At 43.8% G+C, this 51,347-nt stretch overlaps 1 protein-coding gene across 1 annotated transcript; it reads right to left on the reverse strand.

Moving 5' to 3' along the window:
• Positions 1–24,765: 24,765 nt before the first annotated feature.
• On the reverse strand, positions 24,766–43,023 carry DPM1 (dolichyl-phosphate mannosyltransferase subunit 1, catalytic). Its single transcript, XM_077460529.1, has 9 exons — positions 42,856–43,023; positions 39,999–40,098; positions 39,275–39,308; positions 38,976–39,052; positions 35,776–35,801; positions 32,624–32,719; positions 31,650–31,718; positions 30,173–30,287; positions 24,766–25,006 (listed from the first exon to the last, which is right to left on the reverse strand). The coding sequence occupies exons 1-9, from the start codon at positions 42,978–42,980 to the stop codon at positions 24,902–24,904; spliced, it is 747 nt and encodes a 248-aa protein (XP_077316655.1). The 5' UTR covers positions 42,981–43,023; the 3' UTR covers positions 24,766–24,901.
• Between the last annotated feature and the right edge of the window lie 8,324 nt (positions 43,024–51,347).

A 51,347-nucleotide genomic window follows, 5' to 3' on the forward strand; every position in this document is an offset into this window, starting at 1 on the left:
TGTGTCAATGGATGCAGAAGCAGGACATGGGAGCTCACCCACACGAGTGCCCCGAGGGCGAGCGGCTCTCCTCGAGAAGCAGAGGAGCCAGGAGTGCCGCTGAGGGACCCAAGATGAGGAGGATCGGGGCCACACAAAACCCTTGCACAGAGGAGGTATGACGTTTGTTTTTTTTATGTTTATTTTAAAGCAAATCTTTACATATCCTTTATAGTATAACTAAAGGCAACACTTTTATTTTAGTTTTGGATGGAGTGGAGAAAGAGTAGAATGCTTGTAAAATTTTATTGCTGTCTGTGCCCCCCATTAGGTAGATTCCACCTCTCTATTGGTCCTGTTTACTATTATCATTGAAAGTGAAAGTAAAGAAAATCTCAAATTTTGGTTTGTCCCTAACAGGCTAATAGAGGCGAAAACTTCGAATGGGGGGCACTAGTTCTGGTGACCCCCCCCAATGGATTCTCCTAATTTGCAGGGATTACCTCTCACTTCCTTGTTGGCTCTGGAACAGAAAGTGAAGGGACATTTCTGGCTTTGGAACAGGAAGTGAAAGGAAATTTCGGCAATGGTACACAGATGGTGAAAAAATGATAACCCTCCCTTGCTCTATCCAAAATGAAATAAATAAATAAAATAAAAAATAAAAAATAAAAAAAAAGTTTGGCTTCTCCTTCTACTTTAAATTAAAAATAATTGTTAAGTTGTTTTGTATCTTTTGGTAACTTTGTATCCTTCTATAAGCTTTCTGTATTTTTTATCTTTGTTAGTTGCACTTGTATTATAATATTTTTTCTACACAAACATCCGTGGACGTTACATGTCCTGAACCCAGCAGTATGTAGATATCAGAAGGGATCTCACAAATAGTTCTTGCTACTTGAAGTAGACAGGGGTGAATCATGTTACATACACAACTTCCTTCTTCTCTCTAGTGGTGAAATGAGGTAATGCAGCATGGAAAAAAAAAAAAAACACAACACAGGAGTATGGCTGTAAACAAAGCGTAAAACCAATGGAGAGCACAGGCGGAAGTGCCTTGCAGGTTGCAGTGAGGACAAACGTCAGATGTGTAAACCAAATTTTATAGAAAAATTAGGTGCTGAAAAAAAGATAAAGGCAGATAGCTTGGCGTGGATATTTGAACAAAGGTGTCTTTGCATTGTATGATCTTTGAGATTACATTTCACAAAAAATAATGCAATATCTGCTGTTTTTTTTTTTTTTCCTTTTACACTAATTACTAGGCGGTCTGCGCTTGTCTTTATTAGAACTATTGTGGAAAGGCCTTGCAACAGCATCCACTAAATCCACAAATTGCTCATAACACATCTGAATAAGGCAAAATAAGAAATTTAGGGGGATTTAATAAAAGGGTGACGGGTCACAGGTTTGGCACTTAAAGTAGAATTATAGGAACTTTTTTTTTTCATTTTAAATAGGGGTTATAACCCTCCATTACTCTATCAGATTTTTTTTTCGCCATCTGTGTCCCATTGCAGAGATTCACTTCACTTCCTGTCCCATAACCAAACAGGAAGTGAGAGGAAATCCCTGTAAATTAAAGGAATTCCTTGGGGACCCTCAGGTCACCATAACTAGCGTCCCCATTGGAAGATTTTCCCTCTATTACTTTTCTGGGGACAACCCAAAATTTGGGCTTTTCTTTTACTTTCACTTTCAATGAAAATGGTAAGCAGGACAAATAGAGAAGATGGATTTCCCTAACGGGTGCGCAGACAGCAGTAAAAACTGTCAGGTGTTCAAATCCACTCTGTCCAAAACAATAAAAAAAATTTAGAAACAGAAAATTGTTTCATACTTACTGTAATTTTCTTTTCCTGGTGCCTATCCATGGCAGCATACCTGTGACTTCGACCATGGCTCCTCCCTCAGGACCAGTGAATATTATAAAAGAAAAGGATTAGTCCACTCCAAGCATTCTATGTACTATAGCATACCGAGGGTGGGATTGTATGCTGCCATGGATAGCCAATACGAAAAGAAAATTACGGTAAGTTTGAAACAATTTTCTGTTTTCCTGGTGCCTCCATGGCAGCATACCTGTGACAAATAACTAGCTGAAATGGGTGGGATGATGCATAGTAAAAGATTTATTTGAAAAATAATTTAAAATAGGCAAATGCTGGCCTGATAGCCTGTCTGTTAGTTTCTACAAATGAGAAAGATGCCGGATCTACTCTACAATGTCACGTAAACATATGTTGGGGTGACCATTATGCTACCCTTTCGATCGTTTTGATGGATACGTCTGCTCTGGCCGCCCAAGAAACAGAAAACAACCAGGTGGCATACAGCCCAACTGAAGAAGGGGTTCCAGTCCCCTATCCCTGTACACCGCCTTAACCAACTTGATTATCCATTAAACTATTGTACTAGAGCAGGGATCTGCAAACTATGGCTCCCCAGCATGTCCCATGAGGTATTATAAAGCTCTGATATTCACAGACAAGACTAGGCATGATGGATACTGCAGTTCCTGAATGGCCGGAGGGCCCCAGATGATGCTTCTTTGCCCCTGTGTGTTTTTTTTTTGAGTATTACAAATAGGTTAGATGAAAGTCTGAACTGAGTTGTGGCTTGAAGATTTGAATATAGCGTCTTAGTACCAAAGTAATATTGTCTTCGTGAAGAAGGTCAAATTTGGATCTGAAAAGATTGTTAGGGTCCAAGTTTCGGAGATAGTAGAGGAAGAGGAGAACTTAGGGATGAATCCATGTACCGTTCTAAGTTCCACTCTGAGTACAAAAAATAATATTATTGTCTTCTGATCCCAGAGCCTGAAGTTCTGATACTCCCCAGCCCCATGCAATCGCCACAAAGAAAAATAAGATTCCAGTGAGATTACACAAGGATGCTGAATCAGATGGGGCAAAAGGATGTTTGGATAAGGGCTCCAGAATGAGAGATAGAGAGAGAGATCCCAAGTGGGAAAGATTTGTTTTAATGGGTTTTCTTGACTGTCTTGAAGAATTCAATTATTAAAGGATCTTCGGCCCAGCTCTTGTTGTCACAGCAGAGATTGCCACCAGCTGTACCTTTAAATTCCTTAATCCTAATCCTAAATCAAGGTCTGCTTTAAACAAAGGTCTGCTTTAAATCAAGGTCTGCTTGCAGGAAGTCAAGGAGTTGGCAGGAAGAGGGTACATCAGGATTGAAGTTTTGCCATTCGCGAACGATCTAAACTTATTCCAAACCTTGTCACACGTATTGTTCATTGAAGGCTCCTGTGCTTTGAGCAGAGTTGAAACAACTCTGGAAGAACATCCTAATAATTAAAGCGGAGGTCCACCCTAAAATGGACCTCCGCTCATCGGAACCCTCCCCCCCTCCGGCGCCACAATCGGCACCTTTCAGGGGGGAGGGGGGTGCAGTTACCTGGATAATCCAGGTAACTGCACCCACTTCCGGGCTAGCTCTCTGCGGAACGGGGCGTACGTTACGCCCCCGTTCCGCAAGCGCCCGCCCCCTTCAGCAAGTGCCCCGCTGCCTGCTGGGAAACACACAGCTCCCAGAGGCAGCGGGGACCGTCCGGATTGCGCCGCGCGGCTCGCGCATGCGCAGTAGGGAACCGGGAAATGAAGCCGAAAGGCTCCATTTCCTGATTCCCATACCCAAGATGGCGGCGGGACCCGGCAGCCGAGCGAGCGATCGGCTTCGGGTGCCGACATCGCGGGCGCGCTGGACAGGTAAGTGTCACTATTTAAAAGTCAGCAGCTGCAGTATTTGTAGCTGCTGGCTTTTAAAAAAAAAAAAAAAAAACGCGGAGTCCCGGTGGACTCCCGCTTTAAAGCCTCTGTTTTAACATTCTAATGTGAAGGTACAATCTGTGAGGGTTCTAATGGGTGTGATGCCTCGAGCCAGAAGAAAGGGTATCAGAGGAATAATTACCGGAGGCTGGACACAAAGAAATATTGCCCTAGGGAATCATGGGTCTCCCTGCAAATATGGCAGGACTGTTATCACCCTTTATTATTGATATTGCAAGTCTCGAGAGAATTGTAGGTAGGAGGACGGAGGAGGCCTAAATTAGATTGCATGCCCAAGGACTTGACAGGGCATCTATTGCTTCTGCCCAAGGGTGAGGGTGAGGGTGAGGTAGATGTGAAATAAATGTCTGCAGCTAGGTATTGCTTGCTATAGCAAAAGGATGCAGTTCAGGAAAGGTCCACTGGCCCACAATCCAACTGAATAACTTCGGTTGTAGGGACCATTTGTTGGGATCCAGGAATCCTTGGGATAGGTGATCGGCGTCTGTGTTTAAGTGGGATGGAAGATAGAATACTCTTAGGTCCTTCAGATTCCCCTCTGCACAAATGAAGATGGGTTCCACTTCCCTTATTAAGGAACTGTTGTTGGTTCCGTCTTGGTGATGTATGTATGATATTGCAGCTCTATTGTCTATCCGAATCAGAACTGATTTTTCCTTGATCTGAGAGAAAATGCCGTCAATGCGAGATAAGCCACCTGGATTTCCAGGATATTTGCGATTATGTCTCCCACGTTGAACGCCCATCTCTCTTGAACCAACATCTGGTTGCAATGTGCCTCCTAGCCTATTGCATTGGTGTCTGTGGTAACTGTGATCCAAAAGACATGCCTTAATGGACATGGCTTTACAGGCATCTCCCTCTTTGTCCACTAGTGTAGACCCCTGTGCATCAAACCTGTTTAATTTATGGAATAGGCGGTTTGCTCCATTGCTTCAGGATTTCTAGCTAAAAGGTGCCTGAGGTATCCATGTGGCCATGGGACCATCTGGATACAAAAAGACAAAAATACCTATTAAGTTGAGTTAGCTAATGGCGGTTATGTAGGACCATGTCCTCACTCACCTTACTTTCTGAATGATCGCCCACACTTTCTGAGATGGCAGGGACGCTGCCCCTTTTGCGGTGTTGAATAAGTTGCCTAAACTGGAGAAAAGATGACTCGTTTGATGATTTACCATCCAACCATATTGTGATAGTGTAGGCCACAGCATCCACCTGTGTTCCACTAACTGAGCTGGATCTTTTGATAAAGGGAGGATATCATCTGGTTATTGATAAGAACTGAGACCCAATTCTCATAAAGAAGCTTGGATAGTGATCCGAGCCCTCGTGAGGGCTCTGAGAGAAGTGCAGGGTCCTGGGGGGGGGGGGGGGGGGCTCTGGAATTGTGGATGAGCCTGGTCAACCAAAATCTCAGATACTTCTGTAACAGTTGTAGTATGGGTACGTGCAATTAAGCATCCCTGAATCTCCGGGTTCATCTAATTCTGCAGTTCTGGGGAATCAAGTCTGACTTTCCTCCTGTGTCACAGGAAATGGCTTTCTTTAACCTTTCTGCAAAGAGTGATTTACCATAAAAAAAGGGTATTTATACTAATTTTGTTTTGATACAGTGTCAGATGCCCTTAGTTCTGACCACAATACCCATATAGCTATCACAATTAGTGACATTGATCTTGTGAAGTAATGAATTGTCTGCATCGCCGTCTCACCAGTGAAGTTTGCTGAGAGCCATAATTCGTCCAAAGCCTTGACTATATTTTCCCTAGGAACATTTTGATGGATCACTGTTTCCATGTTTTTGGTCCATGCCCACAGGGCTTTGGATACAAATAAGGCAATTGCTGACTTCCAGGCATTTACCCGCCATTTTTTAAGCTCCTTTAAGTTGGGGTCTATTCATCAGTCTATGGGATTTTCAATTCAGGCTGAATTATCGATTGGTGAGATTAAATTTATGTCATTTATAACTTTGTTATACGAACCACTGCCGCTTCTACCTCCGGCAGACCAACGGACCGTCTGTCATTGCAGAATCTTGTTTTCCGACCGTGGATAAAGTTTTCCTAGGCAACTGAAAGGAAAAAACTTTATTTTTATTTTTTTCCTTTCCTCTTCAACAATGTCTCTGATATCATCCATCAGAGTAAGTCTATGTTTCCACTCTTGCGACCTGAAAGTCACGTGATTTTACCGCGATTTTCATGTGACTTGAAACAATTCCTGTGTATTCTTAAGGTCTATGGAACTCAAGTTGCATCAAAGTGGGAGCAAAGTAGTGCAGGGTCTACTCTAAAGTCGCTGCGACTTGAAATCATACAGATAAATGGTACTCATTAGAAATCATGGGGTACGACTTATCATGCGACTTCGCAGTCCCAAGTCGCATGACAAGTTGCACTAGTGGAAACCGAGTCGAAAGAAGGAAACCTGCTTCTTTAGAAATGAGAAGTACATCCTGATCTGGTTGTGGCTTTCATAGGTTTGTTTACGTAGCCTTGATGTCCACTTGGACTTCTTCTGGCGTACAAGGCTGAAATACATAAACGTACCAGCATAAGTGCCCTTCTTTTTTTTTTAACTCACCTGGACAGCAGTCCCTACCTTAAATGTTGGAGAGGGTCTTGTTCGGGTGGCTACATAGTTACATAGTTAGTAAGGTTGAATAAAGACACCAGTCCATCCAGTTCAACCTGAGTGAGTGTCTACAATTGTCCCTATCCCTGTACATTGCACATTCACATTGGTCCCTACCCTCAAGGAGCCCACAATCCAAGGTCCCCATTCATATACTAGGGCCAATTTGGGACAGAAGCCAATTAACCTACCTGCATGCCTTTGGAGTGTGGGAGGAAGCCGGAGTATCTGGAGGAAACCCATGCAGGCACAGGGAGAACATGCAAACTCCAAGCAGGTAGTGTCGTGGTTGGGATTCAAACCAGTGACCCTTTTTTACTGCTAGGTGAGAGTGCTACCCACTACACCACTGTGCCATCCTGTGGCATACTGTTTATTTTAGGCAACAGACGGAAAATGCAGCTAGAGAAAGATAAAGGAGTTAGCGACTGGCAGGGCTGGATTAACGTAGGGGCTATTGGAGCTGCAGCTCCAGGCCCCTACCTTAATATAGGCCCAGCCACCCAAAAAGGACATGGAAAGCAATGGGTCAACGGGAAGAGATCTCCCCTGACGGGCCCTGCATTCCACATGCATCACCGGGGCAGGCTGTTGGGATTGATAATGGGCACTGCATGAGCAGTCCTAACAGAAGCCTGGGGCACGCCAATGCAGGGCTCTTACAGTCTGGGGCTTTCATAGTGTTAGGCCTGCGCAGCTGCACTCTTTCAACACAGAGTGCACGCCAATGCCCTTACAGAAACTTGGCAAATGAAATGCCAGGCTTCCCTAGTGTTATGCCTGTGCGGCTGCGCACTTTTGAGTTTGGGCGCATGCCAGCACAGGCTCTTGGAAAGCAGAAGGGTGCCCAAGTAAAAGGCCCACCAAAATCCTCAGCACCAAGCACACAATGCTCTTAATCCGGCCCCGGCGACTGGTATTTCAGCTGGAGCAAGGGAACGGTATTCCTGAGTAAAGAAAAATAAATAAATTACATTTACCGATGGCAAAAAACAGGATCCCTTCCAGGAGCTCCCCGCATGGGCAACCTCCTCAGATAACAACAGGCTGCCATGCTGAAAGCACCCAGTAATAAACAATGGACAGTAAACAATGGAGAGGGGAGGGAGATCTTGTGGAAGATACAACCCTCTAAAAAATTATTTTGACAATATGATGGCCACCACGACCTCAGACCAGACCGCGCATGCGCGGCCGGCAGTAGTAGGACCTTTGCGGCCTGCCTGACTCACCGAGCCAGCTTCTGATGTCCACGCATGCACAGAGCAGGCAGGAAGATGCTGAGGGACTCAGATAAGCCGCCCACTATAGTAACCAGGAATGAAGGTACAACAATATCACAAGGAGGGGAAGGTGGTGGGGGAGGAAGAAAGCGAAAAAGAGAGAGAGAGAGAGGAGCTCAAAGAAAGTAAAGCAAGAGAGAATGGATGACAGGAGGGAGAAATGGAAGGATAAGCGAAAAATAGAGCTGCTTTCTCTGCTGCAGGCTTGAGAAAATGGCAGTATATAAATGCAGATCGGAGCTCTTAGTTGAAAGACAACTTCTGTCCCAAAAGACCCACAGAAGGGACTCCCTATCTTATCAGCGCATTTAGCTCCCCAAGAATAGGGACTGCACCTGGGAGAGGTTGAACCCAGCTGGAAGCTGCCGACTGCAGAGGTAAGGGACATTCCACCACCATTCACTGACTATGAGAAAAAAAAAAAGAAGGAGAATACTGGGGGTGCACTAATCCTTTTATTTTATATTATTCACTGGTCCTGGGGGAGGAGCCAAGGCGGAGCTTGCCACAGGTATGCTGCCATAGAGGCACCAGGACAAAAAACGTGCCTTTAGATATACTTTAATGATGTAAAGTCACACCTTTTGTTTCTAAAGAAAAAAGATATAGGAGGAATTTGATTGGTCACCATGTTTTTTTTTTTTTTTTCAATTTCATGTATTCATTTTATTTTTTAGTAATCAACTAAATTGAATGTATCGATCCAGGCTCTGTTGTGTAATTTCAAAGACATGCGACTGTACAACCCTAGAGGCTTACATTTGGCATTTACCGTGTGGCCCTCTGCAGACTGTGGTCTGTTTGGGTTCTTAATCCCGAGAGTATTCACTTAAAGAGGAAGTAAACCCTCCTATTGTTTTCAGCCAAGGAAGCTGCCATCTTGTCCCCTGTTTAATCTTCAACTGCCACGATGCTGCACATGTGATCAGTTATGACTCCAGACATTTTAGTGGTGTGACAGTTTAGTTTAGTGCACAACCAATGTGACAGTTACATTCCCAGCACATGCCGGGAATGTAACTGTTTTTTGCAAACGGTTAAATCAAATACTTTACTTCCACTTTAAAGGGGTTGTAAAGGTTAGTTTTTTTTTTAAAATAACAATAATTTTAAATAACAAACATGTTCTACTTACCGATCCTCCACTTCTGGGGTCCCTCAGCAGCGCTCCTGGCTCCTCTCCTTCTCGAGTCCCCCCATGAAGAGCCGCATTCAAAGGGGACACTTGTGCAAGTGCGCTCCATTGACACAGGCAGCAGGAGTTGGCCCCGCCCCCCATGTCAATGGATTTGACTGACAGTCAATCTATCCAATGAGGACCCGAGACAGCGCCTGGAGCTGCTGTGCTCCTCCCTGTAGCTGAAGATCTTGTTCAGGTAAGTAAAAGGGGGGCTCTGGGTGGCTGCTGTACAAAGAAGGTTTTTCACCTAAATGTATAGAATTAATTAAGGTGAAAGACCTCAAGGGTTTACAACCCATTTAAGACCGCAAAAGATGTAAAAAAAGGGGGGGGGCACTATGATTTAAAGGGGGGCTGAGTTAGAAAATGTTAATGACTGGACCTCTGTGAGTTTTAATTCAAAACCCCTGCTCTAGGTTATGACTGCGGCTTACAAAATGTCTCCGGTCTGCAACAACTTATTTAGCATGTTTGCAGTCTCTGACCATCTCTTGTTGAATGTCCACCGTCTCTGTCAGCTTTCTGTGTGCAGCCCTTTGGTACTCGAGGCCCTCTATATCAGTGGTCTCCAAACTGTGGACTGAGGGCTGGATGTGGCCCTTTGCTTGCTTTTCTCCAGCCCTTGGGGCACTGTTTCATCCACTGATACCAACAATAGGGCATATTTTCACCCGTCGACACTAATGAAGGGACACAATTCCACCCAATGACACCAACAATGGGGCACAATTCCTCCAAATTAAACAATCGACGGGGCACTAGTCCTCCCATTGACACCAACAATGGGGCACTATTCCTCCCATTGACACCAACAATGGGGCACTATTCATCCCAATGACACCAACAATGGGGCACTATTCCTCCCAATGACACCAACAATGGGGCACTATTCCTTCCAATGACACCAACGATGGGGCACTATTCCTCCCAATGACACCAACGATAGGGCACTAGTCCTCCCAATGACACCAACGATGGGGCACTAGTCCTCCCATTGACACCAACAATGGGGCAGTATTCCTCCCATTGACACCAACAATGGGGCACTATTCCTTCTAATGACACCAACAATGGGGCACTATTCCTCCCAATGACACCAACAATAGGGCACTATTCCTCCCACTGACACCAATGATGGGGCAAAAATCCTCCCACTGACACCAACAATGGCACACTATTCTTCCCAATGACCCCAACATTGGGGCACAATTCCTCCCAATCTCACCCACGATGGGGCAAACATTTCTCCCAATGACATTAATCATGGGGCACAATTCCTCCCACTGACACCAATGATGGAGCATAATTACTCCCACTGAAACAAACGATGGAGCATTATTTAGTAAACTGGCCCTTTGTTTAGAAAGTTTGGAGACCCCTGTTCTATATCAATAAGTTAACAACCACTGCTATACAGCATAGCTAAGACATTGATACCATACAAATATAAGGTGTTTGAAAGCACATTAATACTATCAAATGCTTGCTAAATATGAAGAGAAATAGCCGAATACAGGTCTCACAGTACTCTTCCAGCCTTATTAATCATTATCTTTCTGCCATCCTGACACTGGAGTACTACTGCTCCGTCGCTGTTCCTAGAAGTTTCTCTGCCTTTGAAGTCAAAATGAAACGTTTGTCGAATGGCCAATAAAATATATCAAAAGTTTTATTTTATACTCTGTGCCAGGAGGAAGGAAGGAAGGTTACTACGCAAATATTTGTTACAAGCTTTCTTTTTAGACTTTTACATGGCAGGCACCATGTTCATTTACATATTCCATATCACAACACCTTGTACATTCCTCACTCATCATGTAAGAATCACAGAAGGAAACAAATATAGTCCACTGGCAGTTTTTATAGTAGAAGGGGAAAGAAGCATCCATTGTTAGGATATCATTTAGAATAAAGCTGGACATTTAGGGCCCATTTATACCTGCGCATGTTGTTAATGCATTTTAAGTAGAATAGGTCATTATTCTTTGTGCACACTGAACGCTGAAACTACAAGAATTTCATTATGACAGATAAAGGATATGTGGAACAATTAAAGTCTTACTAAACCCACAACCGTAAAATCAGTCTGTATATGCAATAAAGCATGCCTGTTGTACTTACCGTGGAACCTAAGGGATTAATCTTGCGCATTGTGTTAAAAAGGATGTTTGTCCCATTTACATGGACTTATGCCACGTACACACGACCGGACTTTTTGACAGCAAAGGTCAGACGGAACGAGTCCGTTGGACAATTCGATCGTGTGTGGGCTCCATTGGACCTTTGCTTGCCAAAAATCCGGCGGACTTTAGAAATAGAACATGTTTTCCTTTCCCCCTCATTTTTCATCCCAGACACCCCTACTGTTGCCCTCTTGCCCTACGACATGACGCCAGACGCATAATCCCCATACCCACAAACAGACGACCACCCCTTTCTTGCTGACCGCCAGAAAAATTTGTTGCTACACTAGACGTTCAGAAGAGACCACCCTGTAATACAGACCGACCCCAACCACGCAGACCACCACTTCCTTTTGAATGGGCTTCATTACAGCTTGAATGCCGACAACAAGGTCACCTCCCCTCCATAGTTTATATTCCTATCTTCAGACAGAGCTCTTAGGGTAAGGGGAATCTTCCCAACGATGTTTACTGATTGATCCAAAGTTATAAGCCTAAGAACATGATTGTTACAAAGTTATTAATGTATATGATATTGGAATGCTACTTACATGTTTATGACTCTGGCGTATCTTGTACTGCAATTTTTTTTTTTTTTTAAATAAAAACTTTTATGGAAAAAAAAAAATATGTTTTAAATTTTCCCACCGGAACTCCGCCGGACCGAGAAATCCGTTCGTGTGTATGCTAGTCTGACGGACAAAAAAACGACGCTGGGGCAGCTATTGGCTACTGGCTATGAACTTCCTTTTTCTAGTCCGGTCGTACATCATCACATTCGAATCCGTCAGACTTTGGTGTGATTGTGTGTGACCAAGTCCGTTCATTCGGAAAAGTCCGTCGGAATTCCGCCGAAAGTCCGTTCGGAAAGACCGTTGGACCTAGTCCCTCGAAAAGTCCGGTCGTGTGCACGCGGCGTTAGTCATCCCTGAAGTACCTCGGTGTATGGCTAACAGACAGACCTGACACTTTATTTGCCACTAACTACCCCCCCCCCCTTACTGACAACGGTGAATAAAGATCTGTCACACTGGACCAAAACCGATTTCACCTGGTTAGGACGAACTAATATTGTAAAAAAGAACATGCTCCCACGCATATTGTTCTATATGCAAATGATACCTGTGTCCATACTGAGGAGTTTCTTTGCCCAACTGTCCAATATAATTTCGAACTTCATCTGGATGGAAACCGATAATTGCACTCAGACTCCTGAGTCGCCCAAGAGAAGCAGGTGGCCTAGGATTGCCAGACTTTAGAATGTACTATCAGGCTATTGCCCTCCAGAGCATTCTTGACTGGCGGTTCCACACACAAACCAAAATTTGTGTCTCACTAGAGAAATTCTTGGCAGGCAGAAACCTATCCTACCCTCCGTGGCTGGCTTGGCTGGCCCGGGAACACAGAGGGTTGTCTGATTTTACGTCCCTGCTAACAACCCAGGCTCTGGGTATCTGGGATCGCCTTAACAATAGATTGGATCTTGCACGCTCTGTGTCTCCCCTGGCACCACTGGGAGGGTTCCTATGGTCTCCCCCCCCCCCCTCCCTTATGAGCATGTAGCCTTTTTTGGCCCCTGGGTGGATGACAAAAATATGCCAGTTGTGGTAAACTTCTGCAGGGCGGAAAACTGATACCCTTAGAGAATCTCCAAGATAGACATGGGAGTTTCACTAGGACTTGCACCACTTTTTTGAATCACACAGGCGCAATATACAGGATATCACTACCCTTAGGCCCTTTGAGCGTATCTCTATAGCAGAGGAACTACTCCCACATAGGGTATCTAAGCTTTATCATATGATTGGGTCATCGGCCTTCGGGAACGAAGCCCGCGTACATCAGATCCTGGGAAAGAGATCTGGGGATGATCTTCACCCCTACCCAACTGTCCCACCTTTATCAACTTACTCGATCCAGCTCTATCAACTCTAAAACTCAAGAAACAAACTACAAGATACTGTCACGCTGGTACCGCATACCAGCAGACCTAGTAAAGATATATCCATCCATAACAGATCAGTGCTGGAGAGGCTGCAGTCAACGTGGCACACTCCTGTACATTTGGTGGGACTGTCCGATAGTAAGACCTTATTGGGAAGACATCAAATCCCAGATTAAAGACATTATGGACGTGGATATCCCCCTGTCACCGATACACTATCTATTGCACATCCCCCTATGCCAATAACCCAATATAAAAAAGTATCCGAACACACCTACTAAACTCAGCGAAGAGGTTACTTCCCATTTTTTGGAAAAGCCCACAAATCACAAATAGGACAATATGGAAACGTAAAGTAAATGAGATAAAGGAAGCAGAGGACTGGATTGCCACTTGTAAGGGAACCAGAGACCTTTTTTCTGGTACCTGGTCACCCTGGACAACATATGACTCAGATCCAGGTCAGTTATCCTCCAGCTTAAACGTGGCCCTGTTGGAATTGGCAGTCCCATTCCTTAGAAGAGGTCCACGGACCTCGGATACGCGAACAAAGACCGAAGACACAGTGATTTAACTTGCTTTAATAGCCAATGGGGAAGGGGAGATTCCTCTCTTTCTATCCCCTTCCGAACATCCACAGTACTCTATAATGGCAACATGGAGGTGTCGAGAGAGGTGGAGCTGAATGTGGAGATCCCCGGTATATCCTAACTCATCCTACCCTTTCCCTCTAACTTCCTTTACCCTCTCTTATCCCCCTTCCTCTAACTCTGTTAAAACTGCTCTGGCCTCTTGACCGAGGAGAATATTGGATGTTGAATTACTAGGTGGTGGGTTGGGTGTGGACATACCAGCCAGATAGACCGACCGGAGAAGCTATTGATGTGCGACCACCCAGCTCATTCGGTGGTCGACAAAGTTGGTGCTGGCATGAACTGGCCACCCTGCCTTGAGGTGGTCCCGGCAGAGGCGGAGTGTGAGGATAGGTTAGCTGGAGGCTAATGGATGCCCCCCCTGCCCTTATGCCCTGCCCGGAGGAGCCATTTCCAAATTACAGTCGTCAGAGATGTGGCTGATACTCCCTTCCCTAGTACACAGATCCCTTTGTTAGAGACATTATTGGCGACCCAGGGACAGAGAGGTTAAAGTACACCCACCAACCCCTGGAGGAGAAAGGGAGACCCCAAATACCACCCACCACCCGAACATCGAGCCTCTCATGTTACTGGTTGTACAATCAATCCTATTTTTGTACCTTGTTTTTTCTCCTCTTTTTATTTCCTTAATTATATATTTATTTTTTACTCTCATTATTATTATTATTATTTTATTTTCATTGTTCTATGTGTTTTTTTTTTCTCTTTTCCCAACCCTTTTTTTTTTTTTCCCTGAAAAATGACAAGCGAGACAGTTGATGTGTAAATTACAGCACCTTTATTGAAATGTATATCCTTGTCCTTTATAAATAAGCATTATACCAAAAAAAAGGATGTTTGATCCTGTCTTCTCTGATCCTCCCCTTTTTCCACAGTTCCCAATCCATTTCCTGATACAACAGAGCCTTGGGGGCCTTGCTCACTTTGGTGTGTATTGCTAGAGTTTTTTTTCTTTTTTCTTGGGAGGGTGCATATGATCAGCACAGGGCCAATCAGCAGGGTCCAGACAGAGGGTCAGGGGTCAGGCAGCCTCATAGGACAATCAGGGGTGAATGAAAAGATATAGTGAATGCAGGCTCCTGGGTAGACCAGATATATTGACTGCAGGCTCCTGGGGAGACCAGATAGAGTGACTGCAGGCTCCTGGGGAGACCAGATAGAGTGACTGCAGGCTCCTGGGGAGACCAGATAGAGTGACTGCAGGCTCCTGGGGAGACCAGATAGAGTGACTGCAGGCTCCTGGGGAGACCAGATAGAGTGACTGCAGGCTCCTGGGGAGACCAGATAGAGTGACTGCAGGCTCCTGGGGAGACCAGATAGAGTGACTGCAGGCTCCTGGGGAGACCAGATAGAGTGACTGCAGGCTCCTGGGGAGACCAGATAGAGTGACTGCAGGCTCCTGGGGAGACCAGATAGAGTGACTGCAGGCTCCTGGGGAGACCAGATAGAGTGACTGCAGGCTCCTGGGGAGACCAGATAGAGTGACTGCAGGCGCCAAGGGAGACCAGATAGAGTGACTGCAGGCGCCAAGGGAGACCAGATAGAGTGACTGCAGGCGCCAAGGGAGACCAGATAGAGTGACTGCAGGCGCCAAGGGAGACCAGATAGAGTGACTGCAGGCGCCAAGGGAGACCAGATAGAGTGACTGCAGGCGCCAAGGGAGACCAGATAGTGACTGCAGGCGCCAGGGGAGACCAGATAGAGTGACTGCAGGCGCCAGGGGAGACCAGATAGAGTGACTGCAGGCGCCAGGGGAGACCAGATAGAGTGACTGCAGGCGCCAGGGGAGACCAGATAGAGTGACTGCAGGCGCCAGGGGAGACCAGATAGAGTGACTGCAGGCGCCAGGGGAGACCAGATAGAGTGACTGCAGGCGCCAGGGGAGACCAGATAGAGTGACTGCAGGCGCCAGGAGAGACCAGATAGAGTGACTGCAGGCGCCAGGGGAGACCAGATAGAGTGACTGCAGGCGCCAGGGGAGACCAGATAGAGTGACTGCAGGCGCCAGGGGAGACCAGATAGAGTGACTGCAGGCGCCAGGGGAGACCAGATAGAGTGACTGCAGGCGCCAGGGGAGACCAGATAGAGTGACTGCAGGCGCCAGGGGAGACCAGATAGAGTGACTGCAGGCGCCAGGGGAGACCAGATAGAGTGACTGCAGGCGCCAGGGGAGACCAGATAGAGTGACTGCAGGCGCCAGGGGAGACCAGATAGAGTGACTGCAGGCGCCAGGGGGGACCAGATAGAGTGACTGCAGGCGCCAGGGGAGACCAGATAGAGTGACTGCAGGCGCCAGGGGAGACCAGATAGAGTGACTGCAGGCGCCAGGGGAGACCAGATAGAGTGACTGCAGGCGCCAGGGGAGACCAGATAGAGTGACTGCAGGCGCCAGGGGAGACCAGATAGAGTGACTGCAGGCGCCAGGGGAGACCAGATAGAGTGACTGCAGGCGCCAGGGGAGACCAGATAGAGTGACTGCAGGCGCCAGGGGAGACCAGATAGAGTGACTGCAGGCGCCAGGGGAGACCAGATAGAGTGACTGCAGGCGCCAGGGGAGACCAGATAGAGTGACTGCAGGCGCCAGGGGAGACCAGATAGAGTGACTACAGGCTCCTGGGGAGACCAGATATAGTTAATGCAGGCTCCTGGGTTTAGTAACACTTTAAGGAGCTGTTGAAGTAACAAAAACATTGTTCCTGGGGATTACTTTAGTTAGTTAGATTTAGTTAAAAATCCAAAAACATTGGATGAGATCTATTCCTCCAGCAGGGAGACTTTATTATGCACATTTGTTGGGGCTGTGTAGTATGTAGATTAATGTGGATGTAGGCGTCTGACAAAGTAGAACTGCCTTTGTGCGATAGTGGCAAGCCAGATTTCTCATTGAGTTCGTTATATATTTTATGAGCTGTTTATGGTGTATGTTTGAGATACATATGAGACTGTTTTGGAATTGTTGTAAACTTTTGTTTATGAGTTTTTATTTCTCAATAAAAACAAAAAAACAAAAACAACAATCAGCGTTAAAGTGGTTGTAAACCCTAAAGCCCCATACATTTTTCTGCTGAGTTTTTCTTCAGATTTACCAAAACCATATAATATGAGGGCAAACCTTAGGAGTTTAAATTTGTATGCAATCAGGCAGGGCCCTTGCACTACATGGTTTTGGTAAATCTGAAGGAAAAACTTAGCAGAAAATCTGATAGTGTGTATGGGGCATAAGGCTAAGTTCACACTGGCATTAAAGAGGAAGTAAGCCTTGGTGGGTTTTACTTCTTCTTTATTCCTCTGCAAAGTAAAAGCATAATGGGCTAGTAAGCATTGCATACTAGCCCATTATGTGCCACTTACCTGCACAGGAAGCCAGCGATGTCCCTGTTGGTTTCCGCATCTATCTTCACCCTTCTTCCTTCGGGGGCTGTGGAGTCCGCCTCTGTGACTGGCCGGAATCACGCCGGACGTCACTCCCGCGCATGCACACAGGAGCCAACGATCACGGCACAAGCCCTTTAGAAACGGCATGATCATGCTCTTTCTTCAGTGCTCATGCGCCAATGACGGCGGCGCAAGTGTATATGGTAAATTTCTCCTAAACCGTGCAGGTTTAGGAGATATTTACAGTACCTACAGGTATAGGCTTACCTGTAGGTAAAAGTGGTGTGTAAGAGTTTACAACCACTTTAAAAGCAGGCGTTTGAGGGGCAATAAAAAGCGCCCCACCGCCTATGAAAATGAAACAACGGAAAGCACATAGTGCTGTTCACATGATAAAAACATGAAGCGTTAGCATCGTGTTGCTTTGCTTCAAAATTGAAGCCCCATGTCGAGTCAGGAGGCGTTTGATGCTCTTCAATGCCTTCCATTTAAGTCTATGGTAATGCTCAGCAAACGCTCGGGCAGAAGTTTGTGGCGTGGTTGCAGTGCGTTAAAATTTGTTTATTTCGGTCACTTTCCATTGTGGAGCAGGTTAATGCGTCTTAAAGCGTTTCAGCCAATTTTTTAATTTTTTTTTTAACAGTCAGCAGCTGCAAACACTGTAGCTGCTGACTGTTAATAAGGACACTTACCTGTCCAGGGAGCCAGGGATGTCGGCCCCTCGCAGAGGCCGATCCGTCCATCGGATCAGGTACAGGCGCCGCCATTCCAACTAAGGAAAACCAGCAGTGGAGTCTCGCAGTGCTTTGTGAATGGCCAGCTTGTCTTCTGGGACACACACATGTGGGGGGGGGGCTCGCTGCAGAAGAGGATGTGACGTCCTCAGCTGGATTGAAAGTACTCTTAGTACTTCCAAAAAAGGTAAGTTAGAAAGTAAATTTTTTTTTTAAATATCCAAAAACTTGGGGTGGAGAGGTGGTCTTTCTTTTAAGACCACCTCTCAAAATTGGGTGGAACTCCGCTTTAACGCTCATCAAACGCTTTAAAACTGCGCATAGGGTGTTTAGGGATCGTTTAATGCTTGTAAAATGCCCCATACTAAAGCTCATTGATGCATACTAATGCCATACAAACGCTACAGGAGCCTTTGTTAAGCGTTAGAAATTTAATGAAGTGTGAACAAGCCCTTACGTATCCCCAGTGAAGTGACTGGCCTCAGATGATACATAAACAAATCCTCCTACATACAGTGCCTTGCGAAAGTATTCGGCCCCCTTGAACTTTTCAACCTTTTGCCACATTTCAGGCTTCAAACATAAAGATATAAAATTTTAATTTTTTGTGAAGAATCACCAACAAGTGGGACACAATTGTGAAGTGGAACGAAATCTATTGGATAATTTAAACTTTTTTAGCAAATAAAAAACTGAAAAGTGGTGCGTGCAAAATTATTCGGCCCCTTTACTTTCAGTGCAGCAAACTCACTCAAGAAGTTCAGCGAGGATCTCTGAATGATCCAATGTTGTCCTAAATGACTGATGGTGATAAATAGAATCCACATGTGTGTAATCAAGTCTCTGTATAAATGCACCTGCTCTGTGATAGTCTCAGGGTTCTGTAGAAAGCGCAGAGAGCATCATGAAGACCAAGGAACACACCAGGCAGGTCCGTAATACTGTTATGGAGAAGTTTAAAGCCGGATTTGGATACAAAAAGATTTCCCAAGCTTTAAACATCCCAAGGAGCACTGTGCAAGCGATCATTTTAAAATGGAAGGAGTATCAGACCACTGCGAATCTACCAAGACCTGGCCGTCCCTCTAAACTTTCAGCTCAGACAAGGAGAAGGCTGATCAGAGATGCAGCCAAGAGGCCCATGATCACTCTGGATGAACTGCAGAGAACTACAGCTGAGGTGGGAGAGTCTGTCCATAGGACAACAATCAGTCGTACACTGCACAAATCTGGCCTTTATGGAAGAGGGGCAAGAAGAAAGACATTTCTCAAAGATATCCATAAAAGTCTCGTCTAAAGTTTGCCACAAGCCACCTGGGAGACACACCAAACATGTGGAAGAAGGTGCTCTGGTCAGATGAAACCAAAATCCAACCTTTTGCCCACAATGCAAAACGATATGTTTGGCGTAAAAGCAACACAGCTCATCACCCTCAACACACCATCCCCACTGTCACACATGGTGGTGGCAGCATCATGGTTTGGGCCTGCTTTTCTTCAGCAGGGACAGGGAAGATGGTTAAAATTGAGGGGAAGATGGATGCAGCCAAACACAGGACCATTCTGGATGAAAACCTGTTGGAGTCTGCAAAAGACCTGAAACTGGGACGGAGATTTATCTTCCAACAGGACAATGATCCCAAACATACAGCAAAATCTACAAAGGAATGGTTCACAAACAAACGTATCCAGGTGTTAGAATGGCCAAGTCAAAGTCCAGACCTGAATCCAATCGAGAATCTGTGGAAAGAGCTGAAAACTGCTGTTCACAAACGCTCTCCATCCAACCTCACTGAGTTCGAGCTGTTTTGCAAGGAAGAATGGGCAAGAATTTCAGTCTCTCGATGTGCAAAACTGATAGAGACATACCCCAAGCGACTTGCAGCTGTAATCGCAGCAAAAGGTGGCTCTACAAAGTATTAACGCAAGGGGGCCGAATAATTTTGCACGCCCTACTTTTCATTTTTTTATTAGTTAAAAAAGTTTCAAAAATCCAATAGATTTCGTTCCACTTCACAATTGTGTCCCACTTGTTGGTGATCCTTCACAAAAAATAAAAATTTTATATCTTTATGTTTGAAGCCTGAAATGTGACAAAAGGCTGAAAAGTTCAAGGGGGCCGAATACTTTCACAAGGCACTGTATAATAAATATGACCAAGTGCTGCATAAATTGAGAGTGCTACATAAGTGCAGTAAAACCATTGATTGCGAGCAGAAGTCGGAAGCATGATTGTAATCCAAAGCACTTGTATATCAAAGAAATTTTCCTCATAAATAATGGAAACTCAAATGTTCCACAACCATTTATTCACAAGTCCTTCCGTTTATAGTCCATATAAAAAGATAATAGCAATGCGATAGGTTGTGTAACCATAAAATGTCCATCCACAAGAGGATTAGACGCAAAATCCATCAGGAGCTACAGAGTATGAAAGAGAAGAGAGGCGCCTCTAAGTGTAGCAATATGGTTACATTTAATGAAGGTACAACATTTAGCAACTCACATGGTTGATGATTAAAAGAGGAACATCTTATGCCCCGTACACACGATCGGATTTTGCGCCAACAAATGTTGGATGTGAGCTTGTTGGTGGAAAGACTGTGTGTACGCTCCATCGAACATTTGTCGTCGGACTTTCCGCCAGCAAATGTTGGCTGGCAGGTTCTCAAATTTTCCGTTGGTCGGAATTTCCGATCGCATGTACACAAGTCAGTCGGACAAAAGTCCACACGTGCTCAGAAGCAGAAGCGGCTGGTCTTGTAAACTAGCGTTCGTTATGGAGAATTAACATTCGCGACATGGAAAATTAGGAAATCTCCAAATGCAGTGCACAATTCTCTTCTTCTTTAATGGGTATAATAATAATGAAGCTGCTTTGTTAGTGATTCTGATGGAGTTATTGCAAACGAATTTTCAAAGGATTTTTTTATTTATTTTTCAAGTGATATCAAGAATAATAATAGCGTAAAATGAAATACGCAAAAAGAAAAGCGCGAATCACCACTCACCAAACTTCTACTAACACAAATTTAGCAGAAGGAGCCCGTGGGGTGGCGTTAAAGAGCTGAAAAACCACGTAGTACGTCTCTACGTTCGTAATTGTTGGGCAACATTTGTGTGACCGCGTGTATGCAAGACAAGTTGGAGCCAACAACCTTGTTGTCGGAAAGTCCGGTCGTGTGTATAGGGCATAAGGATGCAGACATCCGGGGTTAAAGCTGTCCACATAGAACCAGGGATATGCAATTAGTGGACCTCCAGCTTTTGCAGAACTACAAGTCCCATGAGGCATAGCAAGACTCCGACAGCCTCAAAGCATGACACCCAGAGGCAGAGGCATGATAGGAATTGTAGTTTTGCAACAGCTGGAGGTCCACTAACTGCATATCCCTGACATAGACCATCCCCCGCACCGCCGGCCCTCACCGCTATCAGTCTGTAATCGTGACCGGGAAGACTACCCTGCAGTAGAGCGATCTGAAAGCGAGGCTTTAACCGCTCGCGGAGCACAGCGTTGAAGGGACGACGTCAATGTTGAGGAGGACGGCCTATGTGGATATCTTTTCCCTGGGATGCCAGTAATAATCATCAACCATGTGGGTTTCTGAATGTTGTACATTCATTAAATGTAATCGTACTGCTACACTTAGAGGCACCTCTCTTCTATTTTATACTCAGTTGTGACATGACGCTACTTGTATATGAAGACATTGCTTGTATATCAAGTCAAAATTTATATTAAAAAAAAAAATTGCTGGTCTTGCAAAACGCTCTCAAACCAAGGTATTACTGTACTTGTAATAAATAGCCATAGGAAGAACATGCAAACTTCATGCTGATAGTGTACTGCCAAGAGGCAAATGGAGGACCCCAGTGCATTCTCCATTTAATGAGCCACTAATGATATTTTATGCTTCTATACACACTCCATCATGGCTGAGCCGTGTTTTGCTTCCTGAGCTCCTAGAGACAGTTGCTCGGAGATGGAGCAGAGAAAATAGGACACGTCCTAATTTTCACCTTCCGTGTTCTGTCTTCTGTTATGCCGAAGCCCCCCCCCCCCCTGTGCACACTTACTGCATGGGCCTGCAGGGGATATTGTGGCCCCCCCCGGGAGCTCTCCTGTGTGACATCTGGGGTAACCACAGAGGAACATTAGAAGGGTGGAATCACCCGGGTGTACTTTATTTAGCACCATGACATTACATTCTGCTAACCAACGTGAGCCTGTAAATCTGCCCTAGGATTGTGATATTTCAGGAAGAAATAAAACCGCTTCAGCCCCGGAAAATTTGGCTGCTGCATGACTGGGCCATTTTTTTTTTTTTGCGATTCTGCACTGCGTTGATTTTAACTGATAATTGTGCGGTCGTGCAACATTGAACCCAAACAAAAGCTTTATGGGGACTGAAGTTGCTTTTTAATGTGTTATAAATGTGATTCCTAAAATCTCATCTTTAATACTGTACCGGAAGCCATGTTTGGAGCCAATCAGCATATTTGCAAAGTCAGCCTAACTTTTTAAAGACAACCAAACTTGGTTAGAACACCGACTCCCGATAGTCTGTATACTAGCACTCTGAAAGTAAACCTATAGAGACCACCACCACCACCACCATTTTGGATAGAGTAATGGAGTGTTATAACCCCTGTCAGATTATTTTCCACCATCTGTGTCCCTTAAGAGAGAATTCCCTTAATTTCCTGTCCCATAACTAAGCAGGAACGTGAGAGGAAATTCCTGCAAAATTAAGGCAATTCCTCGGGGACCCCCAATTTACCAAAACTAGTGTCCCGATTGTGTAATGAAAGGGCAAATCTTCCAAAAGACCCCAACTACTAATCTGAAAGGACTATAACAGTACCAACTAGGTAAATAAAAAGTATCAAAAATATTATACAGCGTAAAATTGAAAAACAAAACAAAAACATGAAATCAAAAAAACACAAGAAAGTGGGGGTAAAGGGGGGGGGGGACAGACAATTTAGGCCCCCCATTGGCTATTTTTACTAATATTAAAGGATTTATAATGGGGCTTAATCTACTGGTGAAACAGGGTCACATGACAAAGAAGCTTCCAGAAGGCGAAAGGTTAAATGGGAATTGGCTAGCTAGGGTCAGGTGACCTTAGAACCTTCTGGAAGGTGCTTAGGAGGCCATTTAAAGGAACTCCCTAACTGGAATTTTGCAAGTCACCAGAGAGGAGTCGTCGAGCAGAGCTTCCCTCTCAAATGTCCCCCATCGTGGCCGGTTTCTGTGGTGGGTTCCTTTGGTCAAGTAGACAAAAAGGGGATATGTGAGAATATGTTTAAGTGGCTGGGTTGAGCTTTGGTGAATTCTGGACGAATTTTGGTTGAAAATTTTTTTTCTCTCCAATTACTTACCTTGACTTTTTATACAAAAAAGTATATGTGGCAACAGATTACTAGGCCACGATACAAAGTGTCATCAAGTCCTACATTCCCCACCCCACAAGTGTTATGTGGTCTTCACACATTCAGCAGCCACCACCTCTTGATCACTATACGGACAACTTTATTACCCTTAAGATTTTTCATTTCAGATACTCTACATGAAATCATATAGGAGCGCCGGTTCTTTTTACAAACTGTGTGTGGACTGTTCCATCTGACCAGGTGGTGGTGGCTGCTGACTGTGTGAAGACCACATATAACACTTTTTTTTTGGTATAAAACGTCAAGGTATGTGGGAACAGATTACTAGGCCACGATACAGAGCGATAAGATACAACCATGACCAACATCTATATATTGTTTATTCTAGTGTATGACTGCTTTTTACATTTCCTGAAGAAGCAGGCTTTGCCCCACGAAAAACCCAACCTGTGTCGGAGCAACAGTAAGTCCTACATTCCCCACCGATGTGGGGGGGGTGGGTGTTAACACTAAGAACATTCTTATGTTTTTTTTTTATGTTACATTTGTGGTAAATATATACAATTCCATGTTTTTTTCAATAATTTTTTTACCCAATTGGTACAGTTATAGTCGTTGGGGTCTTTGTGTAATTAATTTTTCAGGATGAGGTACTGGACTATTTTTGTCCACTATTGGGGGCTCTCCTTGTGAGATCCCCCTCCCATTTTTCTTATTCCTCCCCCTTTCTTACTTTTCTGGGAACAACCCAACATTTGGGGATTTTCCTTTACTTTCAATGGAGAAAAGTAAACAGTTTAAACAAAGTTGGGAAGATTCACCCCTCTTTGTCCTGACACGAGTTCTAATCCACCTCCACTCTATGCAAAACTAAAAACAAAAAAAGTTTTGCCCTTTGTTATACTTTAAATTATTATTATGTTATTCTGAAAAAATCCCTGTGTGTTTGTCTGTTCTGAGTGGGTTCATAGTTATCAGGACGCTGTGTCAGCTGCAAGGGATTAATGAGGAAAGCTGATGGGCCTGCATCCCTTTAGACGTGTTCCTATTGGAAGTATCTCACCAAAAAATGAAATTTCTGTTGCAGGGGATGCCTGAAATTTGACTTTTATCTTAGGCAGAGTTCTGGCGAAAAAAATAAATAAATATTGCAGTTAGTGATGTTTCTGGGGAGTAGTCAGTACACATTCTGTGTACAGACTACCTCCATGTAGCCATATTGCTTTTCATTTATAGAAAATTAGTGGCAAAAAAGGTAAAATTTTAAACATTCAATTACTATAGGACTTGTATCGCATTTTTACAGACTATATTACTTTTTCTTTATTTACTAATTTGGAGTTACTCTTTAAAAAATTCCCCTTAACCAATTTAAGAGACTTACCAGGATACCAATATTCTTCTGTGGGAAAAAAAAAAAAAAAAATGACAGAAAGCGAGCAGGAAAATAACTAGGCCCCATACACCCACCCCACCCCCACAATGTGGAAATTCCAGCAGTTCTGAAGATCTCTCGTTAGCATGTAACACATTGTATTATTCATTTAATGAAAGGCAAGAACAGACTTCACTTATATACAAAAAAAAAAAAAAAAAGTTTATTACTTCTGTAGTCCTTTTCTACCAAACCATAACAATTGTTTGAACCTCCACTTTGGTCAGATATCATTCCAGGGAGGAAGTGATCAATGATTGGGTGGATGTCACACTCCAGGGGTCATGTGGTTGCGAATAGCGTTAACAGGCCTTTCAAGAAGGAGACAATCTCATTTCCTCCCAGCTTGGACTCTCCATACACACGGTCTACAAATGATATTGGAACCTGTTGGGGAATTAAGCAGATGAGGAATGTTAGGCAATATAGCACAAAACTGGACTTTAAATGCAGGTGAATCTTCCAAACTTAGCATGCAATTGGTTCGCCAGCATTGACTGTTTGGTAAAAGTCACATTTACTGATACATGCCAAAATTGGGACGCTTTACACACATGAACTTTAATGGCATCCCAGTCTTAGTCTGTAGGGTTCAATATTGAGTTGGCCCCACCCTTTGCAGCTATAACAGCTTCAACTCTTCTGGGAAGGCCGTCCACAAGGTTTAGGAGTGTGTCTATGGCAGTGTTTCTCAATTCCAGTCCTCATGGCCCACTAACAGGTCATGTTTTCCCTCAGATGAAACAGTTGGGGTAATTACTAAGGCAGTGAAACTGATCAAATCACCTGTGCAAAATAATGGAAGGCCTGAAAACATGACCTGTTAGTGGGCCATGAGGACTGGAATTGAGAAACACTGGTCTATGGGAAGGTTTGACCATTCTTCCAGAAGCACATTTGTGAGCTCAGGCACTGATGTTGGATGAAAAGGCCTGGTTTGCAGTCTCTACTCTAATTTATCCTAAAGGTGTTGTACAAGGTTAGGGTCAGTCCAGTCAAGTTCCTCCGTCCCAAACTCACTCATCCACGTCTTTATGGACCTTGCTTTGTGCACTGGTCCAAATCATTTGGTGGAGGGAGGGGGGGGGGGGGGTTCCAGTGAAGGGAACTCTTAAGGTGTCAGCATACCAAGACATTGTGCAAAAATGTCATGCTCCCAACTTTGTGTTAACAGTTTGGGGGATGCCCCCTTCCAGTTTTAACATGACTGGACACCAGTGCACAAAGCAAGGTCCATAAAGACATGGATGAGCGAGTTTGAATTGGGATCATGGAAAAATTGATCCCTATGTCTTTGGAGGAAAGGGAGTGTCTACTGCAAGTCTGGGCTCCATGGGAGTAATTTTTACAATCAGAGGAAGGGAAAGGGCTAATTGGAGAGGAACTAGAGGAATAGCTAGTAAGTGATGTGGCACAGGTCCCTCTGTCGACAGGGGCAACATATTTTATTATTTGTTCCATTTGAGATTCCCTGGGGGGGGGGGGGGGAAGGGTTTCTCCCCTCGGTTCTATAAGTCCCTCACAGGATCTAGGGCCTTGGAGCAGAGGGTTGTTGAGGGGAATAGTTTTTGTAATATTGTTAGTTGTTTAGAAGGGGGAAAAAAAAAAAAAAAAAAAAAAATCGCAGGAATGCAATGTGTATCATTGGTTAAATTAATAAGTTTTTGTTTTGTAAATTGATTTGATAAGTTGATCTATGTAATTATTATTATTTTTTTGTGATCTTTGTCATGTATTCCTGCAGAGAAATAAAGTATTTAAAAAAAAAAAAAAAAAAAAAAAAACAGTTTGGGGGGATGCCCCCTTCCAGTTTTAACATGACTGGACACCAGTGCACAAAGCAAGGTCCATAAATGGATGAGCGAGTTTGGGGTGCTTCCAACAGTATCCTGCAATCTGTACACCATGTGAGCTTTGCTATGAATGATCAGTAAGGTACAGCTGGATCCTGAATGGGGGCATGGGACCAGAGGCCACCCTGCAGATATTGGGTTATACAGAGAACATTCTTGACTGCTTGGGCTGCCAAGTACCAGTTTGGTAAAAATCTGCAGATTGAGTACTTGTAGCTACCGATTTATTTTGCAGACAGTTCCCTCTAACCTTTTCCGGCTCAATCCAAATCACAAGTAAAGATTCGGCTAAAGTTTTTTTTATTTATTTTTTTTTTTTTTACTGCCATAGAGTTCCCTACCCTGACTCCATGCATCAGCACTTAGATCTACTGATTGGCCACGCAGTCCTTGCTCCCCTATGAGCCAACTATTAGGTAAACCTGTCACTTTGCCCACAATACAAAGCTCATCAACACACTAACATGTAACATGGTAAAATCAGCCTCTTGTTAAGCATACAGCTGTTGACACAAGGCAGCCTGTTGCTGTAAATTATCTGGTGGCACCATTTCACATAAATTCAAATCACCTCCTACCAAGAGGGGAATTCCCAGAATTGAGTGGTGGGAGAAGTGCATACAGGAAGCTTCAGCAGTATAAAAATCTCAACGAACAATTTGTCCCACTGACTCAATCTAAAACTGTACTATACATATCTGCTGCAGCTAATATGGAGGAGGGAAGAAAATATTTATCTGACAAATCTTTCCGTGTATGACTATAAAAACATGGCCGTTGCGTCTGGAAATTTGATTTATGTTCTGAATGCTGCCACCTGCAGGCTGTACACAGTATTGAACTAGAGCAGGCCCCTAGACCAATGCTGCAACATTGAGGGTGGGATCACCTTCTAGAAAAGGCTCCATCTTCCGCATTGATCCCTTCACTTCCTGTACAGATAATGCAGCTAATCACTCCACTAGGGGCATGGACAACAACGAAAACCTGACAGAGGTTCTGACCCTTCCCTGCTCCATTAAAAATGGTTTTGGATGCAGATAATCTTTAATGGCTTAATTTGATCAAAACTAAAAAAAGCAGTGGTCTCCAAACTGCAGCCTGGGGGCTTCACACCATAAGCCCCCCTCCTTTGCTTTTATTTGGCCCGTGGGGCATTTTTTCCATCCACTAACAATGGGGCATAATTACCCCTTCTGACACAATTCCTCTTATTGATAGGGTCTTATTTCTTCCCAATGACACCAAAAATGGGGCACAATTCCTCTCACTGACACTAATGATGGGGCATTATTTTTCCCTACTGACATTGTGACCTTTTCGACTACCATTGGCCACAGTCAAGTCTGAAGGGCAGTAAACAGGCCCTTTTGTATAGAAAGTTTGGAGATCCGACCTAAAGGGCAAGTTAGGGTTTCCTCAAAACCCTAACTCAACAAACACCCCCCCACCTACTTCTGTCCAACAGTGGCAACCTCCTCTTGTGTACTGTAAACCCCTGTAGATTTAAAGTAGAAAAAAAATTCTTAATTTTAGATAGAATAAAAGGCAGGCGATAACCAGTCAGTTTTTTCCCCCCACCATCTGTGTCCCGTTGCAGAGATTTTCCTTCACTTCCTGTCCCAGAGCCAAACAGGAAGTGAGAGAAAATACCTGCAAATGGGAATTCCTTGGGGACCCCCCTAGGTCACAAACTAGTGTCCCCATTGGAAAATTTCCCCTCTATCACATATATCTGGGGACAACCCAAAATTTGGTATTTTTAAAACTTTCAATAAGAATGGTAAACAGGACAAAGAGGATGAATCTCCTTAATGGGGGGCACAGACAGCAGTAAAAAAATAAAAAAAAAATAAAAAAATAAATCGACATGGGGCTCCACTCTATCCAAACCTAAACACACACAAAAATAAACAAACTACACCACACAAAATATAAAAAAATAAATAAAAAGTTTTGCCCTTATTTATACTTTAACCATGTGCAACTTTGATATATGGTGGCAAAGTGGCACGGCTGTGCCAGATCACGTATCTAGTACGTTATCCGACGCTTCCGGGTCGTGCATGCGCACCACCGCTAGCCGGCTCCTGCTGTGATTATACACACAGCGGGTACCGTGGACTTGATGTCTGCTGGCACCCACTGATCCTTTGGTACAGAGGGAGAACGGTATTATGTCAGTACAGAAGGCATAGAGATCCTGAGTCTCTGCAAACAGGGGTACCGATCCATGCCTTGTAGTACAAGAACCTCCCCCACAGTAAGAAAAACCATCAGTTAGGCATGCAGTTAATTCTTTAATCGCCCCCTGTTAACCCCTTCCCAGCCAGTGTTATCAGTGCAGGGCCAGTGTATATATTTTAAGCATGGATCACTTTATCAGTGTCAGTCCATGTCAGATTTGTCCACCGCAATAATGCAGTCCAGCTATAACTCACTAAACACTGCCATTACTAGTGAAAAATATCCCATAGGTTTGTAGACGGTATAACTTTTGTGTTTATTTATTTTTATTTATTTTTTTAAACAAAAAAATATGAAGCAAAATACATATTGGCCTAAATTTATGAAGAAATTAGAATTATTTTTTTTTTTATTGGATTTAATAGCAGACAGAAAAAATAATTCTCTTCAAAAATTGGTCTTTGTTTATAGCGCAAAAATAAACACAAATGGTGATCAATTACCACCAAAGGAACGCTCTACTTACATTGAAAAAAAATGTTCTCAGAGGGCTAGTGGTTAAAGTGGTTGTAAACCCTTACAAACCACTTTGACATACAGGTAAGCCTAGATTAAGGCTTACCTGTAGGTCCAAGAAATATCTCCTAAACCTACATGGTTTAGGAGATATTTACTATAAAAAAAAAAAAAAAAAAAAAAAAAAAAAAAAGACAGCGGCGCACTATCGCCGTTAGCAGCATGCCGCTGCTAACAGCGATAAGGCATTAGTGGCGGTTCCCGTGCGCATGCGTGACGTCATCACTGCTCCGGTGCTGCGAGTGGCCGAAGCAGCGATACCCGGAACAAGATGGACGCTCTGGACTACAGGGGACAGCAGTGACTTCGCTGGCTCCTGTGTCAGGTAAGTGACACATAATGGGCGACTATGCGATGCATAGTAGCCCATTATGCTTTACCTTTGCAGGGAGACAAAAGAGGAAGTAAACCCATCAGGGTTTACTTCCTCTTTAAATACAGCAGCACCCCTATTATAAAAATGATTCAGCTCAGATGGGGACACGCTACACAGACAAGCCAGCGCTGGAAAAGATTTTAGACCCTTGTCACACTGGAGTTTTTCAGGCGCTACAGCGCTAAAATCAGCGCATGCATAAGGCCTGAAAATAGCCTCAGCTGGGCGTCACAAAAAGTCCTGCCAGGAGCTTCTTTGCCGAGGTGAATACACCACACATGCCCATTTAAAACAATGGGTCAGCGCCACCATACAACCCGTAAAGCGCCAATGCAGCAGCAGATTTAATCCTTTTTCGACCACTAGCGTGGGTTAAAACCACCCTGGTAGCGGCTCTAAAAATAGCGCCGCTTTACCACCGATGCCTGGGGTGGCTCAGTGTGAAAGGGCTTAGGCCAAGGGTGGAGGAGTAAAGACTGGAGGCCACCGATGATAAAAAAAATAAAATAAAAGTTAAACAAGCGCCTTGGTGGAGATCTTAGATTTCAGGAATAGTTTTACCTCTCCGATAGTATAATTAAACTGTCGCGCTCTGACGATCATCTCCATCTGGAACACATAGCCTTTGGATACACAGTTCTCCACCAGTTTCTGCAGGACAGATCTCTTGTATAACCTGAGCAACAGCAAAAAGACAAAATACATAACACTGCCTTAAATTACAAGTTCAGTTTATCATTTTTCAGTAGTATGAATGTGGCGCTAACATGACGACATCAAATAACTACATTCTGTCTTCTTGACTAGATCTCCCTCACTTCCTGTTCTGTCACCTGGGCAGGAAATAAAAAAAAAATATATATATATTATATTATATTATATTATATTATATTATATTATATAATATATATATATATACATATACACATATACACACACACACACACATACACATATATATATATATATATATATATATATATATATATATATATATATATATATATATATATATATATATATATATATATATATATATATATACATATACATATAATTTTATACATACACAACTGAAAGCCAATTGCAAAATCTGAAACCAATCAGCTTTCGTTTTTTTTGGTCAACACTTAATTGAACAAGCTGATGTTAAAAGCCGATTGGCTAATCAGCACAGTTGCACCAGGTTTTGCACTCTCCAGTTTTAGTAAATAAACCCCATTGTATATTCTAGTATGACAGGAAATCTATATAAGCACACGCAAACCTAACACTGACCATCCCTGTAACCCTATAATATAATTAGAGGCAAAAATCTTGTCATTTTGGAGAGAATGAAGAGGGATTCGAATTTGTGTCAGTTTTTAATGCTGTCCATTATGGAGATATGGGAGGGGGTAGGGAGGGAATTGAAATTCCCTCAGTTTGCAGGGATTCCCGTTCCCTTGTTTGGCTTTGGGAAATCTTCACAATGTAGAAACAAATCTCACAGGGGTTATAAAGCACCCTTGCTCTATAAAAGTTTTGCCTATAGTTCTACTTTAACCACTTCAGTTTCCGAAAGGTTCACACCCCCCCCCCCCCCCCTTCACAACCAGGCCATTTTTTGGGATACGGCACTGCGTTACTTTGACAATTGCGTGGTCATACGGCACTGTACACAAAAAAATTGACTTCCTCCCTCTCCCCCCCCCCCCAATAGCGCTCTTTTGGTGGTATTTAATCACCACTTAATTTTTTTGGTCTATAAACAAAAACAAGCCAGCAATTTTGGGAAAACCAATCAATATTACGCTTATTGGGATTTTTTTTTTTAATTTTTTTTTTGCAAAAATATGTAGCAGAATACACATCGCCCTAAATTGATGAAGAAATTAGATTTCTAAAGGTTTTATTATTGGATAGGTTTTATAGAAAACACACACACACACACTGCTCGGCAATCCAGGAGTCGAGGTATAGCAGATGTATAACCTGCACTTATCTCTGAGCTGTTCCACCTAATTCACAGGAAGAGGATCGGGGAGGTTTGACTCACCTGAAACTTCCTGTTAAGTCAGAAGCCCCGGGACGCAGCAATACCTGGCTCAGATAGTTTGCTCCTCGGCTGGTAGATTTAAGAAAAAATAAATAAATATAAAAAAAAAGGGGGGGGGAAGAACAAGGCAGGTTAGTGTCACCAGTAATCACACAACCATCACTTATGAAACCCCACATCCTTAGCTTATTTCACAGTTTATGTAGCAAAAAGGTGAGGCCGTGTTATGTCCCAACACCATACAGACCAACAGCTGACTGTCTGACAACAGGGTTGCTTCAGTTTTGACCACACATTTGAAGGGCTAGATCAGTGGTCAACTATTTTGACATACAGGGCTTTAAGGGCAACTTCCATCAGCACCAGGGCTCCACATCATTTTTGGTGAATATAATACTACGGAAAACTGCCAGACTAAACACTTCCATGCATTTCCTGTCTTGGTGCCTCGATCGGAAAGTAAAATACATTGCAGTGGGTCAAGCCCTTCCCCACACCCCTAATTCAAATAACTTTTTTTTACTGGGTCCTCTGCTAGAGATTTTGGTTGCCTATCTCAATAACACAATAGGATGTTAAGGGAAATTTCTCCAACAGGAATACAGACATTGATGCTGTCAATCAGTAAGAACCAATGACCAGAAGCCACAGGACAAAAAAAAAAAAAAAAGTTGTTGGAAAGCTGGCCCATACACAGAAAATGTTGTCCTGTTCCCAAAGAACCGGTTTAAAATGCAATACTGTGGGTGGTCCTAATGGAAGCTATATCCAATCAGATGCAGTAACTGTTCAGTTAATCTGACAGCTAAGGCTTTCAACTGTCAGAGTTTAATCACTGACACTGCAGATTCATCCATCCACACTGGATAGCAAAGATATGGGAAGCAAAGATTTCCCTTATTCAGCTTGTAGGAGAAGTTTAGGAAGAAAAAAAAAAAAAAAAAAAAAAAAAGAAGAAAATTTTTATTACAAACCTGATTAGTTTCCTTTTTAAATCCCAGCCGTAAACACCACCATTTCCAATGTAGCGAGTGCCAGAGACCACATCAAAGTCCCCTTCTTTCTGTTTACTGTGCAAAGGGGAAAAATTAAAAAAATTATGATACCAAATTACAGGTACTGTGCTGCCATCAATCCAAATAACGTTAAAGAGGGGGGGGAAGACATTTTTATGGTATAAAACTACAAGTACAAAGAAATGTAGAGCAGTGATATTCAACCTATTTGATAGTGTTGAGCCGGTGGGGGACAGATGCTGCATCCACTTAGTAAGTATGATTCATACTTACTAAGTGGATGCAGCATCTGTCCCCCACCGGCTCCAACACGGAGAACCCGAGAGCTGGTGCCCATCAGTCAGTGGCTCTCTGCTCTGACCCCCTCCCCTGCCCTGCTCACTAGAGCGATTGGCTATGAAGGGGGTGGGAGCAGTCGTTTCAGGCTCCCAGCAGCTTTCCGAGAGGCTGAGCCGGGTTGCCGATCCAGGCATGCGGGTGGATCCCGACATCATTGCTGTAATCTTGCCCGAGCCTGGACCGGCTCTGTCAGCCGACAGCGAGCATCAGCACACAGTCTGTTGAAAACTGGTCACAGGAGTGCAGAACGAACTGCACGCCTGTGATCCATAGGAGAAGTACAGCCAAACAAGCACCTTTAAAACCAAATTATTAATTACTAAAAGCCACTCTAAACATAATTTTTCCTTTACTGGCTTAACCACTTCGCCTCTCACCTGTTCACTCCCTATTAACCAAAGCAATTTTTAAACTTCTGCTATGGACCTGTTTATTCAGCAATAACTTTATCATTACCAAAGAGAACAAACACGGTAACACATATATTCACTTTTAAAGAGAAAGTAAACCCTAATAGGTTTACTTACTCTGTGCTTCCCTGCAAAGGTGCATAGTAGCGCATTATGTGTCACTTACCTGACACAGGAGCCAGCGATGTCACCGCTGTCCCCTCTTCCACGGGGCGTCCATCTTCTTTCCAGGTATCGCGGCTCTGGCGCTGTGATAGCAGCGGCATGCTCAGTGCGCCTGCGAGACACTGTAGACAGCGGTGCCTGTCTTTTTGCAAATACCTTCTAAACCGTATAGGTTTAGGAGATATTTCTTGGATCTACAGGCAAGCCTTAATCTAGGCTCACCTGTAGGTCAAAGTGGTCTGTAAGGGTTTACAACTACTTTAATGATTATGAATTGCAATTTTTTTTTAAACAGGGCTAGTTAAAAAAAATAACACTAAAATTATGATTCTGGTACAAAGCATTGCAAAGTGATTTATAAAAGAAATGGTGTTTAATTTTTTTAATTCAGCGCATTAAAAAGTTAAAGTAAAAATATTAAAACACAAACTTCAGATATGTATAATTAGCAAAAGAAAATTCAGCAGGAAAATGAAATAGTTGGAGAGGAGAATAGGGCTGCAACTAATGATTATTTTCACGATCGATTAGTTGGCCGATTATGGTTTCGATTTGTCGGTCAATAATACAAAAAGTGTGAGTCAAATTGACGTTAATTTGGAAATAAAAAACTTCTTGGTCAAAGGAATTTTCAGACAGTGTATGTGGTTTTCTTTCAAAAATTACATTAGTTTTAAAAAAACAGAATGTTAAAAACAAGTGAAAATTTCAAACAAAATTCCTTTCATTCAAACGTACAAAGATTTTTCATCTTAAAATTGATCTACCGTATATACTCGAGTATAGGCCGACCCGAGTATAAGCCGAGGCCCCCAATTTACCCCCAAAAAACTGGAAAACTTATTGACTCGTGTATAAGCCGAGGGTGAGACATGGCTGTCCATCCCTGTGTGTCCGTCCATCCCTGTGTGTGTGTCCGTCCATCCATCCCTGTGTGTGTGTCCATCCATCCATCCATCCCTGTGTGTGTATCCATCCATCCATCCATCCCTGTGTGTGTGTGTGTGTGTGTGTGTGTGTGTGTGTGTGTGTGTATCCATCCATCCATCCCTGTGTGTGTGTGTGTGTGTGTGTGTGTGTGTGTGTGTGTGTGTGTATCCATCCATCCATCCATCCATCCCTGTGTGTGTGTGTGTGTGTGTATCCATCCATCCATCCATCCCTGTGTGTGTGTGTGTGTGTGTGCGTGCGTGCGTGCGTGCGTGCGTGCGTGCGTGTGTCCGTGCAGCCTTGTGTGTGTGTCCAGCCTACCTGTGTCCCAAGCCTCCGTCCCGAGCCGCCGTCGTCCCGAGCCTCCTCCGTCCCGTGCCGTGCCTCCTCCGTCCCGTGCCGTGCCTCCTCCGTCCCGTGCCGTGCCTCCCCCGTGCCGTGCCGTGCCTCCCCCGTGCCGTGCCGTGCCTCCCCCGTCCCGTGTCTCCTCCGTCCCGTGCCGATGGATCGCCGCTCTTCTCGGCGGCCATTCTACAATTCAAAATTCCGCCTCCGCCTGTGATAGGCGGAACACTCAATTTCCCAGCAGCCTGTGTTCCGCCTATCACAGACATCCTCTCATACTCGTCCGTAGTATGAGAATGAGCGGATGTCCGTGATAGGCGGAACACTGACTGCTGGGAAATTCAGTGTTCCGCCTATCACAGGCGGAGGCGGAGAAGGAGGCGCGGCTTTTGAAAATTAATGTCCGCCGTCTGTCTGCTCGATACGCTGATCGAGCAGTCAGACAGCGGCGACTCGAGTATAAGCCGAGGGGGCACTTTCAGCCTCAAAAAAGAGGCTGAAAATCTCGGCTTATACTCGAGTATATACGGTATGTGGCCAGCATAAGGCTCGGTACACACCTATGCAGTTTGCTTTTGATTTGTTTCTGCAGTGAGTTTTGATTTTTGCTGCAATTTTACTGCAATTTGTGCTGTTTGCATTTTTTCTGAGCATGTTAAAAACACAAATTTCGCCAAAAACGCATTACATGCTTTTCTACAGCTCCTCCATTGAAGTATATTGAACCAGAAAAGCACCATTTTACGTTAAAGTCCCTGACCCTTTCCAAATACGCAGTGGCTGAAAAAAGCATAGGATGTGAATGTGTCCCATAGGAAACCATGTAAATGAACTGTAGTGCGTTTCTGCAAAAAGCACCAACATATAGATGTGAACCAGGTAGATTAAGTAATTTGAGCCAGCATGATAGATTATACTTACTTTATAAACTCTGGGATGAATTTGGGCTACAAAAGAATAAAACAGAAGTTAAGTTTAGTAATACATACGTTAAACAACAACCTAAAGAAGCCGTTACTTAAGGACATTAAGAGTATTAATGACAGTTCGTCCTGGTAGCTCACTACTCCCAGCAACTATAGTCAAACCCAAAATTAAACAAAATTTTATTACACTAAAAGACAGAGTTTAAAATACATTACAGTCTTTAGTGATTCAAATTTTGAAATCAGAGATGTGCTGGTTCCCAACAGGTTTATACAAAAAGTGGCCTACACGTTTCACAGATGAAACCGCTTCGTCAGGGCCTTGAGAATAGCACAGATGAAAACGTCAAATTCTCAAACGTTAATATATCATATAATCAATATAAATATGTAATCAATATAAATATGTAATGATGCGACTAGTACAGGGGTGTTGACCAATGTCTATACATACATTTGACAAATTTTATATATACACACACAAATAAAAATAAAAAAATCTATATTTAACCTAGTGTGCAGTCTCCTCCATCTTTGTTCGTTTAGGTGGGGAGAAAGATTCCCACGGGCACCCAGGCCTCACTTGTCCCACTGGGCCGACGTTTTTCCATAACCAGTCCTTTCCGGTAAGCTGAGGGGTATGTTGAAATTTTGTTTTTTATCATTTGATAATGTTACCTAGACAGCCAATTCCATTTACTTGTGTTTTTCCACATTTAGACACACCAGGCGCAAAATGTGACTGCACACTAGGTGATATATACAGTTAATAGGACTGCTGTTTTTTTTGCAGTATATTTAGTTTATCAAAACACTGAAACAATTCAGGGATATCAAAAGTATATACCTGAACCCAGCGCACCAATTGGTTAATTTTATGAGACAAACTCCTAATGATTGGTACCAAGAGGAAATCACTCCTCTATGGTACCTAGCAGCTATTATAAATTCAAGACTATAATATACAATGTGGTTGACTCTACAAATCAAACACTAACAACGCTAAATTACACAATCTGAAGACCGTTCAGAGGAAAGACCGGTCTGCGGTGAGATGTTCGTGATGCTATGCTGACATGATTTTAAAGCGGTTTTTATAATTTATACATGTAAGCGCAATATGTAAATTTGGGGGGGGGGGGGGAGAGGATAATTCAAATAAAGGGTATAACACTATACTAGTCCCCTTGTGTATCCTTACATGTTGACGAGTATTGAGGAGATTGGGCTAGAGAGCGGAGGTGTAAGGAGCACTGAAGATTCAGTTACAGTGAAAGACCCATTATATATAGGCCTGTTTGCAGAGATGTTCCGGTAAGCGGCCAACTATGTGGGATTGCACGCTGGTGGACACGGTGATGGTGTAGGACAGATATTCCCTGTTTTTGAAGTACAACCTCATGGTGGAAGGCATTTCTCTACCTGCATCACTCTCCGCTAACAATCTCCAATGAAGGACTGTTTAACTGACAAATGTTAAAGACTGGATTGCGTTTTATGTTATAATAAGAGTTCTATTTGAAAGCAATTTTAGAAGATCTGAGTAACGGTTCAGATTGTGTAATTTAGCGCCGTTAGTGTTTGATTTGTAGAGTCAACCACATTGTATATTTAGTTCATCAACATTTGCTGTAACACACATACATACAGTCATAAATGTATGTATGACCATTAGTCAACACCTCTATGCCATTTGCATCATTACGCATTTATATTGATTATATGATGTATGATATATTAACGGTTTCTTTGTAGAATTTATATGACATTTTTATCTGTGCTATTCTCAAGGCCCTGACGAAGCGATTTCATCCACGAAACGCGTAGGCCACTTTTTGTATAAACCTGCTGGGAACCAGCACATCCGATTTCAAAATTTGAATCACTAAAGACTAATGTATTTTAAACTGTCTTTTAGTCTAATAAAAAGTTTAATTTTGTATAAATACCCGTTTTGTTGGTTTTTTCATAGTCCGAGAGAGAGTCCCATTTTGTTCTAAAATATTTTTTTGAAATATATTTATACATAAATCAAAGTGAGCCTCACTCACAGTGATTGTACAGCACCCCTGGACTGTCACTCCAGGGGCACATACACCATGGGCTTCTTTTTTGGGTGCGACCCTTAGCCGGACTAGTGCAGCCCTCCGTCCCTGCCAGATAGAGAGCCCTTCCAGGTTTTCTGGAGGAGAGCCGCCGACAGCAAAGCAGCCTCCACCGGTACTGGCCCTTCCCATCAGCCTGGCAGATTTGCATAGCACCACCAGCGCCTCCACCGGACGCTGACAGGAACAGTGACCACACCAATCCTAGCCAGAAGGCTGGGAAAACCCAGCCCTCTGGCCAGACCAGATGCAGCACCCATCGTCACCAGGAGCACCTTTCCAGCCTGCTCGGATATGACCCAAGAGCACCCAATGTGGCCATCCAGGTACAAATACACCATCAGATTTGCATAGCCCTGCCCCTTTGGGAATAACACAGCTCCTCCTCTAGCAACTGAAAAAAAAAAAAAACAGATACTTCACTTAATCTTAGCCAAAAGGCCGAAAATCGCCCTCTGTTAGTGTACTGACCTTTGAAAGGTCAGTCCACCCAATCCTGACAATTCACTGCTTGAGGGATGCAGGAAAGTTAAGGCACCTCAAGGTTTCATTCAGGCACTCTTGGTGAGATCGCTGGATTAAGTTCCTGGACACCATTATGAGGCGTTCCCATCATCCCTGTGCTGAGTTCCTGGGTCTGTACACCTGTTGTGCCCATTCTGAGGGGTTCCCACCACCCCTGTGCCACATTACATTGGATTTACACAGCACCCATTGACATTACGGGAACAGCGCATCACAGATTATCTTTTGGTCCTCCCAGAAATCCAATGCTGTCCTTAAGTACTCCGGTGTTATTCTAACTAAGTGCTATTAACAGCCCCGCCGAGAAACAAAGATGTTCTGTTAAGACACGGCCTATCCTCAGGTGACAATGCCGAGTGAGTGTCGTCACCCTTGCACAGGAAGTGTGCTACTTTGAGGATCACTAGGTGGGGGAGAGGAAAACACACACACACAAAAAAATCTAAGGATTGGTAGGCTGCAATACAATACATTTTTTTTCTTAGGCTTTAGGTCATCCTGCATTAACATTTATTTTTGTGATATGGCAAACCAAATATTTGGAGACAATATCGCAGACACATACGTGGTGGGAGAGATCTGCATCCATAATGATGATAAAGTTTCCCGATGCGTGCTGCATGCCATGTACATAGGCTGTTCCTGTGAGCACAAAAAAAAAAAAAAAAAAAAAAAAAAAAAAAAAAAAAAAAAAAGTTATGCACCATAACCAGAGGAAAGCGGCAAATCCCACATCTACAGACCCAACAACATCAAATCACAGTTGGCTATGATTTAAGAGCTCACTGGGTTTTGGCATGACCTATAAATACAGAATTACAAAAAAAAAAAAAAAAAAAAAAAAAAAAAAACAAACAAACTTACCTAGTCCCAGTTTCTTTTCCCTGGGTCGGAGTAGCTGAGAAAACAAAAAAAAAAAAAAAAAGACTGATGACACAATTTCCTAATAGATTAGGACGAGTCTCCCTGTCATTAATTCAACTGGGACAGACAAAACACTGACAATAGTTGCACAGCTGTACCATCCATTCAGTGTTAACGGGAGGGTCCCGTGTGCCACTTTAATCCAATGGTCTCCAAACTGCGGTCATTTGCTTACTTCTCTCCAACCCTTGGGGCACCATACCCTCCCGCTGACTACCCCCAACCAGGGGGCACCACTAGTCCCACTGACCACCCCCAACTAGGGGGCACCATTCAATTTTCTTTTACTCTTAATGACCAATCAAGTCTGAGACATTGTCTACTCCCACTGATGCCAGGGCATTTTTTTTTTTTTTTTTTTTTTAACTCCCATTGGTAACAATGGAGCTCCCCTGAAGGATAGTAAACTGGCTTTGTTTAGAAAATTACCAGTTACACTTACCGGGTTTTCTAGGAAATCTTACAGGACGGCACACCTAAGTAGGCCTGCCGCCCTGGAAGATGACTGGAGAAAGTTGAGATCCCCGTTTCATCCCAGAAACATTTGGCTTTCGATATACTTAACACACATTACATACCCACTCAGCACAACCAGATTAAATGGCAATTAGATGGGTTTATACTAAGCTCAGGAAAATTATGAGACCAGCAGGAGATCACTTACTATTTTGTCGCCCCCATAGATCTTCTGCAACTGCTTGGCTACCTCCAATGTCCCATCCGGGCTTCCATCGTCAATGATGATAATCTCATATTTATAGCCACTGAAGAGACAAAATAAGGATTTAATAAAATAGCAAGTGATTGAATAGGAGTTGAGGTGGGTTATAGGAGCTTGGTATGGATGTTCAGAGCCTTTGATGGCCTTTTAGGCCCCCCCCCCCCGGGTGACTAATGAACCCAGGAGTGACAAGTATTACATCACTGCCAGGTTCAGAGTTGTAATTCTCTCCCCCCCCCCCCCCCCATGTAGCTGGGGAGATCCCTGATGTCTCCATAAAGAGGACCCGTCACCTGCCCAGGTTATAATGTGTATAATTTGTGATATCAAAAGCCCTGTGCAGTTTTAAAGCTTGACATGTTGGGTATTTGTATGTTTCACCAAAAAGATTTATAGAATTGTGTTTACCAACATTCATTTTAGTGCATTTTTCCTAAAAAGAAATGGGTTTCAGTTTCAGACATAGCTGCACCATTATGGTGCCTCAAAATAAAATTTCAACTGCCACTATTTTTATTCTCCAGGGTCTCGGCTTTTAAGAGATTTGTTTCAGGTTGAATGGCTGGAGGATTTAAATTAATTTCTACTAAACAAAATAAAAGATAAGGCATCCCTAGACACATGTATGAAGGGTATATATTGTGACCAAGCCCATATCTAATGGCTTGTACTAGAGTTCCTCTAAACATTTAAAAAAGGAAGAGAGTTATTAATTGGAGCCTGCAGTGTACAGGTCGTGTGATACAGAGCTATGTGTCCAGGGATGTCCTCCTACGAAGGGAATAGTATTTGTACAGATGACAGGTCCTCTAAGCACTCAAAAAGTAGTAAGGAATTTGTTGGAGAAATGGAGCATGTAGTCTACAGGTCATGTAATACCAAGACAAGACATCACTAGAGACATATGAGGGGTATAGTATTAGTACAGGACAGAGGTCCCGTTTAAGGATTTAAAGGGAAGTACAGTATGTGCTCTAGTATTGGATCGTAGAGTGTACAGGTCATGTGACACACACATAAGATATCCCTGGAGACTTATGAGGGGGGGGGGGGGGATATGATCAGTACAGCAGACATGGGGGGATATGATCAGTAGAGATGACAACATAAGAGGGGGTGGGGATATGATCTGTACAGGAGACATGAGGGGGGGGGGGGGTGAATATGATCAGTACAGGAGACATATGGGGGGGGGATGAATATGATCAGTACAGGAGACATATGGGGGGGGGGGATGAATATGATCAGTACAGGAGACATATGGGGGGGGGGGGATGAATATGATCAGTACAGGAGACATATGGGGGGGGGGGGGATGAATATGATCAGTACAGGAGACATATGGGGGGGGGGGGGAGAATATGATCAGTAGAGGAGACATATGAGGGGGGGGGATATGATCAGTAGAGGAGACATATGAGAGGGGGGGGGGGTATGATCAGTAGAGGAGACATATGAGGGGGGGGGATATGATCAGTAGAGGAGACATATGAGGGGGGGGGGGGTATGATCAGTAGAGGAGACATATGAGGGGGGGGGGATATGATCAGTAGAGGAGACATATGAGGGGGGGGGGATATGATCAGTAGAGGAGACATATGAGGGGGGGGGGGATATGATCAGTAGAGGAGACATATGAGGGGGGGGGGATATGATCAGTAGAGGAGACATATGAGGGGGGGGGAAATGATCAGTAGAGGAGACATATGGGGGGGGGGATATGAGCAGTAGGAGACATATGAGAGGGGGGGGGAAATATGATCAGCAGAGGAGACATATGGGGGGGGGGAATATGATCAGCAGAGGAGACATGAGGGGGGGGGATTATGATCAGCAGAGGAGACATATGAGGGGGGGGGGATATGATCAGTAGAGATGACATATGAGGGGGAGGGGGGATATGATCAATAGAGATGACATATGGGGGGGGGGGATATGATCAGTACAGGAGACAAATGGGGGGGGGGATATGATCAGTAGAGATGACATATGGGGGGGGGGATATGATCAGTAGAGATGACACATGAGGGGGGGATATGATCAGTAGAGATGACACATGAGGGGGGATATGATCAGTAGAGATCACATATGAGGGGGGGGGATATGATCAGTAGAGATTACATATGAGGTGGGGGGAATATGATATGATCAGTAGAGATGACATATGGGGGGGGGGGGGGATATGATCAGTAGAGATGACATATGGGGGGGGGGATATGATCAGTAGAGATGACATATGAGGGGGGGGGGGAGATATGATCAGTAGAGATGACATATGAGGGGGGGGGGATATGATCAGTAGAGATGACATATGAGGGGGAGGGGGGATATGATCAATAGAGATGACATATGGGGGGGGATATGATCAGTACAGGAGACAAATGGGGGGGGATATGATCAGTAGAGATGACATATGGGGGGGGGCATGATCAGTAGAGATGACACATGAGGGGGGGATATGATCAGTAGAGATAACACATGAGGGGGGGGGGGATATGATCAGTAGAGATCACATATGAGGGGGGGGGGGATATGATCAGTAGAGATTACATATGGGGGGGGGGGGATATGATCAGTAGAGATGACATATGAGGGGGGGGGGGGAGATATGATCAGTAGAGATGACATATGAGGGGGGGGGATATGATCAGTAGAGATTACATATGAGGGGGGGGGGGGGATATGATCAGTAGAGATGACATATGGGGGGGGGGGATATGATCAGTACAGGAGACATATGGGGGGGGGGGATATGATTGGTTGAGGTGACAGGTCCTCCTCCTCTACGGCAGCCAGTCACCTCTCTCCGAAGTACTTGACCAGCAGCCAGACGATGATAGGAAGGTTCTCCCTCTCGTTATAGGTGGGAAGCAGCACGGAGTACACGTCCCCCGCTCGCTCCCTTCTCTCTCTGACAGCCGCCATGGCTATCCCGGAAGTAACAACTCAGCAAGCAACCAGCACGTCATTTCCTCCACCAATCACAGCGGGCTGTCACCTCCCGGCGAAAAGAGCGACGGCTCAGCCAATGGAACTCGGGATGTAAATACAGAGGCGAGAACGGGCGCCTATTGGCTGCGTTCACCACCGGGGGGGTGGCCAACGTGGCTTTCTGGCTTGGCGGGCGGGAAAATCAGTCAGATCTCCTCACACAGCTGAGGAGAACACCTGGAGGAGGGGGCTGTTGTGTTCCTGTGACAAGAATAAGGCAATTAGTCAGTCAATATCCTGATCATTGACCACCAAGGCTTCTTCTATGCCCAGTGTAGTGTAGGAGAGTTCTATAGGGACACACTGGAAGAAGGTAATTGTGTTCTATTTACATTATTAACGCATAGGAATAGTTCAGTGGGTACCCCGTTGTCAGGCCTGTGCTGGCTGTATGCTTAGAAAACGGAATGTTAGTAAATAAGACAAAACTTCTAAGATAAATATTCTACAATGCAAAGGGATTTTGCTCCTCACGAGTGAACACATTTTCACCTCATTTACTAAGATGGAGAACATTCACCCTGTGGAGATTTCTGCAGAAGAGGAGAGGACGGCATTCACAATGCCGACTGTTGGGTTTAGTTTGGAATGAAGCCGGAAAGAGTCTGTCGAGGGAGATTTCCTTCCACTTCCTGTCCTGGTGACACCCGTACAGGAAATAGGGTGCAGACAAAACAGGAAGTGGAGTGGAAACCCCCCTCCCCCCCCAGTGGGGACACACAGCAATAAACACTTGGTAGGGGCTCCATTCCTCTGCTAAAATTAAAAAGGACCTCCCCCACCCTCTAAAAAACAAAACAAAAACTGCTAATAATACGTAAAGGAGAAATTAAACATGTATACTTACCTACGTACATGTGATGTGACTTCGTCTTCATTTCTAACAGTTTCCAGGATGTCTGGTGCCGCCATTTTGAAAATTCACATCACGATTCTGTCATACTGCGCGCACACGAGAGGAAGCGGAAGATGTCACGCCCCACGATCGCGCACACACGACCTTACGTACATTTGGTTAACCCCCCCAACCCTATTTCCTGCCACCCCCGAGGTCCACCATGCACCAGGAAAAGTATCATTTTGTATGCCTCGTGAAAGATGAGGCGCATGCCGTCGTGTGGTTCATCTTGCATGTGCGCGGTGTGACAATACTTCAAAATCTCGCAGTTTAATGACTTTTACGTTAACCATTTCAACTCCGGAAGATTCCCCCCCCCCCCTTTTTATGACCAGGCCATTTTTTGCGATACGGCACTGCTTTACTTTAATTGCGCGGTCATGCGACGCTGTTCACAAATACAATTGATGTCCTTTTTATTTTCCACACAAATAGAGCTTTCTTTTGGTGGTATTTGATCACCTCTGTGTTTTTTTGCGCTATAAAGAACGACTGACAACGACTGACAATTTTTGGAAAAAAAAAAAACGATATATTATTTTTTTTACTTTCTGCTATAAAATACATCCAATAAAAAAACAATGTAAAAAATCAAATTTCTTCATCAGTTTTGGCCAATTTGTATTCTGCTACATGTTTTTGGTTAAAAAAAATCCCAATAAGTGTATAGTGATTGGTTTGCACAAAAGTTATATCGTCTACAAATGATGGGATATTTTTATTTTACTTTCTGCTATAAAATACATCCAATAAAAAAAATAAAAAAATTAAAAAATCTAATTTCTTCATCAGTTTTGGCCAATATGTATTTTGCTACATGTTTTTGGTTCAACAAAAAAAATCCCAATAAATGTATATTGATTGGTTTGCACAAAAGTTATATCGACTACAAACTATGGGATTTTTTTAATTTTACTTTCTGCTATAAAATTCATCCAATAAAAAAAAATGTAAAAAATCGAATTTATTCATCAGTTTTGGCCAAAACTACTACATGATTTTGGTTAAAAAAAAAAAAAAAAAATCCCAATAAGTGTATATTGATTGGTTTGCACAAAAGTTATATCATCTACAAACGATGGGATATTTTTATTTTACTTTCTGCTATAAAATACATCCAATAAAAAATTTTTTTTTAAAAAATCGAATTTCTTCATCATTTTTGGCCAATATGTATTCTGCTACATGATTTTGGTTAAAAAAAAAAAAAAAATACCAATAAGTGTATAGTGATTGGTTTGCACAAAAGTTATATCGTCTACAAATGATGGGATATTTTTATTTTACTTTCTGCTATAAAATACATCCAATAAAAAAAATAAAAAAATTAAAAAATCTAATTTCTTCATCAGTTTTGGCCAATATGTATTTTGCTACATGTTTTTGGTTCAACAAAAAAAATCCCAATAAATGTATATTGATTGGTTTGCACAAAAGTTATATCGACTACAAACTATGGGATTTTTTTAATTTTACTTTCTGCTATAAAATTCATCCAATAAAAAAAAATGTAAAAAATCGAATTTATTCATCAGTTTTGGCCAAAACTACTACATGATTTTGGTTAAAAAAAAAAAAAAAAAAATCCCAATAAGTGTATATTGATTGGTTTGCACAAAAGTTATATCATCTACAAACGATGGGATATTTTTATTTTACTTTCTGCTATAAAATACATCCAATAAAAATTTTTTTTTTAAAAAATCGAATTTCTTCATCATTTTTGGCCAATATGTATTCTGCTACATGATTTTGGTTAAAAAAAAAAAAAAAATACCAATAAGTGTATAGTGATTGGTTTGCACAAAAGTTATATCGTCTACAAATGATGGGATATTTTTATTTTACTTTCTGCTATAAAATACATCCAATAAAAAAAAAAAATGTAAAAAATCTACACTCGGAAAAATCGTTCAAACCCATTTTTAAAAAAAAACATTTGGCCATGAGAGCAAATGATAGTACCATCATGTAATAAATCGTTCAATGGACATAATGACAACTTGTTTTTTTTTTTTTTGTTTTTTTTTTTCACATATACCTAGTGCAAACAGTTTTTTTACGGGAAACACATTAACCTTTCAATTTATCATTTGTTCAGCAGTAAATTTCCAAACCTGTCCTTTGTTTTTTCGGCTCAAAAACGTCCCAACCAATTTGTGCCCATTAGTTGGCTGAAAAACGAATGAACTGTCTAAATCAGTGGTCATTAACCCAGTCCTCAGGGCCCAACAGGTCAGGTTTGCAAGATAACGGAAATACATCCCAGGTGATTTGCTGCTCAGTGATTGCAGTATTCTAGTCTACTTCTTTCACACGGACGATCTGTTCAGGCCCGCCTGTCAGTTTTTCAGGCGGACCTGAACGGATGCTCCATAGACCTCTAGGGAGCGTCGGATGTCAGCGGTGGCATGTCCGCTGACCAGGGCAGGACTTAGGGTGGTGGGGGCCCCTGGGCTTGAGTCACTTTTGGGCCCTACCTTCTATACATTACCGTATTTATCGGCCTATAACACGTTCTGGCATATAACATGCACCCCAAGTTTAGGAGGGAATTTTAACCACTTTCAGACCGGACCATTTTGCTGGTAAATGACCAGAGGTCTTTTTACACTTTGGCACTGCGCTGCTTTAACTGGTAATTGCGCGGTCATGCAATGTTGTACCCAAACAAAATTTGCGTCCTTTTCTTCCCACAAATAGAGCTTTCTTTTGATGGTATTTGATTGCCTCTGCGATTTTTATTTTTTGCGATATAAACGTAAAAAGACCGCAAATTTTGAAAAAAAATGATATTTTCTACTTTTTGTTATTAGAAAAATCCAATAAACTCAATTTTAGTCATACATTTAGGCCAAAATGTATTCAGCCACATGTCTTTGGTAAAAAAAAAGTCAATAATTGTATATTTATTGGTTTGCGCAAAAGTTGTCACATCTACAAACTAAGGTACGTTTTCTGGAATTTACGCAGCTTTTAGTTTACGACTGCCTATCTCATTTCTTGAGGTGCTAAAATGACAGGGCAGTACAAAACCCCCCCAAATGACCCCATTTTGGAAAGTAGACCCCCTAAGGAAATTGATATGAGGCATGTTGAGCCCATTGAATATTTTATTTTTTTGCCTCAAGCGATTGAATAATGACAAAAAAAAAATTTTTTTTTTTTTTTACACAAAGTTGTCACTAAATGATATATTGCTCACACATGCTATGGGCGTATGTGAAATGACACCCCAAAATAAATTCTGCTGCTTCTCCTGAGTACGGGGATACCACATATGTGGGACTTTTTGGGAGCCTAGCCGCGTACAGGGCCCCGAAAACCAAGCACCGCCTTCAGGCTTTCTAAGGGCGTAAATTTTTGATTTCACGCCTCACTACCTATTACAGTTTTGAAGGCCATAAAATGCCAAGATGGCACAAAACCCCCACAAATGACCCCATTTTAGAAAGTAGACACCCCAAGCTATTTGCTGAGAGGCATGTTGAGTCCATGGAATATTTTATATTTTGCCACAAGTTGCGGGAAAATTACAAACTTTTTTTTTTTTTCACAAAGTTGTCACTAAATGATATATTGCTCACGCATGCCATGGGCATATGTGAAATGACACCCCAAAATAAATTCTGCTGCTTCTCCTGAGTACGGGGATACCACATATGTGGGACTTTTTGGGAGCCTAGCCGCGTACGGGGCCCCAAAAACCAAGCACCGCCTTCAGGCTTTCTAAGGGCGTTACAGTTTTGAAGGCCATAAAATGCCAAGATGGCACAAACCCCCCCCCCCCAAATGACCCCATTTTAGAAAGTAGACACCCCTAAATTTAGGGGTACACTAGTGAGACTAGGTAATAAATGGCGGGTGCCCTGAAACTATAAAAAAATAACTAACCAACCAGCGTCACCTGTAACAGTTATATGGTGATCACTGGTGAAAGGGTTAACTAGGGGGCAATCAGGGGGCTTTATGCGGTAGTATATGGGGGTCCCTGGCGCTATAAAAAGCTGCGGCGAACCTAAATACCTACCTGCCTAACTAGCGTCACCTGTGACACTAATACAGCGATCAGAAAAACGATCGCTTATTAGGCTGGGTTCACACTGGAGCGATGCGGGAACGCCACGAATGCGCGGCGGGTTCCCGCATCGCATGCCTCCCGGCGGCAGTTCACACTGCCCTATGCGAACTGCTGGGAGTGTCAGTGAAATGTTAATGACACCCCCAGATCAGTTCGCATATCGCAGTGCGATCTGCAAACTTGGATCGCATGGTGTGAACACCCATGCGATCCGATTCTGCTGCGGACCAAAAAAAGGGTCCCGTGCGAGTTTGCGGCGGGTGCGGCGGGTGCGACACGAATTCAGCCATACTATCTGTATAGCTGAACTCGAATCGCACAGAGATCGGATGTGATTTGCACTGCAGTGCGGTGCGAATCACATCCGTTCTCATAAACCGCTGCAATGTGAACCCAGCCTTAGTGACACTGGCGACGGGGGGTGATCACGGGGTTAAACCTTTATTGGGGGGGTTAGGGGGGTACCTTAGAACTAAAGGGGGCTAACCCTAACTGCCCTAACAGTTATTAGTCACAAATGACACCTGCCGGGTGATCAGGGGGTTAAACCTTTATTAGGTAATAAATGGCGGGTGCCCTGAAACTATAAAAAAATAACTAACCAACCAGCGTCACCTGTAACAGTTATATGGTGATCACTGGTGAAAGGGTTAACTAGGGGGCAATCAGGGGGCTTTATGCGGTAGTATATGGGGGTCCCTAGCGCTATAAAAAGCTGCGGCGAACCTAAATACCTACCTGCCTAACTAGCGTCACCTGTGACACTAATACGGCGATCAGAAAAATGATCGCTTATTAGGCTGGGTTCACACTGGAGCGATGCGGAAACGCCGCAAATCCGCGGCGGGTTCCCGCATCGCATGCCTCCCGGCGGCAGTTCACACTGCCCTATGCGAACTGCTGGGAGTGTCAGTGAAATGTTACTGACACCCCCAGATCAGTTCGCATATCGCAGTGCGATCTGCAAACTCGGATCGCATGGTGTGAACACCCATGCGATCCGATTCTGCTGCGGGCCAAAAAAAGGGTCCCGTGCGAATTTGCGGCGGGTGCGGCGGGTGTGGCGGGTGCGGCGGGTGCGGCGAATGGCTGAACTCGAATCGCACAGAGATCGGATGTGATTTGCACTGCAGTGCGGTGCGAATCACATTCGTTCTCATAAACCGCTGCAATGTGAACCCAGCCTTAGTGACACTGGCGACGGGGGGTGATCACGGGGTTAAACCTTTATTGGGGGGGTTAGGGGGGTACATTAGAACTAAAGGGGGCTAACCCTAACTGCCCTAACAGTTATTACAGTCACAAATGACACCAATGCAAAAAAAAAAAAAAAAAAAAAAAAAAATGACATTGGTGTCACTGTGACTGGGGGGCAGGGGTAATTGGGGGGGTGATCGGGGGGTAAAGGGGGGGTGTGAGTGTGCCTGGCATGTTCTACTGTGTGTGGGATGTGTTGGTGCAACTCACTGATCCGCTCTCCTCCGTGTCGGAACGAAAAATACCGACACGGAGGAGAGAATACATCACTTCCTCTCCTGTGTTTACATTACAGGAGAGGAAGTGATGTCACCGGGGATTTCCATTCGTCGGGAGCGATCGCGAGGGGGTGGCCATGAATGAATGGCCGTCCCCTCGTCCGGGATCGCTCCCGAACGAAAACCGACCGCCGCAGGCACCGGGCGGGGGCCCGATCGGGCCCCCGACCCGCGGGAGGCAAAGGACGTACATGTATGTGCTTATGCCTGCCCGTGCCATTCTGCCGACGTACATCGGCGTGCGGCGGTCGGCAAGTGGTTAAGGAAAAAACTTTCGGTGTCCATCTGCAGCCTTGTCCAGTGTCATTGTAGCCTTGTCAGTGTAATTTGCAGGCTTGTCATTGCAGTCTTGAAGTTTAAAAATGGCGCTGCCGAGATACAGAGTCCTGTGTATCTCGGCAGCTCTCGGGCCCTCTCACAGTCCCGAGCGGAGCCGAGAGTAGTCGAGTGTACTCGGCTCGGCTCACAGTTACGCCCAGTCCCTGTGTTATGTCCATTATAGGGCGGGACTGGGCATAACTGTGAGCGGAGCCGAGCCAGGTACACTCGGCTATGTATCTTGGCGGGGCCCCCTATTGGGTGGGGCCCATGGGCTTCAGCCCAGTCAAGCCCAATGGTAAGTCCAGCCCTGCCGCTGACATCCGAGCCACTCCGATCCGAAAAAGTGTGAAGGAGGAAAAAGCTATTTTTCCATCCGTCATCGGATCGGGTGACGACGGACACTGTGGTCCGTCGTCACCCGATCTCCCATAGGGGAGAGCGGCGCTGTGAGAGGTCCGTCCCTGCGCAGTGTGCAGAGACGGACCTGTCCTCTGCCTGCTAAGCGGAGATCGCTCCGGAGCTCCCCGCTGTGCAAGCGGATATCCACGGGGCGGATCAGCACTGATCCGCCCCGTGTAAAAGGAGCCTAATACTTAAAACCTGGCCTGTTAGTGGGCCCTGAGAACAGGGTTGATGACCACTGGTCTACGTGACTGAATTTTGGCCGATTTTGTGTATATTGTATGGCCAGCATTACCCAGAAAAAATTGAGCGAGGAGGGTGTACTGTCCAATTTGTCTATATTCAATGATGTGAAAATTAACTACCTATGATTTTAACTTATCTTTCTTTTTCAGGTTCAATGTGGACATGGCAGCACCTCCAGAAAAATTTAATTTTGAAGAGTATAGGACCATAATCAAGTTCCTGTTTCTCCAAGTTGAAGGTGCGAAGCAGATCCATGATGAAATGTCACAAAACTTTGGGTGACAGTGGCCCTTCATATGTAACATTGGGTTGTCAATTTTAAAACAGGCCATTTCAGTGTTGAAAGTGAGAGAGCCAGTGGAAGGCCAGTTTCTGTGCCTGCAAAAGTTTGGGGAGCCACTTTGCTGCAAGCTTTCTCATTTCCAATTTGTTGTGGATAATGGCACCAACTCTCTCACGTGATATTCCCAGATATGTAGCAATACTTTTGGCTGATATTCGGTGTTGAAATTGAGAAACCCAATGGAAGGCCTGTTTCTGTCTCTGTGCCTGCAAATGTGAAAGCCCTCCATGACATGATAATAGCGGACAGCCGAATATCAGCAAAAAGTATTGCATATCTGGCAATATCACGTGAGAGAGTTGGTGCCATTATCCTCAACAACTTGGAAATGAGAGAGCTTGCAGCAAAGTGGCTCCTCAAACTTTTGAATTTTGCAGGCAAGGAAACAGGCCTTCCACTGGCTTTCTCACTTTCAACACTGAAATGGCCTGTTTTAAAATTGACGACCCAGTGTTACATATGAAGGGCCACTGTC

Source organism: Lithobates pipiens, unplaced genomic scaffold (assembly GCF_037356315.1).
Source record: "Lithobates pipiens isolate NorthernLeopardFrog02 unplaced genomic scaffold, aLitPip1_a1.2 Scaffold_28, whole genome shotgun sequence".
NCBI classification, from domain to species: Eukaryota; Metazoa; Chordata; class Amphibia; order Anura; family Ranidae; genus Lithobates; species Lithobates pipiens.

Excerpts from the sequence above, each read along its gene's own strand:
- DPM1 (XM_077460529.1), bottom strand. The coding sequence starts at position 42,980 with ATGGCGGCTGTCAGAGAGAGAAGGGAGCGAGCGGGGGACGTGTACTCC. Across the intron at positions 31,719-32,623 it reads TTAAAAAGGAAACTAATCAG|CCGAGGAGCAAACTATCTGA; the intron begins GTTTGTAATAAA and ends TAAATCTACCAG. Across the intron at positions 25,007-30,172 it reads TTAATTATACTATCGGAGAG|GTTCCAATATCATTTGTAGA; the intron begins GTAAAACTATTC and ends ATTCCCCAACAG.